At 38.9% G+C, this 72,089-nt stretch overlaps 1 long non-coding RNA gene across 1 annotated transcript; it reads left to right on the forward strand.

Moving 5' to 3' along the window:
• Positions 1-5,253: 5,253 nt before the first annotated feature.
• On the forward strand, positions 5,254-60,443 carry LOC122178278. Its single transcript, XR_006178266.1, has 4 exons — positions 5,254-5,365; positions 31,172-31,235; positions 43,039-43,129; positions 60,143-60,443. It is a non-coding gene; the product is annotated as an uncharacterized LOC122178278 (long non-coding RNA).
• Positions 60,444-72,089: the final 11,646 nt, after the last annotated feature.

Below are 72,089 nucleotides of genomic sequence, written 5' to 3' on the forward strand. Positions count from 1 at the left end.
GACACATGAGCATTCAAATTTCTTCTGAGCCATTCAAGTGTGTACATTCTTTGCAGACTTCCTAATCCACCCAGTAAAAAGAGCAGAGGTTGTAGGTATTTGAGTAATTGAACTGAACTCAAATGCTTTGTCTGCGTTCAGGAATATTTCTTGTATTTCTTACACTGGAATTTCAATTTTCTTGTGAAATCCTCTTTCTGAAGAAAAATATCATGACAACAAAAACCAACTGCAAGAGCTAGATTAAACAGATTCTCATAATTGTGCTTTTTGCTACATATTAATGTTGATATTTAAGTGCAGAAGGCAAGCCTTAAAGGACTATGATCCCATTATGGCTGTTATTGTGCACACGGCCCTGAATGCCTCGCTGAGGTGGTGCACAATGCTTTTCATACCCATTTCTGTGTATCAGCACATCTCTCCTAGCTTTCTCACATTATATCCTTTTGCTTTGCCCAGACCCCAGGCTGCAGGCATTGCTCCACCCATGACCTCGGTGACAGTGCTCCTTGGCCACCTGCCGTGGCACCAGCCCATGGCCTTTTCCTCTTCTGCCCAAATCCTTGAGCTCATGCCTGTGGTCCCAAGGCAGCTGCTGGGAGTTGTCAGTGCTTGGCCAAACCTCAGGACAATTAAAGCTCTGCTGCCAGGGGTAAAACTTTCTACGCTGCTGGGGCTGTTTTCCTACACGTTCCTTTCAGGAGGCAGATTCAGGGGCAGACAGATTCCTATGTGTTCTTTAAAGAAAATCCATAGAATGGTCGAGGTTGGAAGGAACCGCTGGAATTAATCTAGCCCAACCTCATTGTCAAAATTAATCTGTAAAAGATTTGTATTGCTGCAGACTTCTTCTGGACTTTGGAGTGCAACTTCACTTAGGATACAAAAACTGTCCGTGCTCCACGTGGAGTTAAATCCATCTGAAGGCAGAAGCCCCAGAGAAGAGCTGGAAGTCAAAAAGCGACTGCTTTTTGCTCAGCAATGACAACTGAGTTTGAGTGATGGAAGGATTGTAAACTTAAAGCCTGGTGCCCTGTTATTTTATTTCACATTTCTCTATTTGTTTTTACTTGAGGACAAATATTCATATGGAGTAGGTTACTGGCAAATTCTCTGCTCTGCTGGGGCAGAAATAATGTTGTTATAAACTTGTTAAACCGTGACATCAGTTTCTGGGAGGATGTTATAAAAGGACCATGTAAGAAATGATCTCAGTAAGTGGATAACAGCTCAAAAAAGACTAGAAAATTTTTGTCTTAAATTAAGACAAAGCTTAACTTAAATCCATGATTTGTAGTGACATAAAAAAGTTGATCTTGACAGAAACTGTATATCAAAACTGGAAAAAAGTGGCTCTATTTCTAGGAAATAGCCTTGAAAATGCTTGTTGTAGTACCAAAATTCCTTAGTAAGCTGAGGATTACTAGCAAAAAAATTTGTGGACATAGCTCAGGTCTTTGCAGATAAATGCTACTGGTCATTAACGAAAAAAACTGCTATGAAGGAGCACTGTGCTGTTTTGACTGAAAATGGTTCAGTATTTTCTAAGGGCACACATTTAAATATGTATTTCTTTAGAAACTACCTACACTGCATAAGACATCCTTCCTCCACAAATGAACAACTTGAAAAATATGCTTCAACACTGAGAAACAGTCATCTCCTGATGTAATTGCATTCATTTGTCAGTAGGTTTTGAAAGATGCTTTCTGACTATCCTGTTATGTCTCTTAAGCACAGAGCATGTTTTCACTAAACATCTTTGTCTCAAATGCACTGTGACTTGCTTTTTATAATTTTTTTTCTTTTTCCTGTTCCATCAAAGACATTAATCAAGTGAAAGTAGAATTCATTATTCTAGGAATTCAGTGATGGGTCAACATTCTCTTGTAAGCTGTTCAATTGCTTGCTAGTAGACTGTCAAGATTACATACACACATAAGAAATCAGAGACTGGTCCAAGTGCGTCTCTGTTTGTAGTTATGATTTCCTCATTTGAGAGAACATGTAAGAAATAGATGTTTTACAGATTGTATGCTCATAAATCTGAATGGTTCTTTGGGCATCACGTGGGTGTGGATTGCTTAGTGGACACTTCCCATACTCCAGTGTAAGAGTGCAGTATTTGTATTCCAGATTCACTACGTCTGGTGCATTTTGAATTCTTCTTCCTTCTGTTTCATTTCACCTCTGCACATCTCACTAAAAACAGCAGCCATTGCATCATGAATGTGTGTATTCCTGTACTATTTCCTTTACTACATTTTGTCTTTTGTGGCAGATATTCAGTCTCAGGAGACTTGCTTTCATTTATTTCATATTTTGAACATTGTGAAAAGGAGTTGTGTTGAAAAGAGAAGGGTCAACAATCTAGATTCAGAATGATTAACAGACTGGTTGTTTGCACACTCCAGTTTCAGACTTTCTTTGAGGTGATGTACATTTTCCTTTACATTTGTATTTTTCTATTTCGAATGTAAATTTGCAAGGAGCTGTAGTATTAATGGATATTAGGTAGCAAATATATTTCAAAAGACACAGTGGTATTGTACTGTATCTGTTACCTGAAGTCAAAACCAAAGTCAGAATTTTAATAGAGAGTGCCTGAATATCTTTGGTTCTGTGGAAGAAAACATCTTACTTTTCAATGCAAAAGAACATGAATTGCTGTTAGTAACTACAGTGATAAGACCATGGTTTTATCTCTCTAACAAACGTATGAGGTTAATAGTAAGCAACTGTCAGCCAAAACTGAAAACTGAAGTTGCCTGCTGACCTTAATGATGATGTAAGTTTGATATACTATAAGTGTAATGAAAAATCTCATACTGAAAAATATTGAAGAATTCATCAATAGGGTAATAATTGTGACCTAACACCTGGTGCCAAGCACAGGAATTCTCACAGTAAACCATGTATTTACAAGGGAGGAAGAGAAGTATTAACCAGGTGGTTATGAGAAGGAAGTCTGCTGGATTGAAAGAGAAAACAAATTGATCAGAATGGGTAAGAACAGAGTAATGTGCCTTACTGCAACTACAGTCAGCAATGTAGGTAAAAACCACACACTAATGTAAGACCTACTATGTAATTAATTACTATGTAATTAAACAAGCTCACATTAAAAAAAAAAGAAGCAGAGAACAACTACCTCCTGTGGAAACATTCTTTGTGAGCACTAATTTTCAGAGAAGAACATCACTTTACTATTTACTTTCTGTATTTGGTATTAGTGTTGCAGAACTACAGCAGGAAACAAATTATCTGTTGTTTATTGCATTAGACTTGGTAACTCATTCAAAAGCTTTGAATAAAATTTTTCCCCTGACTAAAGAAGGAAAGATCAAAAAAAGATCAAATTGCCTGACATACAGTATTAATATTTATAATAATCCTGTCCCAGTGTTATCCACAGAACTTTCACATGGTCGAGTGTAGAATATTACACCACTCTGCTTCAGTAGGAATGAAGAAAAAAGACGTTTCTCCCAGAATATACTGGAATTATTTTGACTTAGTTACACCCAACAGAAAAATGAATTTCGGAAGTGAGGGGAAATATCCAGGGAAACTGTCCTGAAACCAGAAAACAGGCTCCTAAAATTCAGAATTAATGACCTACAAATGCAACTAGAATGAATTCTGAGTTACCAGAGTAATCTGATCAGTTGCCAGTAGAGAGCAGCATAAAATTAAGGGGACTAATACGAGTGACAACGTGAAAGAATTCTAAATATTCCAAATATTTTTGTTTTTCTTTAAGTGAGTACGTATCCTTTAAGAGCTATTTCTTCTACCTGAACTGAACTTGTGAATGTCTTTGTATTTTATAATCTTAATAGTGTTTATGCCTTACCTTGACTACTATGTTATGGTCAAGCAAGTTATCTTTTAACTTTAATCAACTTATGAATCACACTAAGAAGCTAGAATAAACCAGATGAACCCTCAGTTTGCTGGGATTTGAATTTCCCTTGTGATGTGATAGTACCTTCTCACTGACAACCTGCTTTACCGTATAGCCATAATTTGGAAATATTTCTCCTAGTGCTTTGCCAAATATGAGACAATGAATTAATTTCAAAGCCAAAAATGTCAGTGTGTAGAGGTTCAGATCAAAGTAATGGCACAGCACGTGGTAATCTGAGACACTAATAATATTTCCAAGAATATTTAACTCATAATTTGTTAAACTGAACCTGAAGTACTTGGATGAGGAGTGTAGATAAGCTCTTCATGGAGGCAGTGACAATCAGCTCCCCCAGCATGGACTTTTTTCTCCTAACCATTGCATATTTCTCTTGGGGCTGTTGATTGCAAGAGGTGGGAAAACAGTAGCAATTTCTTCTAGAAGAAAATCTTTGCTGCCAGTACTGGCAACTTGATTTTCTCCAACTGCTTTGTACATGAAAAGAAGGGGTAAAAGTATAAGAGCTGCTCTATTTGTTGTTGACATGATTTCTTAACAGTCCCATACTGGGAGTCATCTGGAATGATAAAATGATTGTATCACCCATATTGGGCTTCGTTTAAGACAGAAAGAAAGCTGGGAAGCTAGCAGATAAAGGAATATGTGAAGAAATTTCCTGTGCTGCTCTTATTTGAGGTGAAAGAGGGCAGAGTTTACCACAATTTTTGCTACCAAATTTGAGGGCCAGAAGAAACAAGCAGAAAAAACACAGTAAACAAAAGCAGAAAACGTCTTCGCAGTCTTGTCTTACTCATACAGCTATGCACATAAATACAGTAAACACATTGCTGTGTATTCCAAATAGATCCCCACTGCTGTAAAAGGAGACATTGGGAAAAAAGAAACAACAAACAACTCAATCAAAAAATTGAACTCTGTGACAGAGGTAAAATCACTCCTACAGAGTAGCTATAGAAGTGAAAGAATAGATAAAAGTAAAAATATTCCATAGCTTTCTCCAAGGAAATAGAGGTGGAATATGTGTGAAAATAATCAAAGCAGCGCCTATTTCATGCATATAATGCCTGAGTTGTTCTTCATTTCATATATATCTATACTGCAAAGCAGAGGCATCTCTGCCTTGTCTGCACAACAGGCTGCTTCCAGATGGGTGACTTGTGTAACACTATATGAGATACCAAGTTGAAGTCCCCGGCTTGCAGAGGAAATACAAGAATAAACTGAAACCAAGAGAGGAGAGGAAGTGTAGGGGTAGCTGAGAACTTCCGCTCTGTTGCTGAGATCCTCAGCCCTTTGTTGCTTCCTGACTCTTACAGCTGACAGGGGCAGAAGACAGGGAAATGCAATGGACTCCATCGAAGTCCCACACTGCTAATTGATTAAGAAAGTTTCTTTCTCCTTGATGATAGTGCAAATCTTCTACAATATCAGGTATCCTTCCTGACACTTTTTGTACTAAACTATTTTCCCTTATTTTCTTTCTTCTTACTCCTTCCCTTCTGAATCCTTCATGATTTCATTTCTTCATTCCACTTCACTCCTCCCCCTGACACTGTTGCCTCTGACGTGTGATGCTACATTATTCACACTGCCTTGCCTGCCGCTGCTTTGTTGCAAGCTCTTCAACGTAAGAGGGGAAGGATGACGTTGTGGATGCACTCTCTTTTTCTCCACAGAGTGTGATGATGCTTTTTACTGGGAATTGCCCAACTGTGGTGGTTTTGGTGCTTCCCCATTCTTTATTTATGGAATAAATGCGTGCAACTTGTGACAGCAACTCAGTGACAGCACTGCAGTGGCTGACTAAAATCCTGACTAAATATTGCCTATATAGGTACAGAGCTATGCAGTCTGAAACAACTTCTGAAACATCTGATTCACTGTTTTCAACAGGAGGCACAGAACATAAATGACTCTGATGGAAAATCAGGGAATCCTATACATTGATGGCTTCCTTTAGTCTCCATTATCTCACTGACAGTTCTTAATTTATTCACAAGAAACTAATCTGGAGGACATATGCTGGGAGAGACAAGAAAATACATTTTCTGCATCTTGAATCTATCTGATCTGTCAGTGTCTTTTTGATAGGCAGATATGAGAGTTTTAAATTTCCTTGATCTTAATGAATCATAGTATTCTCTCTGACGATAATAGAAGCTCCTATTTGCAGATATGGGGAAATGCATACTTAGCTGATTTTGTCAGCACTTCTATGGTATTTATGTGTCCAGGATCCCAAGCTCTTGCACTCCATCCTATGTGCATGTCCCAGATTCCATGCTCAGTGTTTAAGGCTGTGCTAAAAGATATGATTGTTCAAACAAGCTTATCCTGTCAGTCCATTCAAGGTTTGTGGAGAGACATTAATTTGTATAATTGCTGTGTTCCAGCATCACATACCAGTATTTAAATAGAAGTATTCATATAGCCAATACTGATTGTATGAACTTTTCCTAGGCTGGCAATATATTGAATAATTGCCAGCAGCAGCTCCCTGTAATAATTACTTATGTAATCTGTCTTCCCTCACCCATCTAATCATCATCTTTTAATTCCCTTAATATGATGCTTTTTTGCTGGAATTCAAGTTAGGTGAAAAGGGGTTTATCTTCAGGTGTGAACTGCCAGCAATTTTTATTATATATCAGTCAACATGAACAAAAGCTTTGTCTTCCAAAGCAGTCAGTCGTGGCACAGGGCTTTGTGCTATCACCTAGCACTGTCATAACTCAGTGCATTTGACATTAAATATTTTTGAGTCTGTGAGTTCCAACAGACAGGAAAAGATCCCTGGCTCAAATCCCTCCACTTGTTCTGGAGAAACTTGTCAGGATGAAGACAAGTCCTGCTCCTTCTCATAAGTAGTTCCTTTCAAATCAGTGTGACACACAGAAAAACAGAAGCCTGCAGCATCATGCAGTAGGCTGTAGTCAGCAGCGATAGCAGCTTGCTTATTTATGGTACGTTTTCCCTAGAAGAACTCTGAACACAAACACAACATTAAGAAAGTAAAAAATAAGTGCAAAGTATTGATTGTGTAGAAAAGGAGACGCCAGCCTTTGTCTACTGAATGAAGATTCCCCCTAATTATAAATGCATTTGCTTTTATTGTAATGGTTCAGAATCTTAATGGTTATCTAATGTAATTTTTATGGGATGAATATATTTCTTCACAACCTCAGGAACTGATCATGCTTTTAATTTGAGAGAGAGTTGGAAAAGCTCATTACCCACTAATTTGCCCTTTACATGTACTTAATTAAATTTGTAAACAAAATACCTGTAAGCAAAAAAGCCTGAAGTGGCTGTCACAGAGCTAGCACAAAACTATCTTTCCATCTCTTTTTGTCCTCAGAGCAGTCATGAGCTAGGTCAACTATCATCTTGAATTGAACTAATCGACAGCTTCCTCAGTTTAAGTGGGTTGTAGTGGGCTAGAAGCATGCTGGCACTTTTGTTTCTCCTGCTATGATCCTTTGCCTACACAATGATAGAGTAGCAACATCACTACCACAGCTATTTCAGCGTTAGCTCTTACCAGGAAAACATAGCAGAGCGTTCATTGCAGCTTCAAAATTCCTTTGAACCAAGTTTATCCCAGTGCAAGAAAATAGCCTGAGATTTTTTTTTTCAGTTCATGGATAATGTTCTAATCCATTCTGCACCTCACATTTTGACATTGCATGATTTTGTGGCATTAATCCATGTAAACTGTCCTTTGAAGAAATGCTTTGCAGTATGGCAACACTGAGAAGCAGAGCTCACAGGAATTAAAATCAGCACTATGGAGTCTCCTAATGTTGCCCCAACCATAAATTGTGAGATAATTATTACTTTTTAGTGATGGAGAACACTGTAAACTCTTTGTAATAGAAATGCAAACACAGCATCCATGATCTAAACAACTCACTTCAGCATCAATGCCACAAAGGAGGACAGATAAAAAAACGGAACAGAGAAAGGAAATTTTAGGAAGAAGCAGACTAATTTCAACGCAGTTACATGTGTACTGAGTTATCATAAAACCAACTTGAAAAAAACCATCTAGTTACTCACCGAAGACCTTGCATAGCAGGTAACAGAGAGGAGAAAGAGATTTTTAGGAAAACAATAAAAAGAGGATCTATTTCCTTGGCAATTTTCTTGATGATGTTAAAGAAGGTGTTAAAGAATCGATGAGGAAAAAAGAGACTTATTGTAAATGATCTGAGCATGGGTAAGGTCATGGAGAAAATGGGTTGATGGGCTGATGCATAAAAATGTAGGCCTATGATATTGCTGCTACTGTCTGGAGTGGGCATTTCATCACAGAATCAGGAATATCCTGAGTTGGAAGGGACCCACAAGGATCTTGGAGTCCAACTCTGGCTCTGCATAAGACTGCCCAATGTCAAACCCTATGTCTGAGAGCACTGTCCAAATGCTTCTTGAATTCTGGCTGCTTGGGACATGACCACTACCCTGGGGAGCTTGTTCCAAAGCGTAGCATTTTGTTTCACCTAATTTTATTGAATAAATTCTGCTTTCTGTTCACTGGGAAGTAGCTGCTGTGTAATATGTAAAAGTCAAGAGACATAAAAATAAAATAAAGCCACACATTTGGAATATGTTGAATAAAAATATTCATCATATTCAGAATAAACACTTCTTGGCACAAAGTAATTTCAGCTGTTTCTAAACTTCATATCAATTATGTCTCTTTGAAAAGTGTTAGTTTCTCACACTTGAGCCATTCCTATGATGTTTTGTTCTGAGTTATACTTCTACTTGCTTTCCTTGGGTTTTTGGTATGAATTCATATCACGATAAAAAGCCTCCCAATCATTTGTAACACGCAAAGGGGAAAATGCAAAAGTTATCCTGCTGTACAGGCAAAGAAATAGTCTCTCTCTTGTTTACTCGTGAAATGAACTGTAAGAGAACTTGAATATCCTTTTCATGCTGAAAATGCCATATGAACTGGGCAGAAATAATTGCCTTAGGCTCCTGTGGTAAATAGTGGATTAGCAAGAGGCACTCAGTATTGAACTAGCTATAACCTTTCCTTTAGGATGGCAGAACTGGCATGGTATCAAACCCATTATCTCCACTGGTAAAGCAGGGAGGGATACCAAAGCAGACAGACACTCTCTTTAATGTCTTGTCTAAGCTATTTTATTGATCTCTGGCAAAATCCTCTCCCATCCACTATGTCTCGTCTGCATGAGGTGAAGCTGCGCCGAGCAATTCAAAGCACTCAAATTACAAGAGCTATTTTGATAAAAAAAGCCACTTTCAGCTTTTGTGTAGCTATTTCTATGATAAAAATTCCACGTGTTAGGCTCTGCAGTCCAGTAAGTAGATCATGGGCACAGAGATTGAGAAGTTATAGTTCCTGTAAATGAAGGTAGATTTTCAAGGGAGTGGGAGTCTGACCCAAGATGCTTTTACTTCTGTTCATCTTGAGATTCCTGTGGCTAGATTCAGACTTTTTCCTTTGTGCACTTCAGGTTTCCATTGATTTCTCCCACTTAAGAGCTTTCAGTAGTTCCCAAAATCTTGCCTGGGTGAAATCCTGGACCTGTTATAGTTGAAGGAAACTTTGGAATTTTTCCAACATATCATCTGCTACAGATATTTCTGAGCATTCAGAAATGAAGAACTAAAAATGAGATTCCTGCACTTCCTGATGAGCAAAATGGAGAAAATGATTAACTGTATCTGTAAAATATATTATAATCTGTGAAAAGTTGCATTTGAGTGATTAGAAAAGAGATTTCCTTTTCCAATATCAACGAACCCCCCAAAATTCAAAATATCGTTCCATAAAACTTGTTTTATGTGCTTTTACATTCAATTATATTTCAACTACCTATAAAGAAAAAATCAAAATTAAAAAACTGCTTCCCTCTTCCTTTTCAGCATTTACATAAATGAGAGGGTAGGATGATGAATTCAGGGCTGAGAGTAGGTCTGCAAGTTCTGTGCCTGTATCCCCTGTAACTCTGCATTGGTTTGGGACATGTTCATACCAGGAATATTTTGAACATGATTTTTGGCATGAACTTATGTAGATTAAATCTTCTCTTCTATATGCTGCGTATAGAGAAGTGATGTTTTTCAAGAGAAATGCTCAACATTCTGGATGAGATGCACAAGGCAATTTCAGAAGACAGAAATCTGCCTCTCACACCAAACTGCACATCTTGCTTTGAGTATGGTTCAGACTATGCTGGGGATTCTGATATGTACAGCAGCAGCAAAAGCAGCCTGCTCACTCTCCTTTGACTGTGGCTGCATTCTGCCCAGTTTCCTTGATTCCCACTGCCTCTTGCAATCCAGAAGGCACATAGGGTTGTTACTGAGCTCCATGCTGACTGATAAGAGAGGACAGCACAATGCTGCTACAGCACTTTCCCTGATTCAGGGGCACATGCTGTGGCACTGTCTGGAAGTTAGACACCACCACTAACTGTCATGCTGTCCTGTTGGCATGAGGGCATTGAAACTGCCACATAACAGGGAAAATTATTTATCATATGCATTGCATGCCATATATATGATATATAAAATATAAATGATGCCACGCTGCAACCTTACTAGTAGAAGTCAGTTAACTCCCTAAGATAAAAAATAATTGTGGGAGTAGAAGAAGACTGATGACTCCTCATCACTGACGAATCGATTTCAGATAAACTTGAGAATACTCCATTAACATTTGAGCAGGTCCTAAGTAGTTACACAAGGCTGCAGCTCAATTGGATTTTCTAAACAAGCAGATAAACAATAGCTCTCTTGAGATACACCATCTGTATTCATTAATAACTTGAAAATTTCTTAGTAAAAATGGGCAGTAGGAACCCGAGTATGGGAACCCACTGAGAAGATATTGTTCTAAAGGTGTGGGTTTCCACAGCTGTGTCCTAAGCCAAGGGTCTAGTGTAGAAACAGATGAATTACACCTCAGATTTATCTACTTCTCTGCTGACTGTAAAGTGAACCAGAGGCAAGCGCTCAGATGGGGACTTGGCTAAATCTTCATTATTGAGGTGGAAGGTTATACAGGATAGTTGTGTTAAATGATAGTTTAGATAATTAGATAAATGATTGTATTTCTCATTTTAGAATGCTCACAGAATATTCTCAAATATCCCTTGAAATCTTGTCCCTCAGTTTGAGCTTATTTGTGAAAGGAAAACTGTGCTCCTGTGACATCTCTAGGCTGGCATTATTCACCCAGCCAAGAGAGTTCCAAGCCAAACACCACATCCAAGTGGCGCTCTGATTTTCTAGGTGAAGTTCTAGTGAAGAGGGTTAATCTGGACCTTTCCAAGGTTATGTTGTTATCAACTCCCCCATACTGTGATTTCTGGTGAGATAAGCACTAGTCCTCTATATACATTATACTACTTATAAACCTCGTTGCTTCATTATCCTTATGTCAAGTAGTACATAACCCAGGCTAGGGTCAGAAGACTGCTTTGAGAACTAATTGGGGATAGAAGAAATAAAAGTAAAAAGGATTTCTGTAGGCTGTGTTTTCTGAATATTTCCTTGATGGAGAAGAAAGTATTTTTGTAAGCTATCTTTATAGACCAGTTCTGTTGCTTAAGAGTATCAACCAGTGCACATTAATTTGCTGTAATATTTTGAAGCTTTAGAACAAGCTGCTCCCAGGATTTTTGTGCCCTGGTGAATATTGGTATGAGGGAAATGAATTAGATTTCAGATTTTTGTACGTCCTGAGTGCAGTACTTTCCCTCTATATTACTGGCTGAAAAACAGACTCAGAGGTCACTTCACTGCCAAATGTCTCAAGATTATATTAGCTACTTCAATGTTCTGTTGTGAGAACATTGTTTTTTTAGAAATGAAGCTTTTGTGGAGGGAACGGTCTGGAAGCACCAAGTGAATGATCCCCTGCCAGGCATGACTCTTGATTGCTATGAAGGGTGATTTGGGCTGGAAAGGATGAGGAGTAAGATAGGAAAGAGAAGATGAAGTACTTATATGCTTATAGGCTTGTTCTTTCTGTAGAAGAAATGATTTCAACAATGCAAGGAGGTGGGAAGATATTCCAATTGCAAAGATGTATTTCAAAGAAAGAACAGGGCATATAAAAACTTTCTGATAGTAACTGTGGTAGCACTACAAAATTGAGGGATAGGGCAGGTGAAATACTGCCCAGGCACAGTTGTGCCTGCTCCATTCTAGGAAGGCAGCATGGAGATGGGCCAGATTGTGGCTGCTGCAATGGGCTACTTGCTGTGTGGCATGCACCACAAATGCAGGGGCATTATGGCTGGCTGGGAAGCACCAAAGGTGTTACCCTGTAGACTTTTGATAAGCCCTGGCCTTCTCTCCTCCGGATTTGAGGTCTTTAAAGAATGCAGTTTATGCATTTTATTTCACCAGAAAAATTGTATGATCACAGCCCATGGAGATCTGCAGAGGATAAAGTAGGATTCTTCTCCCTAATTTATGATTTCTGTCTCTGACGTAGACAATCTGCATCTGCTCCACTCACTGTAGACTCCCTTTGAGTCAATGAGGAGGAATAAACACTTTTAGGACATGAATCATCTGATGCATTGTAGACATTTACATTAGGATTGGATCATTTCCACTGTAGCATTGCCTACTTCCTCTCTACTTGATTAAAGAGAGAACTTGGCTCAGAAATAGATGTCACCAGCTAAAGTTAGGCGAAATTAATCCCACACAGGCATCCTGCTGTAGAGATGCTAACTAAATGGGTATTCAGGAACATCTTTTTTCCTGTTGTTCTGAGAAGGAAATCTAGAAAGGCAGGAATGGGGATGGTAGGCATGTTCTGGAGAAATCTATGTAAGAAACAGAGCATAGAAGATATTTGTAAAAGAGCTTGAAAAGTGGTGAATAGGGTGGTGAGAAGATTGCATCTGATTACAAATTATTCAGAACAAACTAATTTGAAATTGACTGCAAAGAGCTGTAGCAGAAAATCATAATAGTGAGTAACTGGGTAATAAAATGACAAATGAAAATTAATGCTCATAAGTGCAAAGTAATGCAAATGGAATAAAAATAAGTCAAACTATTCATACATAATAACAGGCTCTAAATTAGTGATTACCATTCAGGAAATACATTTTGGAGTGACTGTAGGCAGATTTCTGGAAACTTCAGCCAAATGGATAAAAGAAGATATTATATAAATTCAAATTTCTTTGTTGTGTGCATTACACAGTCAGGCTAGACGCTAGGAAATAAATTTCTGTGAGGGTAGTCAAAGACCAGAACAGGCTTCCTAGAGAGGTGGGTGATGCCCAGGCTGTCAGTGTTCAAGGGGCAAGTGGACAATGCCCTCAGTTACACACTTCAACTTTTGGTTAGCCAAGATGGATGTGATGATGTTTGAAAGGCCCTTCCAATGGAACTATTATATTCCATTCCAGTTCAGCAAAAAATTCTTGAATAGTTAGTTCTTGAACAGGTAACCGCTGGAAAATAGCATTTATTTTATCTTTGCGGAGTTTGTTATATCTTGGTAAACTTCTATTTCTTACACAGGTTCCTAAGATTCTTGCTCATTATTGCTGTTGGGTCCATATGCTGGGCTAAATGGCATTTAGCGTGATGCAGTGTGACAGTTTGTGTGTCAGTAGGTGTGAAAAGAGTCTGAGAGAGAAACACTGTGGAGGAGGACTGTGCCAAGTCTGAACTGAACAGGCGACCATTGCTGACATTCTTGAGTGTAATCCTGGCATAATGATTGGCAGAGCTCTCCTCTGATAGGTCAACAAGACATAATAATGTGTACTTCTGACCTGGAAAAACAGCTGTAAGTGGGAGAATGTGTGCAATCTATTGTTTTCTAGTTCAGTGTTAATGTGAAGTAAAAGGTCCTTGGTTTGGTTGAGGTATGTTCTGGCCAAAATGGCTCTATGTGTTATCAGAAGCAAATGAGCCACAATTTGCATTTTCGAACATCAAAAGCTCTGAGCAATGTGGACTGCTGGTGGTGTAACTCAAAGCAGCTGGAAAATTGCTTCCTGAGAAGTATGAGGCTGACTTTTCTTCCCTCTCCCCTCCCACAGTTACTATGTATATCTCTGGACAGTTAAAGGCTGAAATCAATGCAACAGACTCAGACTCATTCCTTTCCTAGTGGTTTGGTCTGTTGAAAATTATTGTAGGGAACACCAGAAATCTGAGGACTGGAATGCAGTTTTTTATTTAGGATACCAAGGACGTGGACCCATGGCAGATGAAAGGGAATTTAGTCGTAATTATAGGTTCTTCCTAACTGTGGAAGGAGATGGTAGAAAAGTAGCAGATCCAGCTACAGTGTCCTGAGTTGCTTATTTCACAAATGTTGTTTACTTCCTAATGGTATAATTAGGACAACTTAGGAAAATGATTAATTAAACATCTTAATTCTTCCTTTGTTTATATTTTTTTTTACACAGTGACAGAGCCATGGATTTTTCCTTGCCTTATACTAGCACACAAAGTTGGAATTAAGCCTTAACTTCTTACTGCACTCAGAATATCACTTTGTTTCATTAAAACAAAACAGACATACAATTTCAAACAGCTGTATTGGAATGGGAATAGTAATAGTTATGACATTATGAAGAAGCTGAGAAGTGTTCTTACTGGCTGCATTATTATGAAGGGCACAAAGTCGTTCAAAAAGTGTCATACTGAGCTTATTGAATTGATGGCAGTCTTCATTAGGGTTTGGTACTGGACCCAAGGGTTTCTTCTGTACTGAAAAATGAAGAAAAGAGCAAGAGAGAGGAAAAGCATCCTGATGCTTAATCGAAATTCACTGATACATTCAGAATCAAATCTGCAGTCTCCAATGATTACAATCCTTCTGCAACAACTTGCTGCCCTTCCACCCCCTCTCCCTCCACTGTCATTTGGCAGAGGAAGGATGGGGTCTATCTGGGTTAATTGGTGCCTGTTGTTCTGCTCACTCAGTTCTAACTTCAGATCTTTGAAGTCTCTCCTATTGACACAGCCAGCCACCTGGACCATTAGATTCCTGGGAAGGTTTTCAGGACTGGATTGAAATAATTTGAATTTATGATTTATTTCAAAGTAGGGCAGATTTGGCTTGGCAGTCTGTGGGATGTGATAAACAAGGAATTCCATAAGCAGCATCATTTCAAGAAGCATACAAATACTGTAAAGTTACCATTTTATTTTGCAATATTTGCAGATTAGTAGAATTCTGCTCAGAGTGAATGGCAGTCAAAACCATGTAGCACAGCTTTAGCTTGTTCAGTGGTAAGTTTACACCTTTTCTTTTGTGGCTGGTGCTTATGGAGTCTTACTTCTCCCCTGCAACCAGAGCCATTGCTCAGACCAGCTGAGCAGGAGCTGAGTCCATCCGCCATCTCAGCAGGACTGGTTGGGTGAAGAACATGGAATATAAAGTAAATGAAAGTGACACACATCAACAGTTAAATGAAAAAAATCTTTGTGGGGATTTGCATGTTGTCAGTTCTTGCCTTCCAGCGTACCATAAGCAAATTGCTTTTGCTATGCAACTGTTTTATTGATATAGCATTAGCACAGTACACATCAAGAAAGTATGAATTTTTCCTTGGGGATATCAGGGAACTTTGTTAGAAGCAACACATAGTTTTACTGTTTTCTTGCTGCTTTTGGCCTTGAGAATTGCATTTCTGTTGTCTCAACTGCAATTCAGTTTAAGCCCAAAAACTCCAGAGCAAATCCCCAGATGCTGTCATGGTGTCTTCATGATTCAATGATCTTTATACATTAAAATCTCCTGCTGCTTTTAGGATTGTTTCCTTGTCATGGCTGGAGTAATATTTCAGTAAACTTGGAAACACCCCACTGAATTCCTTGCTATCTTTACTAAGGTGCTTCATCTACTCAGGTTAATGCACCTAAAATCAGTTTCTGTATTTCAGCAAAGTGCTAGTCTCAGATAAAAACACACAGTTACAAATGTTCGTAATTCAAAATTACTTTTGTCTGTATGATTTTAACAGTGCAGTTAACACAGATGCTCCCTGTTAATATCGATTCTAAAAGACTGTCTTCCACAATTTCTACTTGTAATGAAGATCTAGAGACAGCAGTTTGTGTTCTCCCCTTCTTGTTTTCCAGCAGTGTTACCATTCAAAAACTAATTTCGAATTAAGCCTCTTGCATACTTACATGTTTTTTTTTACTATTTTTCTTGTATATTTCATCTCCTAGTCCATGTGGTTTACATGCTGCTCCTGTGTGATTTAGTGGGGACAATTTTCTAGAGACACTTACAACACTTTCTTCTAAAGAACATATCCAAGGTGCTCAAGTTCATATACCTGCCACAGAGAAAGCATTACTAAATCACTTTTCTTCTTTCACATGCCTCCCAAAAGGTAGAGTATTTAATTGCACTCCATGTTTCTCTCTCACTGAATGCCAGTCACAGAGCAAATTGTTTAAACTTTTATAATACAAAAGCCAAAAGTGACTGGACTGGAAGAGATTACACTCTTGGTAAACTGCTTTACCACCCGCTAGATTGAATCAATACCTTCTTTTCCTATAATATGGCTTAAAGTAAAAAAGAAGAAAACAACCAAAGAATTCCATCCTCTTCAAACGTCATCAACAACAAAATCCATGCACAAAACCAAAAACAATGCTCAGGGTTTTAATTCAATGAAAAACAAAGTCATTCATACATTTCAGATTAGTGTATAATGTTTGAATTTCTGGATAGAAATTAGTAACTTCACTTTAAGATATATTCTATCCAATGAGACATCCTTAAGGGAAACGTGCCTCAGATTCACCTTTTCCTTTGAGCAGAGCCTTTTGTCATTGATAGCAATTCCTGTGTCTGCTTCTGCCTGAGTATCCTGCAGCTCCTGGAGAAAATAGGGGAAACCTTCCCACCTGCAGTTACCCAGAAAGAATGTTTGGTCAAAATACAAAGCAGAAAAGCAGGAGTGGAACAAGAACAGTCCTCTGGGCATTTGCAGCCAAACTACACCAAGAATGGGAGCACTGACAGTACTGCTGAACCAGAGCCAGTTCTGCAGCTACTGCCTGTGTCTATCAGCTTTTCAGGAATGCCATGTGGAGTCATCTTGTTCCAGAACCCTGAATACATACTGCCTCCCAGTACATCTCTTCACTAAACTGGACATAACTGCAGGCTCTCAGTCAAACCCTGTTCAACTTAAAGGCTGATCCAGCTTATAGATTTGTTCAGATGGTACATTTTAGTTGAAGAAAAGATGAAGTAAAACTCAGCTCCTTGTTTTCAAATCTAGACTATCTTCTTCACCCTTAGACCAGGGTCTTTCTATTAGCTGAATATAAAAGGGCCTCCTCCTGCTGCCTGTTTTCTGGCAGTAATCATCACAGGTGCACCTGGAATACAGGATGGTTTGTTGAGTCCAGTGAGCTGCTTTACCTCCCCCTCTCCTCATTTAAATCACTGAAAAATAAATGCAATGGCAAGTCATATGTAACAAAACTCCCTGTGTGGGCATAGAAGTGTCTGCTACAGTTATTGGCTGAATTAACTGTGTACTTAGGGAAAGCTGACAATCCTACAGGATGTGTGTTCTTAGCACAGAAGGACCTGGATTTGCTCTATTCAGGAAATGCAGTTATTCCCCTTGGAATAATTATGAGAGTACGGTTACACTTCAGAACAGATGTTCATATCCATGGGAGACAAGTGTCATGGCACTTTTGAATTCCTTGTTTGAGCAAATCTGTCACTGTATTGCCCCAATATGCAATATAAACATGCATTATAAACATGTCCTAATTGGGCTAAGCTCTCCAAGATAAAGGTTTCAGGATGCTTAACACTTTCTGAAAATGGAACGAGTCGACAGCTGAAATTTGATGTATATTTCAGGTACTCCTGCATGAAAGAAAACAGCTTCTGTCTGCCACCCACTCACATTTCCCATGGCTGCTCACTCTGTTGTTACCTCTTCTGTTTCTTCTACAGCTCACAGGGATGAGCAGGGAACAGCATCAAGTGCCTGATGCGGCTGAAAATAGACAGTGCATTTTGCCAGGTTATTTTTCAGGCAGATCAGTTGCCTGATAGAACTCAGAGTGTGAACACTTCTGGTAGCACAACGGAGATGGAGGAGAGGCAATGAGATAGGAGGCCTGGGATTTCTTAGATTGCTTTGAGCTGAATGAAAAACCAGAGCTGGAAATGTTTCACAGTTTTTCTATGCTTCCCAGCAAATAAAAGTTGTGACTATTTCTCTGCCCCAATTTACGTGAAAGCAAAATGGCGTACAGAGGACTATAAAAAGGAAGTGATTAATCTCTGCTTTATCTCTGCTTCCTGTGAAGATCAGCAGTGTTTTTCTGGATGAGTGTTTTGCTTAGAGTGAGCTTTGTGTGCTGCAGCTGCAAGACTGCAGACGAGCTGCTCCAGGAAGAGCATAGTGGTGTCAATGGGTAGCAATAGGAAAGAGTAGTTTGTGTTAGAGTCATATTCTGCTCTGTGGATTGTTCATTTTTACTATCTGGAAGCCTGCAAACATCATATGGCCATGTCCCTATGTGAACAGTTTATGGGCTGGTTCGGCCCAGTTCTGTGACCAGCGGGGTGGGGAGATTTTGCAAAATCTGCACCTCCAGAAAAGGGAAACAAGGGACCCCAAAATAATTAAAAACAATGGCAATGATCTGAGGAGAAACAAACTAATTTACTAAATACGGTATCGGAATGCAAGATAATACACTACAATACAATATAATTAGAATTGAATATTGAATAAATCAAATACAATGAGAGAGTGTGCAAAAGGTGGATAGGCTTCACCATAACACTAAGGTGAGATGTGCAGTCTGTTTGAGCAGCAGGAAGGAGAGCCTGATGAACAAGGATGCATCAGGTGACCTTGCCAGGGGTTGTATCTCCTCTCTGACCACAAAGCCCCTTGGGGCATGAAGTTCTTCTCTTCTGGACAGGTACCCAGAACTTGAGCACCCAGAACACTTTAGCTCCCAGTGCATACATGATATTATGATGTGATATTCCCACACAAATGCTGAAGGTGTGCAACTGTGTGGAACTTCCTTACAGGGGAATAGCTTCAGCCACCTCCAGAAGCAGCAGGTTAGGTGGAGGTGTCACAAACAAGGTCACAAACAGACTTCATTTAGAGATGGGCAAGACTAGAAAATCCTGTTTGCTCTAGACGTGGTCCTTGTTCCTCACTGATTCATTCCTATAATGTGTTTCAGTCTTTGGTATTAACTGTGTGTGTGAGTGTAGGAGGGGAGGAGGAGTTGTTTGGTAGGGTAAATTCCATCATTAATTCCTACAAAATAAGGAGATGCTTGTTTCTGCTTTCTTATAATCCTATCACCATATCACAGGCTGTATCCCATCACTGACATCTGCCCTGGTTTATAGTACCAACTTCCTTCAGCTTTGTTTTCTTAAATGTTAAGCATTCAAAATTGGGCAATATGAGCATGATCGTGAAGAGCCATAAAATGCAGTTTTCCTAAGGGAGATTGTTAGGTAGTAACTGGGAGTGATTTCTCTTGTCATTAAGTCTATCTCCTAACAGTGTAACTTCATTTACTGCCATTGATTTTCTCTTGATTTTGTTACATCTGATTTATATGTTTATGAAAGAGAACAAGATCAAAGCAACGATGAAATCACTTAGAGTCACTTTGTGTTTTATTCTTCTCACTGTCACCAAAGTAGAACAGTTTCATAATCAGCAGAGATCTCCTTACAGGCTTTCATCCAGGAAGGCATTTAAATGCCTATCCAAGTCTGCTCCTGTTCAAGAAAACAGGTCTTGGACTCGTGCATATCACTGAGTAAGCGATCTCTTCCTAAATCAAAGTAATGACAGTTAGGTTTAGTTCTGTATGGGTGATGCCATAGCTGACTAAGTGATGTTAATAATAAGCCAAAGGACACATCACTGTAATTAATCTTTAAATCTACAGATTGTGAAGTACTTTTTTGTGCAGATGCTTACTATGCATGTGTACCCTGCAGATAAATCTAAGAAAGAAAATATCCTATCAAATGGGTCATGTAAACATAAAAATGTTCTGCTGCAATATGGCTATCTCATCACAGATTCGTGGTGCCTCTATAGTTTATTAATTTATCCATTGATCACATCTAAATTCCTGCTCAGTTAACTTCAACAAATTAATAGATTCTTAGGAGAGTTAGGAGAGTTTTTCTTTTCAGAAAAAAATGCAAAGTACATTAAAAGGTTAAAATAAGATTCTCTATCCAAAAAAAAAATGTCATGTAATCATTTTTCACTAAACATGACAGAAAAAAAATGAGGAAGAATGATGTTTTTTAGGCAATCAGTATGTGGGTTACAGTTAAGAAAAAAAAAATGCACACAAAGGAGGAAGTTTGATAGAATATTACTAAGCCAGAATGAAGTTTCAGAAAACTCCGTTAAAAATCCTCCAGTTTTGCTTGAACTTTCTCACATACCTTAAACAGTTTTGCTTACAAAAGATAAAACCAAGACTGATACGCTGATTTCATTCACGTTTTCAGTAGAGCACAGGTAAATCAGCCACAAGATGGCAACAGACCATGCAGTGAAAGAAAATTACTGCAGATGACTTTAACCCCTTCACTCTTGGCTGAAGTACACTGCTTGTTTAGCTTCAGGAAAATTAATGAAGGATAGACAGGGGAGTAAATATTTTATGAAAAGATAACTGATGGTCCCATGGCTGCTATAACAGTGTTTCTTGTTTCTACTCCCTCTCCATTTACTGCTATTTGTGTGCAGGGACCTACAGGTTTGACTAAGTGAAAGCCCATGATCATCCTGCAGTAAGAAAAATGGAGTACTTGTGAATATTGAAGAAACAACAATATGAGCTGCTCTTGGCAGTCCAAAGGATGGTTTCATTGGTAGAAAGAGACAGATGCACTTCTGCCCTACAGCAATAAAAACAGAGACAGCATAATGTTATGAAAAGGGATGGAAAGAGGATAGCACACTGTTCAAAGCCATGCTTTTAGAGATTAATAATGAAAACTTCAGCAGCAAACTAAAGACCCTGGGGGTAAGAGGTGGTGAAAAGGCACCTGAAAGTCTTGTATGAGCATACAATAGCAATGAGTCACCATCCAAGGCAGCTGCAGAAAAGAGCAACGTGATCATAGGATGCGGCAGGTGAACTGCAATTTTTAGATATTTGGAAGGACGTTGTGTTGATGTTTTTTTGCATTCCTCGTGTGCCGCAGTGATGAGGTATATTAAGGCACTGCTGGTGGGGCATGGAGGCAGCTCCTCACCTTTTGCCTGGAATACAACTCAGTTTTCTGATGTGGTTACAAAGTAAGAAATTGGGAAGTGCCAGGCTGACATACAGCATTTGCAGAATCAGGATTAAAGTATTCATTAGATCTGAGGGCAAGAGGAAGTTTCCCTTAGGTGAGAAGGTCAGTGATTGAATGTGGTTTATGCTCTCCTGGGTGACAGGAGGGTATTACTTAAATCCTAAGGAAACCCTTGTGACATGTTACAGATGTTTTTCTGATTTTCTATTACTGCCTTCAGCTCATGACACACTGTGCAGAACAGGTAGATTTGTGAGATGTCTTCAGTCAAAAAGCTTATTACATCATGCACTGCAGCAAAGGACTATGGACTAAACAGCAGTACTACTTTCTGTCATATACTACATAGCAGTATTTTATTAGTCCTTGTCCCTAACTGTTTGGTAGAGAAATATTGAGGAAGTTACAAGTTAAATGAATCACCAATCTAGAGTTAGGCCACAAATAGGCAAGATATAGATGAGAAGTCTGATTCCTTTTCTGTCCTCCTTACTAATTGATTCCCTACCCCACTACCTTTGAATTGCCATGTTGCTACTATGCTCTCAGACTGCCCACTGCTCATAAATATCAGAATAATAAATCTGTTAAACTGTTGACCACTTCTGGCTATCCCGCGAAAGGTCATGCTTCGTGCTATGATATCCTCTGCATAAAATCAGACAAAGCAAATTGAAATCCTTTCCAACCCTTGTAGACAGCTGGGCTGTGCTTTGTCACTGGAGATTGAATTGCTAATACAATTTTGCTTACAGTTCCCGGTCTTTTTGTATAGATTTAAAATTTAACAAGGAGTTATTTGCACCAGCTACCAATTTATTATTAGGTTGCTCTGTTTATTTGTTTTTATTAATTCCACTAAAGGATAGGTATATGTCCTGATCAACCACCTTGATTATTTTATTGTAAATTGCATATCAGTTATTTTCTGCTCCTCACTGATGACAGTTTCAATGAAGATAAATATGTTTTTCTTGTTGTACAAATTGCATTATTACAGACTAAGACAGATGGAGAGATGTTTAATAAGTAGTCCAAGTTTTCCCTCTAAATTTTATTTATTTGGGGTACACAAGAACAAAGACTGATGAAACTGTTTTACAAGAACATTATCCATGGATGGAATACATTAAAGTTGTAGGGTAATGACAGGGATTCACTATTTACATGTGAAAAATAGTGAGGATAAAGATAAATGTCAGTTAAAAGGTCCCTATCTTCCGAGTCCTAGATGGAACCAGTTCATCTTATAATAAATCTTACACTGGTGCTACCAACCAGAAAATAAGTACATTTGGTTTAAAAGGGAAAGGAGAGAATGCTCATGGAAAAAGATAGCTCTGCTGTTTCCGTATAGCTCATATAATATATTTATATATGTAAGATAATGTACATACATATAATATACTATAGGGTCTAAGGTATGGAAGACGTTACTAAATTGCCAGAGCTTCTCCAAACATTTAAGAATCATAGAATGGCCTGGGCTGAAAAGGACCACAATGATCATCTAGTTTCAAACCCCCTGCTATGTGCTGGGTTGCCAACCACTAGAACAGACTAGAAGAAGCCTATTTGTGGGAAAGGGTTAATTGCATTTCATTGTGTGATTTTTGACAACTTGCAATAGCCTTCTGAAAAAATGATTGTTAAAAAAATGTAGTTTTTTTTTTTTTGACCAATTACATTTTCACTTAGAAAATTAATCTACTTTTAAAAGCATGCCATTTCAAAATGATTGAAACAGAAAAGGAGTGGTTTGAGCTCTGTCTTCTCTCTCTCTCTCTCTCTCTCTCTTTATTTATTTATTTTTTGGCCTATAATACATTTGTGAGCACTGTCAAGATTCTGCCTATTATGACTTAGCAAAGTAACCTGAAAAATCTTATAAATTTGCACAGGAAGTGAAAACTGTTTTCCATGTGGCTTTACTTATTGTGTGCATTTTCTGATCATTTTTTTTTAGCTCCACAGTGCAAAAGTATTTCATTGTATTTCTCTACTCTCCTGTCCTAAGTCCTACAGCTTCCTCCTTTCTAAAATGACTCCAAAAGGCAACAGTTTCCTCTGTTATTGATTTCATGTATCACGATTTCAATCTGTTTCTTGTTGAGTATGTCACCATGACTTTCCATGTCTGATTTCATTCTCTAGAAAGTGATGCCTAGATATTGCTACCTGTATGAGTGGGCAGAGTTCTGATCTGACATTGATTCTGCACACTTTATCTGAAGTGCAGCAAGAACTGCACAAAAAGAGGTCCTAGATCCACATTATTGCTGGAGCACATGTAGAACTTCAAGAGCTAAAATCTGTCTGCAGCTTTAGCAAGTTACGTTATGTATGAAAGAAAACCCAAACACACCCAACACCGAACAAAAAATAACAACCAAAAATTCTGGAACAAAGATTAAAACCATTGTCACTGAATTTATCTGGGAACCATGCACAGCTGTTTCTGTAGAAGTTATACAATATCAAGGTATTTGTATTCTGCCTGTTTTGCAACAACTTTTCTTTTTCTTCTTTTTGTTGCCTATTTATTTCCAAACAAGGTAATTTATGAGAAATTTCAAGGAAAACAGAATCGCTTGTCTCTAGTCAGTTAAAAATGCAGGTACAAAACTTATCGAAGTGTGTCGCTCCTGAGCATCTAAATAGCTAAGTACCCATTAAAGTGACTATAAGCCAAAAGTTTCAGCCAAACTTTTTACAGCTCTTTGTTCACTCACCCTTTTCAAACACACAGATTTTTCTATGCGTTTGAATCTGTCTTTTCTTTCCTTTCATTTACTCTGACTCACTGATCACACATCATTAATGGTATTTTCAGTGCTACAGCTTCTCCATCTGTGAAATGAGGAACATCTATATTTGCTGTCGTGTCAAGGTAAATAGATGTATTAGAAATACCACAGTTAGTCATTATTTTGTTCCCATTTGTAGGCAGCTCCTTAAATCAAACTGCTGAAGTACTTCTTCCTGTTGCTCTGAGGCACTGTAATTTGTTGTGTTCGAATATTGTTACTATTCTAAGCTACCTTGAAAGAAGGAAAAATACCATCCTCTGTAGCATTTAGGTAGGTAAAGTTTTACTGAGAAGTTGACTGACTTGTTTGTAAATGGGATAAAATGCACAAGATTAGACTATATACCACTTCACTAAGGGTAGTGAAGTGACTTACATCAGTAAGAGTAGTTATAAAATGCTACAATAATAGAATTCAATGGCTGCTTTTTTTTTTTTTTTTTTTTTTTTTTTTTTTTTGTATGTTTGGATGCTGTTGATGCTGCTTTCAGTTGCTTATGAGGATTATAAGGTTAATGGAGAAATAGCCTACTGGATGTTTTTTAGTGAGGTATCTTCATATACAGAATCATAGCATGGCTGAGGTTCAAAGGGACCTCTTGAGGACAACTGTTCCCACCTTCAGTTCAAGCACGGACACCCAGAACAGGGTGCCTAGGATCACTTCCAGGCAGCTTCTGAAGATTTACAAGATACAAGACTGAAGATTTACAGTCTCTCTGGGTAGCCTGGGCCAGTGCTTCATCACCTGTATGGTAAAGAAGTTCTTCTTGATGTGTTCCAGTTTGCACCCACTGGATTTTGTCCTGACACTCTGTCCTTCAGGCTTAATGCATGTTGGCTGTGGACATATCTCAAAAGAGAAGCTGTAGATGAATGAAGTGTGTTTCTTGTGGCTGCATCAATACATAAGAAATTTAATTAATGAAAATTTAGGAAGGTTTTAGCTTATGATGACTGAAGAGAAACCTCTGGCATAGGTTTAAAAATCTCAACCTCCTTTATCCCATTAAGCAATTCAAACACATAGACTAAAAAGCATATGGTTAAAATGAAACAGGAAAAAAATCTCAAAAGCCCCCAGGATTTCTGCATACTTGCTGACAGTAATTCTGACTATAGTCTGCTATCTCATACTTTTACTGTTTAGAAAGAACAGATTATGAGAAGTTTAGGAGCTTGAGGAAAGGCATCCATTCAGTAGGACAGTGTCCACTTACAGTTTACGTGGAGGTGGTAAGACATAGGGTAGGAGATGGCACAATCCTGTTTGTGGTGAATGTGTGTGTCTTTATGGGAAAGTGCATTGTAGTGTTCTACTCAAATATGCTTAGGCTGCACGGGTGACCTGCACTGAAGCAGAATAAAAAGGATGGGCAGGTTTGAAAACTTGGGTGCTGATGTCCAAGAAGGCTCCAATGTTACAAGTAATGTGCAGCACTTCCCTCTCTGCTGCTCTATTCTTGCTAGGTCTCTCCTTTGTAACATTCTTCACACCCACATCTTATGACTATGATAATCTCCACATATTCACAAACACTTTGTTCTGCTATGCCATCTTGTCCACTCTGAAGCACTTCAGCAGCACCATGACCGGAGGACCTTCTCTGCTCTGTGCTGGTGTGGCCTCACCTTGAGCACTGGGTGCAAATATGGGGACAACAATACAAGAAGAACATTAAACTATTAGAGAGCATCCAAAGGAGGGCAACAAAGATGTTGAAGGGTCTGGAGGACAAGGTCTAAGGAGCGCTGAGGCCCTGTGTTTGCTCAGTGCAGAGCAGAGGAGCTGAGGGGAGGCCTGACGGTGGCTGCAGCTCCTCACAGGGAGCGGAGGGGCAGCGCTGAGCTCTGCTCTGTGTGACAGCGACAGGGCCCGAGGGAACGGCGTGGAGCTGCGTTGGACTCCAACCCCTGTGGGGTTCCCTGTGGGTCCCTTCTGACTCATTTTATGAATTTTATGAAATTAAATCTCATCTAGCCTGCTTTATGCTATCCTCTGGACTTGCTCATTTGGCCAAAGCCACGTAAAGAAAGTCTCACAGAGCGTTCTTCCTCTGCTCTCTCCCTCCTGAAACACTTCTGAAGTCTCTGAAGCACAGAGATTCTGTATTCATCTCATTTGTTAACTGCCTTCAAACAGCTCTTTAGACTGTTGCTTCTGAGTCTGGCCATTCATCATTAAATGAATGTTATCCAAATTTTGGTCAAAAATAGGATGAATTACAAGCATTTCAGTTTCAATTTCAGTCTCTGTTTGTTTTTCTCCAAGCTACATAATTGAGCTGCCATTTCTAAATCACTGTTCCTAGCTTCTTGTCGCTTAACATCTCCAGCATTTCAAGCAGATTAATCTTGAATCCTTTATTGTGCAACTACATTTCAAATGGAAATAGCATCAATTCCTAGATGTTATGAATCTCATCTTTGTACCACATATGGACGGTATTATTAGCACTTACAAAACGCAAGCAAGAATGAGCGCTAAGTCACACGGGGTCGGTATGTATGGGAATGGAAGGTGTCTTGTTCTGCACCATGTCTGTTGATAAGTGCATATCCACCTAGCAGAAAACTGGGTTGTGATGCTGCTAACAATCTGCTGTGTCAGTTACTGGATTTCCTTTGAGATGTAGAGGACTTCTGTTTGACTTCTTCCAGTTCCTCTGACCATTACCTGCTTTGTTATTCAAATGAACTTCATTCGGATGGGAGGCTGTGCTTAGTATATGGATGAGTTACAGTAAAATTCAGCCTGGCTGTTTGAAAAGTGTGCATCAAGATGGAATGTATGCACATAGCATCCACAGGCTGCTCAGTAATTTAGGGAAGTCTTAGATAAAGCAAAACAAAACAAAAAACAAACATGGTATGTCAGTACCAAATTCTGAACTTTGACTTGTTTCGGGACTTAGGTTTCAAAAAATTTTAAGCTATTTTTCCATAGTTTCCTGTCTGTTAACACAAGTAGGCTGTTGAAAAGAAAACAATTCAGTGTTATCTGTACGTTCTGCATGAGACAGTATATTCTTGGAAATGAAGCTGAACTCATGAAGGGACAGAGACACAGAGACTTAGAATGACTCCTCAGGACCAGCCTGTCTATCTCAGGTATGAGAAACACACAGCAAAACTGGATCAGGGACTGAATTTTATAAAGTGGCTGCTTTGAGCAGGGAAAGCTATCATCTGTAGATATGTGAAGATGATATTATGAAGGCAAAGAAGGCAGAAGGTCTGATGTGGACCATAAACTTGACTTGCAGAAAGGGAGGGAACAGGTGAAAAGTGTTGTGAAACCTTAAGGACAGCCCCAAAACATTAAAAGCTGCTTTGGTATAGAAAATACTTGGCCAGATTTGTGTTTCTTGCATTCCTGCAACGCTCTCTGTGAAGAAGTTAGTCATGTGGTAGACTGAACAGAGGGCTGTGGGGTCTTCCCCTCCCTGTCTCCCCAGGGTATGGAAAGGTCTGCCACAGAGTATAAGAAGCCCTGGAGATAAGAGTTGTGTCTCACTACTGCACTGCAGAGGTGAGCGGAGGAGCAGGGCAGCCTCTCACTTGGCTACGGCTTAGGCGCGGCGCTTCCCACAGCAGTCCCGCCCCCAGTACCGCGCCACGGGGCGCCGGGTGCCGGTGTGCCTGTGGAGGGCGGCAGGGGGCGCTGCTGCGGCTCAGCCCAGTCGGCGGGGGGGCCGCCATTTCTACGACCGCCCAATCTGTGTTACCCTTAGCGTGTGTTTCGCTGCAAAGGTACTTGCAAGTGCCTTATGTTAATGTCTTTTCCTTTTTCCTTGTTTCTCTCCTGAGAATTATCTTCTGCTGTTCTAGTATTAAATGTCTAAAATGTCAGCTAGCTAGTCACTGATTAAAATGGGAATGACTCTTTCAGGTACATTTTAGGATAAAGTTTATTTCAGTGCCACTGCTGGAAGTGAATTAGCAGTAAGAAATGTGTATGTCAGAGCAGCTCAAATTATTCGGAAGGAGGAGAGTATTTGAGAAGTCACATTTTAATTAGCTTTGGTTTCTGCAGCTTGCTTTGCTTGAAAACACTGTCTTGAAAAGTGCTGCTTTAGAATGACTCTCAATTTTTATTTCTATGCACTCTGTGGACTTGAATTATAAGAGGATGCAGAAACAGACAAAAAAATCAGTGGCTGGGCTTCCCACTATGGCTACTTCAGCAAAGCAAAATGAATGCACTTCATGTAATAATCTGCAGTAATTTTTGGTGTGTTAGTTTACTCTTCTCAGGACAGTTTAAATGCAACAATTAGCTGGTGTCACTATGTTATAATGTTATCAAATGGTAGATTAAACATAGACTTTTGTTAGGCTTTAGAACAAGCATTGTTTAAATTACAGTACTGCCTGTGAAGTATATAAGTTGCCCATGTTTCTTTAGGCCAAAATGTTGCTTAAGGAAAAACGTAAGAATTAAGGGTACAATAATACACTGTCAGCGTTTACCCTCTCTGACAGCATGAGAAATGCTTAATTACTGTGATAGAGATACTAGCCTTAGATTTTAACAAATGTATTCAGCTGCAAGATGCTCCTCTGATCCCACTCTGGTGAACCTGCCTTACAATGCTGTGCCCTACACTCAAATTCCTTTTTTTGTTTTGTTTTGTTTTGTTTTTGTTGACAGCATTTCAGGAGCAACTGCTGTGATAAAGGTTGTTGTTATCTAAAACGAAGCAGAGGCATATATTAATGCCAAAGTCCCTTAGTGGGCAAAGAGCATTAACAAATCAACCCAAATAGTTTAAAGACATTCTGCCACACCGTTTTTAACCTCTTCTGTTGGAATATTCCCTTTCTTTCACTAGAGGGCACTATTAAACAGAGAATACTATATTTTAGTTTGTGGGTTAGAAAAGAGACTTCTGTGCCCAGTTCAAGAAATCCTGAGAGAAATGCAGTTTTCAGTAACTGACTTTAATTTTTTTTTTTTTTTTAACCTGTACTGTCACTTTACCATCCTTATTTTTCTCCACTGGGAAAAAACACTAGAATCATGTCAGCCAAACATCAGACCTATTTCACTGCTTCATGAATGTAAACTCAGCCTCAAAAAAAAAAAACCCCCAAAAAACAAAAAAACAACAAAACCAAACTAAACTCAAACAAAAAACACCTAATAAAATAACACTGGTGTCAAAAGGCATAGAGTGGACAGAACAGTGGTTAAAGGGAATTTCATCTACAGAAGTGGAGATGGCTTTCATTTTAATTGTGAACGTAGCTAATCCTTTGCTCCTGAAAGTCTCTCTTCCAAGATTCAGAGAATGAAAATTAGCAAGACACTTTCATAGTTTTATCTTAAAACTGATGCCTTTTCTATTAAAAAAACAAACAAGCAAACAACGAAGAACAAGACAAACCTTTCTATCTTTTGACAAATACTAAATGCAAGAAATATCAGTCTAAACAGTTGTGAAATGAGAGCTACTGAGTGCAGGTCTCAAGAAACCTATAAATTTGACTTCTTTACAGCAGATTTCTTTATCCCACTGGTAATAGCTTGCAGTATGAAATACCTTTATTTTAGAAACCATTTTGTGGTCTGCTGTATTTGTCTGCTTGCAGAACATGGGGGAAAATCCACATGCTACAACCCTTAGACCTCTTCTAAGAAATGTAATAATGTTTCTCGATACAGAAAAGTGAGGTGATGACCTAAGGCATGTATTATTGAAAACAAGATGGGATTTTTCCAGCACTGTCCATCTGGTGTATTTCATAACACAGTGTTAATATAACTAAATGTGTAGAAGACCAGACACAAAAACAGCAGCTTTAGGGAATGCAATAATGAAACTGTTTCACCAGTTTTTGTTCTGCTGGAGACAGTTGGATTACAATAGATGCCTGATGGCCAGGGCACAGCGGTGCCAAAGAAGACAAATAGATAAGGAAAATACACAGATTGAGAACAGTGCTTAGGAATGCTGATGCTTAGTTCAATAGATTCAAAGCTGAAGAAGGCATGGAGTTAAAGGACTATGGAGAAGTCCTTTAAAAATGTTTAATTTAAAAATGTGTTACTTTGCAAGCAATTTTTGGAAGGGGCTTCTTGTGCATAAGTACTACATTTCTTGTAGATCAGTATGAGTGCCAAAGTGAGGTTTGTGTTTGGACTTCTAGCAGGGGATTGAACTGGTTTATCTCCAGTGGTTCCTCCCAACGCCTATGGTTCTGTGATTCCTACTTCAGATGCTGAACATGCTAATTGCTATGCTCTTTCCCTTTCTTGTTCCTTACTGGATCTTGTAGAATACCAACATGTGATTTGTGAAGAATTTGTTAACTCCAAAACTTGTGAAACTGTTCAAACTCAAAGCAAACTGAAGTACTGAAACTGAGGCTGGATGTGGGAGTGCTGCCGGATGTTCCCACAGTGTGTTACTTAGTGCATATTGTGGTCTTCACAGCTGCCAGTGAAGAGGACTGTTGGTGCAAAAATGCTAAGCTCTCTCCTTGCGCTACATTGCAAAGCAGTATGGTGAGAAACTGCTCATTGGCCCCAGAATACAACTCTGTGATAGTCTACAAGCAAAGAATATGTGTATTTTCTTACTTCTCCCCTTTTAGCATAGTTATGTACTGTGCTATAAGGGGACAATGTAAACCCCCAGCTGATATTTTCTGGACCGTTTATTGAAAATGAGCATCCAGGCCCTTTGACTTCCCATCAGATCTCAGCTGGGTGGTCTGTTCTGTTTCTCTTAATGGTGTTTGTGACTCTAGGGCACAGATAAAGTAAAAAGTAACGGCACGACAAGAAAAAAATAAGGGGGAGGTGTGAATGAGACAGTTCGTAGTACCCTTTTTAAGTGGGTCACCAGGTTAGACAAGAATCATAAGAACATGAAATGTTACTTGAATACTTTATCACTTTACATACAAGATTATTTAAATGATAGAGTTCTTGGTTCTGTACATGAAAATCCATATAAATGCTCTTGCTTGACCTGTGCATTTCCTGTGCTCCTTGTGCTCAATTTAGCATGTGATGTTTGGGCAGCGTCACACTGAATAATACATGTGTCTTTTAATAGCATTCTTGTGCTTTTTTTTTGTGTAGGCTCTGCCAGAAGCCAGTCAGAGCTGATGCTTGGCCTGTGCGCTTGTGACAAGAGCAGAGACTGGTATGTGGGACTTGATTGCATGTGGGGCTTTGTTGAAATGCTACTTGCAAAGAGCAAGTGACACAGCCATCATGGGTGCCATGATTAGAGAATAATGCCCTTCTGTGTCTTCTCTTAGCTAAGCAACTATTCTATATATGTACATTAAAAAAACCTGCTGAAGCAGCAACAGAAGGCATTGAGGAGAACTGAGGGTAATGTGAGACCATCAGCCTGTTTTGATTTTACCTATTTTACAGGCATAGGAGCTCACTGTCATAGTTGGCACCAGTTACATCTGTTCTCTTTCCAGTTTCCTCGCATCTTTTTTTCTTTCTTTTGGTTTATAATGTAGTCATTAGAAGTGTAATTTGGAGCTGTTTACTTATGTTTTCTTCTCTTAAATAACACTGATTTGTAATGATGTTAACTGCAGAGAAATGTTAGCCTTCATCTAGAAGTCAAGTATTTTCAAAAGGCATTTCCTCCTAAGCTCTCAAGGCAGAATCACAGAATCACCAAGGTTGGAAAAGACCTTCAAGATCATTCAGTCCAACCATCCACCTATCACCAATAGTTCTCACTGAACCATGTCCCTCACCACAACATCCAAACACTCCTTGAACACCTCCAGGGTCGGTGACTCCACCACCTCCCTGGGCAGCCCATTCCAGTGCCTGACCACTCTTTCAGAAAAGTAGTATTTCCTAATGTCCAGCCTAAATCTCCCCCGGTGCAGCTTGAAGCAGTACCAGCTCACTTACTGTGTGGCAGCCCCCATCCCTTACCTGTACTTGATGTGAGATGAGAAAGACAGGGATAACTTTCTATTACAAATCTAGCTGCAGGATGAGAAGAGAGGAGAAAAACTTAGATGCCAGATATATATAATTGGATGCTTGCCACTGCAGCCTCTGCAGTGTAGGCCACATGCCAATTCCCCTTAGCCTGGTAAGGCAATTGATTAAATAAAGTTAACCACTGTATAATTCTAAACTTTCACTCTTGCTGGCTCCATTTCTCCATTTTATCTAATTTCTTTCCTTCCAGAAGATGCTGCTACAGCTACTCATAGTGTTGCTGACTATGAAAGTGACAGAAATAGCTTTTTTTTTTTCTTTTTCTTTTTTTTTTTTCCCCCTTATTTAGAGTGATAGGACAGGAAAGTGTATTTGCCTAGGACATTTTGCCCTAATAGAAATCCTATACAGTTACAGTACATTTTACCCTCCCACTCATATTTTCTAACCACCATTTAACTGGGTACCAACCTGATTTGAATGGCTGGGAGAGCAGGTGATAATACCCATGAGGTTGTGCAGCCCAACAACTAGCAAGGAGCTAATATTCCCACAGTCTTCTGGTAGTTCTTGTTTGGTGAAAGTGGAGAAATTGACCTTGAATTTTCCAGAACTTTGAGGTGGATCTGCTTAAAACTCTTTCTTCTAGTGAGTTCTGAAAAGGCTACATTTTCTTTTTAAACTGAAGGCAAGTGAGATGATCAGAATATGAATTAGAATAGTTACTTTATTGTTGTTGTTCAAATAATGAAAGCTGAAGATGACTAGAGATGGAATAGAAACAAATGTACATACTTAATTTTCCTTTTGCCTCTCTGTCATTGCAGTTGGATTCTTATTTCCTTCTTCCTTTCCAGAAGCTCAGTAGCTTCCTGGGTAGCAGAAAATTGTGGACAGTCTTCTCCAATCCATGGAAAGTTTATTTTCTTTACTATAGGGACTGGAGTGTCAGTTGCTTTCTTCTCTCAGTGGTCTCTTTTCTTGGGCTCTTTGTAGGCACCCACTTCTTTGCTAAGCTCCTTCTCCTCTTCTTGTGGCACCTCTGGAACTTTCTGTTTCTCACTGGTAATAGCACAGACAAAATAAGTGGAGATACACAGAATAGATTAAGTCCTGAATCAGAATTGTCTAAATTCTGCAAAAAACACCCACTCAGAAATGTATTGAGGTCATTCTTGCCTGGTGATAACTTCTTTGGCTCCCTGCCATGGCTACAGTAAGTCTTCTGCATTCTACACAGAAACTCTTTGCATTCTTCCAGGCCTTGATACCAAAAGCTGTTTTAGATGGTTCCCTCAGTCCCTCTGGTAAGATTTTTTTTTTAGTCTTAGTCTTAAGACTATTTTATGAGTTATTTTTCTGATTTTTCTGTCCTCATTTCTTTTGCTTTTGAAACGTCTCCTGAAAATTTACCTAAGCTAAAGGAATTTTTCAATCATTTTTGTACTGTTCTTAGAACATATAATTATTCCTGCTGTGAAACTCAGTACTTGCTATCAAACATTAGCTAACAGAGTGACATTTTTAGTAGTTGCATGTGGCCACCTACTGCTGTTCTGAGTCCCTAAATCTGTTGCTGAGTGTACAGGAATATTTTGATATTGATTGCAACTATACTAAGAAAGAAATGAGTGCTGATGGGAACACTGTAGTGAGACTTTTTTTTTTTTAATGGCTATTTCTAATTGAGAAAGTAGGAAATGGGAAACAAAAATTATCTTTATAGAAAGGGTGTGTGTTTCAAATAAGTAATGATAAACACAATTAAGTGTAATTTATTTTTTGGTCTTGGTATTCTCTGCACAAAAGTCTTCCTGTGTGTAAGTGGAACTCTGAGCTCAATTTTATGTCTAATATTTGAAGATTTTTTTATTAACAGTTTTAGAGTTGTAGAATTTGATCTTATCACTGCTCCATAACCCACTCAATTCATGTTTTTAATACAGATACTACTGTCAGAAATCTTGGGACTCAAATTTAGAGTGTGATCTCATCTAGAACTTATGTTTGTCTATCAAGTAAAAGATTGAACCCATCTCTCGTTTGCAATGTAGGCTTAGATCTGTTCCTTTGATTTGGTCCTGGTCTACATTTGCATGTATACATACTTAAGATAAACCTGGTAATTATCCCTCTTGGCTGATTATTTTGGGGATGATGATGCGAAAGTCATAAGCATTCACTTCTGTGGTGTTATCCCACTCCACCTCCTCGCCATGTGTTGAATTGCTATGGTATTTTTATTTGTCTCTTGTCTAGTTCTCTTCAGCTTTCTCTTTTCTCACCATGGACTAAGAAGCTTGTAAGAACTGTATCTTTTTTATTTTCTCCTTTCTCTCTCTCTCTCTTTTTTTTTTTTTTTTTTTTTCCCTTCTAACTGAATGTGTGTGAGTGAAATGAGAGAAGAGCACTGGGCTGCTTTCTTTGCGTTGGTGTTTACTATGAGTCATAACAACAGCTTGGTACTCTCGAAAACTTTTCTTGTGGGAGAATCAACAGCATGGGTGCAGCTGAAGAAACAGCAGAATGTACTGTACATGCAGTTCTCTGACTCAAAGAGAAAATGGTGGATGATGGGAGTGCATTTTAATGGAGGTTTACCCTTAACTCATGCTATGGATATATTTCTGCTAAGGAAGGAAACCTGATTGCTCAAGGTTTGCATTGAAACTGGACTTGCTGGGGGTTATTTTGGTAATAGATGACTTTTCATAGAACTGCTAAAATAAACAGTGTGAGAAGTCTAGAAGGATTATTTCTACATTAGCAGTACATAAAAGCTAAAAATAAGACGATATATTCATAATGCTTCTCTCCAGTTATTCTGAAATTACCCTGATTCAGAATATTAAAGACCGATTTAATTCTTATGCTTTGTGTTTCTATGACCCCAAACTACTCACAGTTTCTTACACTTAGCTCAGAAACGAGGTCCTGAATTGATACAGAAGTGAACATTTATTGGGATCTTAAATGATTGGTTATAAACGAAAAGAAGACTATATTGTCCTGATTTCTAGTTGAATGATCAACTTTGTAATACTCTGTCCCATTTTAAATGACTGAAACAAGCTGTAAGAGGCAATATTCAGCCATACAGCTGAAAGCCCATTTACCATGGTAATAAATGAGACTCCACATCACTTTCTTGATGCAAAGCGCTCTTGAACAATAATATCACAACTTGTCTGTTTTCAGAAGACTTAATGGTGCTAATTATAGCTTCCAGGCTTGGCTCCAGTTCCAACACTCAGTTCAGAACACAGGGAAAGCAACAGATGCTAAGACATGATGTTGGGGTACTAGGGTGAGGTTAGCATACAGTTCATGTGACTTGAGACATAATACATCCAGATAAAGTAGAAGGACATAGCGAAGTGGTTCCAATTACTCATCATGACCTGCAATTTCCTAGGTAAAATTAAAAAAAAGAAAACAACTTGAACAAAGCTTGCCTACATATAGTCAGAAAATATGTTCTCTAGACAAATAGTTTCAGTGATCAGCTTTGCTGGATGGTCAGCATTTACCAGTTTTCCACAAGCCATGCCATTTGACAGGTAGTAATTTTACAGGTGAATAATGATGCTGATTGCTAGTAAATCCCAGGTATTCTTAAATTACAAATGAGCATGCTAGACATTATGCAAGGAGATGGGGACTACACTTGACATAATAAAGATTCTTCCAAATTAATGACTGTGCAACCAATCTACCTTTGTACTGAAAATATTAACTAGGAATAGGAAGGAGTTTGTTGCAGTACAATTGTAGTATGTTATGGAAGTGCAAAATTCCACAATTCTCACATAGCACGTGAGAAATGGCTCCCTGTCAAAGAAGAAATAGCCATGATGCTTACAGAGGCAAAGGCAAAATAACTGCACAAACTTGCACAAAGCTGATGTTAAAAGTATATATAAAATTAGAACTATTTTGTGTTTGTACCAGTAGAATCATTATGGGAATCTGGCATTGCCAGTTTTAAGCAAGAATCTGTCTGGAAAATTGGCCTAGAATATACTGTTATTAAAATCTGTTTTCAGTAATACAGCGAACGAGAGCTAGGACTAGAAATGCTGTTGACTGAATTTCTATGGGCTGTGTATGTTTCACAGTTAGATGTCACTTTAGAAAAAAAAGAGCTGAGATAAGTATAGTATCAAGTTCTGAGTCAAAAGGCAATTATACTGATACCAGAGTCACACCTGAGTGTGACTGATGTGAACTGCTTACAGCAGCCAGACAGAATCGTGGTTGCATGCAAGGTTAATGACTGCATTGAACCTGCTCTCAGATGTTTAGTTCTGGCTAAATATTAAACAGAAGAAAACAAAAGTGAAAACATTACCTATGTCAGAACAGTTCATCTCTTGCGAACACAATACGTCACATAGCTTCTTGACTGAGAAGAAATATTGGTTTGGGCATAAATTTTTGAACTGTGGTGATATGCTCATTTTGTCACTGACCTCAAGCGTGACTTCAGATTTACAGGTTTGTAAGGCCAAAAGGGAACATATGCCTTGAGCTCCTCTATGATTCAGGATGTAAAACTTTGCTTAATTCCTGCAAGAAGCCTGTGATTAAAAAAACAAAAGAACAAAAGAAAACAAACAAACAAACGAACAAAAACCTGCATGTCATATTCTGCAGAAAAATATCTTGTCTTGATTTACATAGAATATATGGTTATGTGCATTTCTAGTAGGCTTTCCTAGGAAGTTATTTGCCCTTGTTGCAATTATATGCCTGGTTTCTAATCCAAATTTCTAGTTAATGTTCATTATGCTGACATTTCTATTAGAAGAGTCTTCCTGGCAGTAATGCCTCTCTGCTCTGATTGAGGGGATTAATTAAACGTTCTCTTAGATAGATTAAATTGCTTAGTCATAGTTGCATATTTTCTGAACTTGTATCTTTCTTGTAGTTTTTTTCTGAAGTCATTTCCAATTATTCACTTGCAATGTGGATAGCTACATTTATCATAGCATTGTACTTGGAACTACAGTTCAGTCAGTAATCTACCCCTAGCTCCTTCTAAATTTGAAATTACAGTCCTCCATTTATCATGTGCTTTGGCATATGTTCTTTTTAACTAGATTTTTATTTGGCTGTATTAAAATTGATATTTCTTAGATGAACCTATCTCACCAAAGCCATTCAAATCAATTTGATTTGTCGTCACAATTCATTTGCACTCTGTTGCCCTTTTGTCAGCTGCAAATTATATCAGCAATAAATGGATCTTTTCTTCTGAGTTATTCATAAGGACATGGGCTTGCATGAGGACTCGTGGTCAGTTCAGAAGTAATCCATGCCAGTGCTGGCAAAAAGATTCTCACAACATAGTGTTTTGACATTTATAATTATTGCTGAGACCTGTCCATAAAACAGTCCACACACTGTTCAGCTCAATTGTGCATTGGCATTGTGCTATTATTTCATCATCATGTGAAACAACTAAATATTTTATCACAATGCTTCCAAGACATTTTATCAACACGTTGAACATGTTAGAGAAATACATATTTCATACAAATTTAAGACCAGTTTTCCATAAAATATAGGCTATCATTATATTGGAGGTATATTCCAAAACAGTCTTGTTACTCCTTTGCATGTGATAATAATTCTAATTGGATCACCCAGATAACTGCCTTTATAATTTTTATATTGCTAGCTCACTTCTATTTTTTTTTTTCCAGACAGTGGAATCATCTCTAATAGTTAATATTTTTATTACAAATTGTATTTAGTGTGATACATAAGGAACAATAAAAGGTGTGAATTGGCTGGACTGCTGGGCTCAAAGAGTCCTGTTCAGTGATGCAAAGTCCAGCTACCAGACAGCAAGTAGCAGTGTCCCTCAAGTTTCAGTTGCTGGGATCCATACTGTTGAATATTTCCATTTACAGCCTAGGTGACAGGACAAAATGCACTCAGCATTTTGTGGGCAGCATCAGTTTGAGGGAAATGGCCAATATGCTGAGGGCTGCTATTCAGAGAGCTGCTATTCAGAGGGACTAGAACAGACTAGAGAAGTAGACTGATAGGAACATTGTGAAGGTCAAGAAAACAGAAAAGCAGTATTTTTTTTTTAATCTTGGAAGGAATAACACCATGTGACAGTAAATGCTGTAGGCCAACTATGCTGGAATCAGTTCTGTAGGGAAATGTCTTGTAGTCCTGTTATGCAGGAAGTTGAACATGAGGCTGCAGTGTGCTCTTGCAGCAAAGAAGGGCAGTAGCAGGCTGGGCTGTGTTAGTCATGGATATATTGGAGCAAATCCAGCAAAAGACCACAAAGATGATTAAGGAATTGGAGCATCTGTAATAAAAGCAGAGGCTGAGAACTGGGACTACTCAGCCCGATGAAGAGAAGGTTCAGGATGAACATCATCAGCATGTCTTAATATCTGATGTAAGTGAAGGTGACCAGGTTCTTCCCAGTAGCAGGGCAGGAGGCAATAGGCATGAACTGAAAGACATTCAATTACATTCCAACATTAAAAAAAACCAACAAACCTTTTATTATGAAGGTGGTAAAACATCAGCACAGGCTGCTCAGAGAGGCTGTGGGGTATTAATTCTTGGAGATATTCAAAACCTGATTGGACACTGCCCTGAGCAACCTGTTGTAACTGGTCTTGCTTTGAGTGGGGGTTTGCACTGGACAATCTACAAAGCTCCTTGCTATCCTCAGCCATTCTTTGAGTGAACTGTGGAATCCAAAGATATGCTGTGTACTGGTTCCCTCTCCACTTGTGATTTGTGCTGTTAGAGAATTGTATCTGAGATGGTACATCTGCTGTTTTTCCTTGAAGTTTTAACTGCAAGTATCTAATTCCAATGAATTTAAATATATTTATTATTATTATTTGCTGTCTAATATCTTTTGTTACTTAGAGACAATCAGGAGATGATTGTATCAGTGTAAAACCAGAAAACACCATCCTTCTCTTCCCAAGTAGAAAAAACTTACTGCTGGACTAGGTACTTCTGCATTTTTACAAAGACTGCTCAGTTTGAGACATATACAGACCAATTATGTAAGTCTGCTCTTTCCCATAACTGGAGGAACAGACCTCTGTACTGTATCTCCCTGTCTGTAAAACTTGTTGATATGCATCAACTCTGAAAGCCCGAGCAAGGTGAGAGTTCGTTGGTGTTCATGCTGGTGCTCATGCTGGTAGATAGTTGGGCATGAAAAAGACTGAGCACAAAAGGTGGAAAAAGGCAGGATGAAGTGATATTATCTTTCCAGGTGGCTGTTTCCCAAGCTGACAGTTTTTGCGTGTTTACTATGCTGACTGTATCACTCAGATCATCAGCTGTGATTTGATAAGATTCCCGAGTCTGGTGGTCTGGAATCAGTCTAATGGATTTTTGTGTTCGTATGCAAAATGAAGTATAAAATAAACTCATTGCTGAGAGTTGGAACAGTTACCGTAGGCTGCTAACCATATGTGAGAGCAAAGTGCGTGACTTTTATACGATTAGCATGAATCAGAGGTAACCTACTATTTTTATTGCATTGACATTCCTATTAAATTAATTTGCAAAAGCTGAATGTTTGGAGTGCTTTAGACGTTATTAACCACAGATCTTTTAGAATGAGGGTTGTTTCTGCTTACAGCACCTTGATTAATGTGCAGTGTGTGGTCTGTCCCTTCAGATTCTTTGTGATTTCTGCATTTGAAAGAGGCCATAAAAGGAAAAAAAAAAAAAAAGATGCAGATGCTTTTCAAGTATATTGATGTCAAATGGAGCTGAAGGCACTAAAGATGGCATGTCATTGGATGGATACCACTGGCTTTCAACATAAAAATCTAAATATAGAAAGAATTAGACAATTGCTTGTAATTTCACTAACACAAGTGCCAAGATTCCTCTAGTTTCTAATGGGGGCAGGAGCTGACCTTTGCTGTCCTCATTTAAACAATACAGAAACATAATGGTAAGTAATTAAGAGACGTGGGCTTTTATCATTTTTAATTCCACGAAATTTTGTGTTATTGTTTATAGTATTTTTTTTAACTCTTAAAATATGTAGTTATGTAAATCTCAGATCTCTTCATGCAGCAAATATCTATATGAGTTTGGAGGTCAAAGTCTTGTGAAAATGTACTGAGTGTAGAAATTAATCAACATACAAAATGTAATGGATTTGCAAGTACTAAATAAAATGTGAATTCTGTTTTTCTCTTACAAAAACAAAACAAAACAAAACAAAACAAAACAAAAACACACCTCTGTGATTTATTTTTATAAAAGTAAGAAATTGCTGTTTGACAGTCCATCCCCTCAAGAATAGTAGCTTTCAAAAAGATGCTTATCAAAAATGATGTCTTTAAGCACTTTTGGTATTTCCCACTGGGAAAAAGATGGAATATCTAGCTGTTGTTAAGTGATGGAGGAGTAATGAATTTAATCAAACAACAATAACAAAAAAAAACGCCACATCACCACAGTAGCATTGCACTACAGAACCTAAACCAGAGCTGAATGAAAGTCACTCAGAAGGCAAGAGGTGAATGTGTAGCTTTGTATTTATCTGGGGCTCATCATCCAAAAGCAGAATTGAATTAGGGAATATAACTTCCCAGAGATTAATTAACTAATTAATTTTCATTTGACAGCTTGTCGGTTTGTCTGTTAGGTGAAAAAGTTTCAGCACTTGCTTAGAAAGGTGTTTTTTCTGACTCATGCCTTCTACTTCTATATATCCAACCAATGTCACCATAATTTAATATTAAGCTTGTGTCTAATGCTCTGTATATTTATATTGGCAAAACTTCCCAGGCTCATACATTGCCTGCCTTGGCATTTGTATTCAGGTCAGTCATCAAAAAGAAGTAGTTGGATTGAATTTAGTTCTGTTTTACTGTATGTTAAGGGAATGGGTTGGCAAGTAGGGAAGGAATTGATTTTAGTTATAAAATGGATAGAAATCAGTCTGGTGTCACCATTGTTTTAAGTTGGGGAGGCAGGTTGCAACAGAGATCCTGTGAAGCAATGCACCACTGGGAGATTTGTCTCACCCTGTACTGAGAAGTGTTAATCACTTAACTGTATTTTTCACTCGATATCATATGTTCCTGCATTTAAAATGGAGTAAATCTCTGTTGGCTATTCTTGTTCCATCCTAATGAAAACCAGAAATAAAATGGTAGCAGGCAGAAATTTGATTCATCACACACATTTTTGTGTTTTTGGTTTGTGCCCTTACAAAGATGTAGGTGGTAATACTTCCTTCAGATAATGAGAGACAGAAGCAAGGGGTATACTGGTAAGATAAAGAAGGCCATAGCAACTTAGGAATGGGAAGATAGGAGGTTGGGTGGTCTCTTGAGTAACCTTTATACTAATTGTGCATGTGTATAATCTGGGCTGGTAAATTTTTGGCTTTCCATGGTGTTAATTTATGGATTTGCATGTGAAAATGCAGTAGTTTTAAACAGAATCCTATCCTGGAAGTGGTCTAGAAAGGCTGGGACATAGGAAGCACATCCAACAAGATATAGCCAGAGCCAGATCTTAAATATTCTAACTTTAACCAGTTGCTTTATTCACTAAGTGCAACCTATTTAGGTGTTTAATATTGATATATTTGTTTTGGGTATGAATAATTTATCAGCTTCTTCCTAGGTCCTTTAGTGTCTGGCACATTCCACTTCGGTTATTTGCTCATGTTTACTCTCGAGTCTGAGTTTTGCAGCTTCAAACTAGATTAGATATTGACAAAATATGTACTTGAGAAAAATCTCTCAGATTAGTGTTGCTTACATTGGGCAGCTCTAAGTCTTTTCAGGACATTTAACTTATTCACTTCTAGGCTAAGAAATTAACTGTTTTGAATGGATACTTCTGTGTAATTTTACCTATGCCTGCTGTCATGTACAGATGAATTAGATATCTGAAAGAAAAACTGCTATATTCAACAGAAGAAGATAACGGTAAGGTTCTACTACTATGCTGTGTCTCAGGTTGTTTCCCAATAGCTAATTTAAACAGAGGAGAATTTACCTAAAATAATCAGCATTTATTTATTTATTTATTTATTTATTTATTTATTTATTTATTTTGGTACAAATTATTATTTAGAGTTGTATCTACAGGAAGCAATTAACAGAGATTGGATATACCAACCTTGCCAAGAGGAAATGTGAAACTGCATTCATTGTTTGTGGAAGATGCTACTTTGGAAATCATAATTCAAGGCTGTTCCTCTTGAGCAGGAAGACTGCCTGTAATTTTGCTTGTAATGAGCTTGTAAATTTTATCCATTGATAGAAAAGTCGTCTCAGTGTTAATGGCAAGAGAAAGCATCTGGACAGCAAAAGAATGGCTGCCAAGCACACAGTAGAAGGCATTTCAAACTGAGCCACAGGAAAGAATTAAAAGAACAAAAAATAAACGTAGTGTGGGAGGAAACTCTTAGATTTGCTGAGGAAGTGGTGGCTCATGTATCTGGCCAGAGAAAAGAGCCTTTTTTTCCCCAGAGGTCTGCCAGGTTAATCTGTTTCTTTGCTTGTCTATGTATATTCTTTACTGGTTACATGTGTATTTAGATGTGAATAAGTTATTTTGAGAGGTTCTGTGTGCACAGATGTGGGTTGCTTGGAGTAGGTAAGGTGGGGGATAAGTTGTAAGACTTGCTCATGTTTATACCCATTGGGCCTTGAGATAAACATCCAAGATAACGTGTAGAGAGAATGTTGCATTTTGACTTCAGTGGTTACAGATGTATGTCTGATGTCTGAGTTTAGCAGCAGTTTCTTAGGAAGGAATAATCTCTGATACCTGGTTCAGTTGAAGGCTTGAGGAAATAGCTTTCCTGTCTTAAACTTCTCAGAGGCAGGCATGGCTTAAGAAGGCGTTTTGTCACCCAAAGCACTCTGCTTTCTGATATATATTTATCAGAGTAGCTCAGGGATCCACTGATTGAACAGAGACATGTAAAAGCAAAATAACTGTGTGTAGAGAATCCCGTATACAAAGACTTTGATTTTTTTCCGTAGTGGGAAAAGTACTCCAATCATACCAGAGAAGAGGAGGCTTGGAGGAGACGTTATTGCTCTCTACAGCTGCCTGAAAGGAGGCTGTGGCAAGGTGAGTGTCAGTCTCTTCTCCTGCATTAAGTAGTGATAGGTGATAGAGAATGACCTCAAGTTGCACCAGGGGAGGGTCAGGTTGGATATTAGAAAATATTTATTCTCCAGAAGAGTGGTCAGGCACTGGAATGGGCTGCATAGGGAAGTGGTTGAATCACCATCCCTGGAGGTGTTCAATAAATGTTTAGATGTGGTACTAAGTGGTTTTGTGGTGGTAGGTGGAAGGTGGAAGGTTGAACTGGATGATCTTGGAGGTCTTTTCCAACCTTGGTGATTCTATGATTCTATTATACTGGCTCTGGGTTGAAGTATTTTCTATCCTTTGATTAGTAACATATTAGCAAACCATAGGTAGGTCTCATAGCATGTGAAATTATGATGATTAGCATCATAGTCATTATATGATCTCAATACATTCAATGTCTGTTGAACATAGTAGGAGAAAATCTTGCTTTAGTTGTAGACCAATATAATCTTAGATTAGGTATGGCTCTAAAATATACAGTAGAATAAAAGTGTGTGACAGCCATGCTTGAAATTATTGGAGATGAATATGTATAGTGTTTCAGGTAGTTAGTGAGCTGTATAGTGCACTCCGAGTACAGCAGTGTGCTGTTGTACCTGATGTACCTGATCTGATGGCAATATTACCCGAGTGTTTCATTGTATATGAAAACCTTATTCTTCCTCAAAAGGACAAGGAGCAAAAAGAAAGGAAAAAAGAAAAAAAAGCTAAGGAAAGAAATTTCACATCAGGTGAAATATAACTTCCTGTTAATTACTTAAATAGTGCTGTATTTATAATTTGTCATTTGTACCTCAAAGGGAAAATGTCGTGAAAACAAGAAATTTCATTCCAGTGATAATTATTAGACTGATTAACACAAATAATTATTAGGCCGAGAACAGAAGTTCCAGCATGAGCTGGAATGTGAGTCTTTGGAGAGAATAAAATAAAGAATACCAGAGTAAAAAGATACATAACTCTGGGAAGATGCACTGCCTTCTTTCAAGCCAAATAAATCAAAATAACTGTGGTCACAGTATTCTGTAAAGTGCTGCTATTGCTCTATTCTGTGCATCCTCAATAGGTGTATTTTTCTGTGTGTGGTATGGTTGGATTGAACTATAGGTCAAAATATTCCATCTGGGTGGCTTGCATTTCTATCTAAAAATATGTGTGTCAGGTCCACATAGAAATAATCTGACTTTCAGAGTCACCTAAAATTATCTTAAATGTTATGTGGACTTTAAGATTCTCCTTGCTTCTATTTCAGGCTAAGATTTTTAGGACACCAGATACAGGAATAAGTGCCCCTGCTAACAATTTTATTTTCAGATTTGTTAGCGCTAGGGTTTAGCCATGTAAAATGATAGCTAGTTTTAATGTAAATTGAAATAATTTCTATGCTCACTTTTCTTTTTTCTTTTTTGTTTTCCTGTTATATTCTCCTTTTTGCTGTCATATACTTTAGCTTTAACTGTTGTAAGATTGGAGCTATTTAACTGCAGAGTGAAAAGATCTTTAGTTTCTCAAAGCAATAAACTATGTAGTTAGTGGTTTGCCACTAAATAGTAATGATAATGGACTGTATTTTCCTTTCTTCTTATGCTTTTCATATATTCCTCAAATGTGTTTTTTTTCCATGAAAATAAAACCATTGTGAGATGTTCAGTTTCCACTTGACATAGTGTTGGTCTGTACCTCTTTACAAAGATATTGCTGAAAAGAAACTGGAAACATCCAGACTAATTCTGCCTGGATAATTCTTTAAGCAGTCTCGTTGGAGAGAATGTCTGGGGGATACAAAGATAGTGAAATTAGTGACTACAGCCTGTGGAAAAATAGGGACATCTGGGAGAAGGAAACCCCAGTTTAGTGAGAGCAGAGACATCCAGAGTCAGACAAAACACCTTGTGCTATGTCATTGTTTCTACAGAGATTTTGGGGTGAATGCCTTGTCTAAGCTGGAAGAGATGAGGGAGAGGACTGCTGCCTGCCTTCCAGCAAGGTGATCCCCTGACAGGATATGTATGTTTCAGAGATGGTACTTGTGATTGTATGTGCTGGGAGACACACTAGCATTCCAGCAATTTAGCATGATTAACATGATAGTTAGAAGAAACTGCATAAGGAGCATCTTCTTCCATTCATCTGTTTTCTATTTGCCACAAAGGTATGTTTCTGGGCAGCGTGACTCTGGTGAAGGCCCGTCCCAGCTGTCGATGCATAAAGGTGTAGCGTGTCTCTCATGGTAGTTTTGCTGATGCTCATTTCTCAGGTTGTGTGCGTGTTTGTGCTTTTCCAAATATCTTAAAATATATATATATTAGTTTAGGGTGAAAGTACTTGGTTGTTCTTTGAACTTAGATAATAAGAAAGAGATGTGTGGGGTAGGAATAGATGCAAAGGAATTTAGGACTCATTCAGTGTGTCTTTGACAATTTATGACATGTATTCTTAGCTTTATGAATTTAAACCTTGTCTCTTAATATAGCCTGTAATTATTCCTCAGGGTACTTCAATTATTGAATGCCTATTTAAAGTATCTAATTTGCTACCTTTGTCAGATTTGTTATTCAAGTTCTATCAGCATTAATTTAAAACAACCCATCTTTTTTCTCTTCAGCGAATATTTTCCAATAATATGGTGAAATAAATCCTTTCTTTCATGCTGAAATTGATTTATTATCTGAATGTTTGTGCTTGAATAGAAAAAAATATTTATCTGTACAAATTGACATTTTGTACATAAATTCAAAATTGGATAGCTGATCCTTTTTTCAGTTTTGCTTTAAGTGACATAGTTTCTATTCTTGTTCTAGTGCTAGATAGTGTTACAATTTAATAGGACAATAAACTACAAATTACTGATTAGAAATGCTACACTGCATTGACAACTAATTTTCAAGACAGATAGATTCAGTAACTTGTCTATGTTGTGGAGTAAGTAGCATTTTGCAGCACTCAAAGCAATGGCTGTTACGTTTCCTGTACCTATGTAAAAATACCTTACAATGAAGCTAAACTCGTTCATGGATGTGTATATTTATGTAACATACATCATATAAGTTGCATGAACTCCCCATGCTCCTTCCCCAGAGTAGATCCTTCTCAGATCTTTCATCACTCTATGACAAAATCAGTAAAGGTTGAAGTTATGCAGGCTGAACCCCAAGTGAGGTTGGGCACTTGTAAATACAGTGAGAACTATGTAACTCTGTTCAGAGCTGTAAGAGGAACTCCAGTCAACTTGCCCTGTGTGGATTATTTTAGCACCTGTACTGGAGTGGCAATCTTTGTTCAAGGGGACTACTGGCCGAGACTTCTCCATGATACTCTTCCATGGCATTTTTTTCTGTAGTCCTCTTCTCATAAAACTGATAATGCTGTGATAACCCTTTTGAAAAGTTTGTATTCTCCTTTGTTTTTACATCTTGTTTCCCTTTCAGAAATGGAATAGAATAGAACATTAGTGACAATGACAGTGAGAAAAAGGTCTGATTTTAAAAATATGTAAAGCTATGCTACCTTGTCAGTCGCTGGCTCTGCTTTCCTTTTTGTTGTTGACAAGAGGATATGAAACTGGTGGTGGCAGTGTTAAGCAGCACAGAAGTTGGAATGTAAGTGCAAGATAATTTCTGTATCCTGAGATGAACTTGGTTAGCCAAGTTGGGTAACAAAGTCTGAGCACTTTGGGATGCCAGTCTAGCAGTAGGAACTAGTCAGAAGCAAGCATAGTTCTTGTAGAAAGCTGCAAAGTTGGTCTTGTGGGAGGAGGTTAAAAGAAAGTCTTTTAATGGTCAGTGAGAGTGGAGGGATGAGGATCTGGTGGGCAGCAGGTTTAGAAAGTGAGGTGTAGATTGGAAGAAAAGAGCTCATAAGAAAAAGGGAAAAAAATCCATTATAGCTTTCATAGGAGAGTGTTTAATTATCTCCAGCACAAAACAGCATTTCAGTCCTAATCATTTCCCATGCAAGAAGAAAATGAGGTAGATAAGCATCACCTTTATTGTTACTTTTGATGACAAAGATTAAGAAACTTACAGATGTTTCTAATTATCTGGAACTATAAGGGGCCTAACCTAGGAACTCAAAGGAAAAAAAAAAAAAGAAAAAAAAAAGGCTATATTTTTTTGTTTTGTTTTGTTTTGTTTTATTTTTTGTTTCAGAGAGCTGTGTTTGGACAGATACCAAACCTAAGCTGTAATCAGCAACTCAAGCTCTTGGTTGTGAAAGGTAAACTGTCCATCCATTAAAGTTTTATTTTCCACGAGAGGCAGATCAATAGCTGAATAATTGATTGGCTGACTAATTGAGAAGCTGAATTATTGAAGATTTTAAATGTGAATTTCTTAGCATGAGCTGGTTAGAGCCTGGGATAAGTGCCAGGAGAAGCTTAAGGTACATGAATGGAAGTAATTAGGTAGAGCTAGTCAGTACCCTTTACTGAAGATAAGATTATGCATGTCAGCTCTTGTTCTATGTATCCTCAACCTGTTATTTCTAAAAGTAATAACCAGTTGTTTTTTTTTTTTTTTTTCCCTCACTGGGATCCTAGCTTTCCATATCCCCATACGTCCTGCTTCTAATACCTCTTGGCAAAAAAAAAGCTTAACTGTTAACTGAATGTTATGATGCCGTTCAAAATTGTAAAAGGTGTCAGGCTGTGATTTTGCAACAGCTTTGCTCTTTTGTGACTTGATTGAATCCAGCAAGATTGGATTTAAATCAAATTGCTCCTGTGCTGTTGGTTGGAAAAAGCTTAAGTGAAGCATTACAGTGTTTTTCCTATCCATTCTGTTTGTTATTTATGTTAGGAAATGAGTATCTTGATGTTTGATTATATTTTTAAGGTACAATCTGCTGCTAGGGGCTGAACAAAGCTTTTGGAATGGAGATGGGAGAAATTTTATAAGTGCATTTTATGCTTAGGTTTTTGTAACCCAAGGCCTGACCACCATTCCCAGCTGGATATCCTAGCAGAAAGTGAAGGGGAGGGACTGTAGATGAAAGCATGTATATTCTGGGCAACCTTTATGCAAGTTTTTTTAGAACTTCTTCACGAACACGCTTTAATGCCTGTTTTACCCACATGAATTAGAGAGAAATTTACTGGTCTCGCTTGTATTTGGGTCAGCTCGTGTTTTCCACTATAAAGGCAGTTCTTTCTTTGGGAGTTCCTGAAGATGGCTGTTTATAGCAGAACTTTGATGATCAGCAGAGGGATTTTCTGTTTTAAAAGTCATTGTTTCTTGCTTCTCTCAAAAATATCTGTATCTAGTGAAAGTAATTGAATGGTATGCTACGAACAGTGAAAATGATAAACCAACACACATATACAGATGCACACACAAATTAATAAAAGGATATTCTTTGTAAACTTCAGCAGTAAACAGTTAGGAAATGGAATATTTACGATGTCAAACAGTGCACTAGGAGAGGAAAGACGTGTGAGACAGCATTTGTTGCTTGATTGTTATTTAATTCACCTGGCAAAAATAAAAACCCATAAAAAAACTAAGACTTGGCTGTGTCCTCAAAGAATAAATATGAATTCTTAAAGTAAAGGAGATACTGATACACTCAAAAACATATCAAAACAGTGAATTTGTGAAGTAGTGCAGTTTTCCTTGTTTTAGTTAGTGATATAGGCATAGTGATATAGGCATAGTAACAGGTTATTTGCTGGACTAACAAGTTTGTTAATTAAAGCTTGTGTAAAGTGAATAATTTTGTAAAATCAATTTCTATATTGCGCAGGTTTCCCTCTGAGAGCTTTCTAATTAGGGGATTAGAGACTAAAGAAAGAGTAATTGGGAACTGAATTGTATTGGGAGGGGTAATAAATGTAATGGGAAGTCATAGTTTGTTTGGGAATGGTCTTAAATGGAATTTTTGCTATATTAGATAAGGGATCATGAAATCCCCATTTAATATCCTATGAGGGAACTTAACACAGTGTCAAATGCATAGTAGCTTTTGACATCAAGAAGTTTCTTTGTTGACTGTATTTATGATGTGAAGCTCTTTCCTATTTGGACTGAAGATACATAATTCTTTCTCCTCATCAAGGTCCAGAGTGCTGTTTCTTGGTGAGGGGTGAACAAATAGAAAGCATTCACCTGGGTGCTATGGTACCTCCTGATTTTTGAGTATTGTTATATAGCTCCTGTCTGTTATCTTGTGAAACTGCAACTTTATCTAAAAAATGCAGGGCACGCTGCAAATGAAAAGTGTTCCATAATCTCATTCTGAGAGCAGTGAGAGATAATGACTGAAGGGAACTGAGATGCTTTTCAAAGCATCAAAGGATGCTTTTAAGTTAGAACTGGAAGTTTTGTGGGGCTCTTTTTATTTTTCTGTATTGATACGGTGCACTGCACAGCAAATTGTAGGCCTGTTAGCCTCACCTCTGTCCCTGGAAAGGTGAAAGAACAGCTTGTGCTGGATGCCATCTCCAGACAACTGGGAGAAAAGGATGTTATCAGGAGTAGTCAGCACGGGTTCACCAGGGGGAGGTAGTGCTTGACCAACCTGGTAGCCTTCTATGATGTTGTCTCTGGCTGGGTGGATGGGGGGAGAGCAGTGGATGTAGTCTACCTTGATTTCAGCAAGGCATTTGGTACTGTCCCCCACGACATCCTTATAACAAAGCTGAGGAAGTGTGGGATAGATGAGTGGACAGTGAGGTGGGTTGAGAACTGGCTGACTGGCAGAGCGCAGAGGGTCGTTGTTGGCGGTGCAGAGTCCGGTTGGAGGCCTGTAACTAGCGGTGTTCCTCAGGGGTCGGTGCTGGGTCCGGTCTTGTTCAACATCTTCATCAATGACCTTGATGAGGGGATAGTGGCCACCCTCAGCAAGTTTGCTGATGATACGAAGTTGGGAGGATTGGCTGGCACGCCTGAAGGCTGTGCTGCCATTCAGCAAGACCTGGATAGGCTGGAGAGCTGGGCAGAAAAAAACCGGATGAGGTTTAACAAAAGCAAGTGTAGAGTCTTGCATCTGGGGAGGAATAATTCCATGCACAGGTTGGGGGATGACCTGCTGGAGGGGAGCTCTGCAGAGAGGGACCTGGGTGTCCTGGTGGACGACAGGTTGACCATGAGCCAGCAGTGTGCCCTTGTGGCCAAAAAGGCCAATGGCATCCTGGGGTGCATTAAAAAGAGCATGTCCAGCAGGTCGAGGGAGGTGATCCTCCCTCTCTACTCTGCCCTGGTAAGGCCTCACCTGGAGTACTGTGTCCAGTTCTGGGCTCCCCAGTACAAAAAAGACAGGGATCTCTTGGAAAGAGTCCAGCGGAGGGCCACAAAGATGGTGAAGGGCCTGGAGCATCTCTCCTATGAAGAAAGGCTGAGTGAACTGGGTCTGTTCAGCCTTGAGAAAAGAAGACTAAGGGGGGACCTGATCCAGGTTTATAAATATCTAAGGTGTGGGGGCCATAGTGGTGAGGCCAGTCTCTTTTCAGTGGTGAGTGGAGACAGGACAAGGGGAAATGGCTGGAAACTGCAGCATAGGAAGTTCCGCACAAACATGCGCAAGAACTTCTTTACAGTGAGGTGACGGAGCACTGGAACAGGCTGCCCAGGGAGGTGGTGGAGTCTCCTTCTCTGGAGATGTTCAAGACCTGCCTGGATGCCTACCTGTGCGACCTGCTGTAGGGAACCTGCTTTGGCAGGGGGTTGGACTCGATGATCTCTGGAGGTCCCTTCCAACCCCTACAATTCTGTGATTCTGTGAGTGACTTGATTGTAGATGCTACTGCAGTAATGGTGATGGTGCTAATAATGATAGCAGAAGCCCAAGAGTGACTCTGAGTTGGAATTTCTGCTCATTTTCTGTGACTGTGTTCCTGAACAATCAACCAAATTGCTATGAAGTAGATTTTATGAAGCCTCCAATGTATATTTTTTCCAGTTTTCTCCCTTCTAAAAAGCACAATAAAAACTACATAAATACTTACTAAAACTAAGAATTCCTGCTAGCTAGATATATTTGTAGAAAATGTTTGACTTGTACAGTTTTACAATTTCCCTTTCTGGTTGGCAAAATTATTGTGTGGCTTCCCTTCATGGAGTTTTGGCACAGGACAGAGTAAGATAAGTGTGAAAGACATGGCAGTTTTTTTTTTTTCTCTGGGCTAACACATACTGGGGTGCCCTGTATGCTAGGCATGGATTTGTGAAAAGCAAAAGTTTTGGTTGGAAAGGACCTTAAAATTTTTCTAATTCCAACCTCCCTTCAAACTGTATAACACAGTTTGTGTTCCACTGTTGTACATAAAGGCATTTTAGTGAAGAAGAATTCTAGAATGGAGTACGGATAGCTAGTCTTCTTGTAGCCAGCCTTGTTTCAGTTCAATATTTGTGCCTGTCCTCTTCAATATCTTTACTGATGACTTGGATGAGGGCATTGAGTGCACCCTCAGTAAGTTTGCAGATGACACCAAGTTGGAAGTGTCGATCTGCCTTGGGGTAGCGAGTCCCTACAGAGGGATCTGGACAGGTTGGATAGCTGGGCTGAAGCCAATGGGATGAGGTTCAACAAGGCCAAATGCTGGTTCTGCACTTTAGCGATAACAACCCCAGGCAATGCTACAGGCTTGGAGCAGAGTGGCTGGAAGACTGTGTAGAGGAAATGGGCCTGGAGGTATTGATTGATGCTCAGCTGAACGTGAGCCAGCAGTGTGCCCGGGTGGCCAAGAAGGCCAAGGGCAGCCTGGCTTGCATAGAAACAGTGATGCCAGCGGGAACAGGGCAGTGATTGTCCCCCTGTACTCAGCTCTGGTGAGGCCATGCCTCGAGTTCTGTGTCCAGTTTTGGGCCCCTCACTGCAAGAAAGACATTGAGGCCCTGGAGCGGGTTCAAAGAAGGGCGACAAAGCTGGTGAGGGGTCTGGAACACAGGCCATATGAGGAGAGGCTGAAGGAGCTGGAAATGTTCAGTTTGGAGAAGAGAAGGCTTAGGGGAGGCCTCATTGCTCTCTATAACTACCTGAAAGGAGGCTGTAGTGAGCTGGGAGTCGGCCTCTTCTCTCGTGTAACTGGTGATAGGACCAGAGGGAATGGCTTCAAGCTGTGCCAGGGGAGATTCAGGCTGGACGTTAGGAAATACTGCTTGGAAATGGGCTGCCCAGGGAGGTGCTGGAGTCACCGACCCTGGAAGTGTTCAAGGAACGTTTGGATGTTGAGTTGAGGGACATGGTTTAGTGAGAACTGTTGGTGATAGGTGGATGATTGGACTGGATGATTTTATGGGTCTTTTCCAACTTTGGTGTTTCTGTGATTCTGTGGTTTTCAGGTACAAAAATCCTGTGAAGAACAGTAGGGGAAATCTCTCTTGTACCATTTGTGCATATGTTATGAGTCTTTTTCTATCTTGTATTTCACTGTGAAATTCTATGATCTTAATATAGAATAGAGAATATTAATCAGCAGTAATGCCTTTCATTATCAAAAGACATTCTGCTAGTAAGCTTTGTAGTTTTGGAAAGGTTTATGTTTCATTCTGAGACTGATTTAATAGTCTCTCAAGTAGGGAGGTCATGTCACATTAAAACTACAAATTGTTATATTAAGATTTATGTAGGTAGCTTTGTTCATAAATCTCAAAACCAGACGCTTTTGGTGAAAACTGTGCTATTGGGATAAAGGCTGCAACTGGTAAGGACAGAAATGTTTTCCTAGAAATGTTTTTGTTCAATTCTTTGGAATTCCAGTCATTCGTGCCCCCTTCCTCAAACAGTAGGAAAAATTAGATGCCCCAGACATCTATAAATTCTCATGCATTATAGACTCCCTGTACCTTGCTCTGCTCTTGCTGTAGGCCTCAAGACACAACTAAATGTGAGGATTTTCTTCACTGGCAGAAGTCATTAAACTGCATTTCATTTGCAATTTGGTAGAACACTGTCCCTTCCATTCATCTGTCCGTGGGCATCATCATGGGCCTCTGACAGTTCTTCTCTGGTATTTATGAAAATAGACCAAAAAATCACTTTTGTGCATGTGCAATCTTTCAGATAGCAAGAATGAATTCTTATTGGGTTCAAGGTTTTGCGTTTTTCTTTCATTCCAATGCTTGTTGTTTCTAGTGCATGACAAAAAAATGACAAAAACCTTCCAAATGCTGTTTGGAAACAGCTGTGATTTTGCTTTTTGGTTTACAGCCAGGGCCATTTAATGGAGGAAGATTTCTTACATTCCACTAGTTGCTCTCTCTTGGTCTATGCTGGCTTTAAAACACTTTCCTGATGATGCCTCCATATGTGTGTGAAACGTTTTGATTTCAACAAGATCACCAAACAGTTCTGCTCAATTTAGGCCCTAGGAAAGATGACTTACTATGCTGAAAAACAAATTCATGGAGGTGAGACATGTTTTTATTGTTTTGCAAGGCAAAGCCATGTCCTCTGCCAGGAATAGTCTCAGTATTTCTGAAAAGGTAAAATCTCTCATTAAGGTGAAACGTAAATATATGAATGAAAAAAGTCACAGGGTAAAAGAAGGACAAGGAAAAGGTCTGGATCAAAACTGCTTTGTTACTGCTACTTTAAATGCACTGTTTCTAGAAGCCTGCCAGAAGTGCAAATTAGTCTGCAAGTGCCTGTTGAAGTACAAGTCTATTACTTGAAATATTTAATTATCAGTATTACCAATTGACAGTATCCATATCAGTATCCAATTGACGCCTAGTCACAGAATTGTAGGGGTTGGAAGGGACCTCTAGAGATCATCGAGTCCAACCCCCTGCCAAAGCAGGTTCCCTACAGCAGGTCACACAGGTAGGCATCCAGGCAGGTCTTGAACATCTCCAGAGAAGGAGACTCCACCACCTCCCTGGGCAGCCTGTTCCAGTGCTCCGTCACCTCACTGTAAAGAAGTTCTTGCGCATGTTTGTGCGGAACTTCCTATGCTGCAGTTTCCATCTGTTTCCCCTTGTCCTGTCTCCACTCACCACTGAAAAGAGCCTGGCCTCGCCATTCTGCCCCCCCCACCTCAGATATTTATAAACCTGGATCAGGTCCCCTCTCAGTCTCCTTTTCTCAAGGCTGAACAGACCCAGTTCACTCAGCCTTTCTTCATAGGAGAGATGCTCCAGGCCCTTCACCATCTTTGTGGCCCTCCGCTGGACTCTTTCCAAGAGATCCCTGTCTTTTTTGTACTGGGGAGCCCAGAACTGGACACAGTACTCCATTTTAGTGCTCCATTTTAAATCATTTTAGTTAAAGTATATTTGTCAGATTAACAATGAAAATACTTCGACATGCTGGAATGCAGATCTAGACCTGAATTACAGGATAAAATATTTGGACTGGAAACTGCAATATTTCAGTATTTCTAAGTAATAAAAAAGTGATTGAAGTATGTTCCTATATTTCACAGAACAGCCATATAATGATATTTCTGTCCTGGAAAAAGGTATTACAGAACTACTGTTCTTTGAATCAGACATAAAAATCATCAGACTGTAAAAAATGATGTCACATCATAATATGTACCTGAGAGCATCTCCCATGCTGATGTAGGATTATTAAATACTTCATAGACTTTGTAGCTTTGCTCGGTGTTTAGACATGACAAGTTTCTCTTGCACCCTTGATGTTATGGAGCTTTAATCCTACAGACGTTCTGTAGGCAGAGCTGTGAGTTGAATTCCAGTATCTAAACATGCTTGTGCTATCTTTGAACACAGCAGCTCAGGTACTGGTAACTATCTACATCTTGGAATAGGATACCTGCCAGAGGGCTGCTAGGTACGCTGTGGTGTGCCTTGTGCAGCCACAGCTATAATGCTGCTGTAGAGCTATTTGCAGAGTGAGGTCTATTTCCATCGTTTGGCTGTCACAGCAGTGGCTGCAGTCTATTCCTGTCATTTATGAACAGAAATTTTGGAATAGGTTTTTGCTAAAATAGACAAAATCATTAAGATATCTTTCCCCCATATATTGTAATCCTTTCAGTACACCAAATGCATCTCAACTGTGATGAGCTTGCTTTTTTTTTTTTTTTTTAATAAATATTGTCAGTGAAGTAGGACATAGAGCAGGAGTTCTGAATGAATCCTGTGTAAGGGTACAGAGAAGGAGGAAATGAGAAGAAATGAGCTTACTAAAACTCATACCACTGACATCTGCATATACTAGATTTGTATTTTAATGCTCATTTATATATGCTTATTTGACAAGACATGGAATGCATCATTTAAGTTTTTACTAGTTGTATCATTCCACAGCCATTGACAGAGGAGTTTTCTATTTCTTGCACTGCTCTTAGGAGAAAGTCTTTCTGTTCTTTATATGCAGGAAAGCTACAGCTTTCTTCTAAAAGCTAATAGCTATATCTGGTTTTGTTCTTAGAAATTCAAGTTCCCCCAGGCTTTCCTCAGAGAGTCTTTTCTGTTGCTGGGTATGCCCTGTGCTTCAGTCTTTAGACAGAAGTGATGGCATTTTGTATGTTTAATATATCATATTATCAAACAGGATGATTGACTTTCAACACCATATGGTGAAATGGAGTCACTGGGTTGTATGAAGGGCAAAGTAATGCTTGCTAACATGGTCTGGTGTGGTGAATATATAGGACGAGCAGTAGAGCAGCTCCTTCTGGCTCTATTAAACTCTGTAACTCTGCTTGCCTAAAGCTTCTCTTGTGTCAATTTCCTTGAAAATGTGCAGTGAATTGATGGCATCGCTCAGAACGAATCAGCAGCTATAAGTTGGCTGCTCCCAGAAGAGCTCATGCATTAGGCTTCATGCTAATGAGAGAGCTTGGCTGAAGATCCTTGGCTCCTGGTAGAGGTCTTTTCTCTCCTCTGCTCTCTCCTGGGAAGGAAAAAAAGAAACAGTGTAGGAATGTAAATGTACAGGGATGCTAAAAGTAAAGTGGGTAACTCATTTTTTGTAGAGCTATGCATATCACCCTTAATTAGGCCAGAAGTGTCTGCTCACCTTGGTGGCACTCCAGGGGTTGAAGGTGATACAGTCTTTCAGACTCTCTGTAGTAATTATAATTTTTCTGAGATTAGGCTTTTCTGGATTTCAGACTCTCGGGCTTAGCCTGAGAATTTTTTATTTAAATAATCTTTTATTGTCAGAAAGCTTTCACGTGCTACCTTTTAAAAAAAGTTGTTGAAAGACATATTTTCAAATTATCATAGAATCATAGAATTTCTCAGGTTAGAAAAGACCTCAGAGATCATCAAGTCCAACTGCAATCTAACCATACTACCTGAACTGGCAACCCTTCACTAGATCGTGTCCCTGAGCACCACATCCAAGTGGGTTTTAAACATATCCAGAGGTGATGACTTGACCACCTCTCTGGGAAGCCTATTCCAGTGCTTAACAACCCTTTCTGTGAAGAAGTTTTTCCTGATATCCAACTTAAACCTCCCCTGATGCAACTTGAGGCCATTTCCCCTCATCCTGTCACCAGCAAGAATTATGTCTGAACAGGTCTTCTTTACAGACATCAGATTTGTATGCAATAGTAATTGTGTCATAATGCCAGAGAAAGTACCGCTGTGATATATATAAGCATCTTCTACTAAATTTCAAATATTTAGCATTCTATATACTACCATAAATGAAATATAATTTGAGTTCATTAAGGTGTATAAAATTGATAGAATCACAGAATGTTTTCTGTCAGAAGGTATCTCTGGAAGTCATCTGGTCATCTCCTTCTGGTCACAAGTTTCATGCTTCAATTTCTTCTTTGACTGCCTATCTATAGAAAAAACTATGGCCAGTTCATGTTTCAGAACATCTTCCAGAAATTACATAGCGTGGGATTCATCTCAGCTAACTTTTACCATCTATAATATTGAACTCTGCCCTGAACTTGTTCTCTCTGAGCTCTCTTTATCGTCAGTGCAAATAAATAGGTATTTTTGGGACAGGGCTTGTGTTGATGTACATTAGATATTGATTGTGGTCTGAAATGACTCATGTTGGAGAAATTATTCTCTGGATAATATCAAAGGAGATTAGGTTACTCCCTCAGATAGACATCCAGTCCTTGTCACATCACTAGTCTCTATGGAGCAACATGACATACCTTTCACATCTTTTATCAACTTTCTTGCCCATTTCTGGGTGCTTTCAAGGACCTGAACATTGTTTTTGAATTGCAGTGACCAGATCTGCATGCAGTAATCAAGATGTGGCTGCTGTAGGGCTAAATACAGTGGGAGGATCAGCTCTTCTGACTGAATTTCTGTGCTGTGTTTGATGCATCCCAAAATGTGGTTTGTGGCTACCAAGGCCATGTTGAATCTACTGTCACCAGCATGCACTGAGATCTCTTTCTTCTAAGCTACTCCCCAGCCACTCATCTTCTGGTCTGTACCTGTGTCAGGCATTGATTGCTTCATCCCAGTTTCGGAACCTGGCATTTACCTTTGTTGAACTTGGTGCTGTTGATCATGGCCCAGTGCTCCCAGCTATCTTGATCCCTCTACAAGGTCTCTCATTCCTCTGGAGAATCAGCAGCATCTCCCCAATTTGTTTCCAAGTTCTTATTTATGCCCATGTTATGCTAACTTGTAAACTGTAGTTTTGGCCCAGTTAAACTGCATGTGTTGTTGGTCCATCTGATGTAGAAGAACTGAAATCGACTTGAAGGCTTTTCGTGTTTATTTATTTAGCTGAAGGTTATGTGGTTTCAAAATGGCATCCGTAGAAATCTGTGCTCGTTTGTGCTCTAGAAGGAGGATATTTGCACCCTGAACATCATGCCTCACAACTTACATCATGCAAACAAACAGTGTGGCAACAGTTGTAAGTTTCATAGCTAAAACTTGTCAGATTTCCCATCACACTGTTGTACAGGACTTTGTTCCTGTGTGCTACCTGATTGTTGTCTGTGTTATAGCAGTCTTTGTTTGTTAGAGGCAAGTGGCTGTGCTCCTTTCTTTCCAAGCAGACAGAGTTCGCAGTACAGAGAGCTTTTACCCAAAAAACTAGGTAAGACTTTAGCTGTGAATCTTTGTCATTAAATGATAATGAAACTCAGTGCTCTTGGGATCTCTCCCATTGTTTCCCACTCCTTCTCTCTGAGTTCTGATTTGTAAAGAGAATCTGTCAAGGAAGCCCTGATCCTCATCAGCACAAAGTGTCACCTTTTGTATTGCTGTCTGCTAGATTTATACCAGGGAACCTTGTGGAATCTGTTCTCATATCTTCATGGTAAATAATTTTTTCACTTCTCATGAAATGAACGATGACTTGTTTTCATTTGGAGATTGTGAATGTAAGATTTAAATTCAAACTACAGAAAATGAAGTAGGAAAGATGACTAAGTAAAACTACTTCAGAGATAGACAACCTTTATTGTTATCTGGAGTCTGACATGAAATATTGTGCTTTGTTAGCACTCATTTTTGTATTTATATTTTTTACCTATAGCTAGATAACTGCTCAGACTCTCGTCCAGACTGACCTTGAGTGTCTCCAGATGGCATTCACCACCTCTCTGGGCAACCTGATAGATAATAACCTACCTTTCAAAGTAAAACCTAAAGTAACAGCCAATGCTCTCCTGTTTTTTTGGTCTAGCAACAAGGAAGGAATGTTGTTAAATTGAAATGCTGGATGAGAGGAAAGTTCTGCCAAGAGACAGTCAAGTTGAAGATGGACAGAATGCGTTGGGGACTCTACAACGCAGATATAAATGCAAAGGTTGTAAAAAAAAAAATAATTTCTATATATATACACTCACAGGGTGTTTAAAAAAATATGACATTAAGTAGTAAAGCAGAGTACCCTGCTGTAATTAGAGAAATAGAAATGTATGTAAAAAAGGAGAAAATTACACAAGTCCATTACTCAGTGTAAGTTCATGAATGTAAAGTATCTAGTAGGTTCTACTGTAGAGAGATCTTTATGGTACAATTTACTTTTCAAAACTCATTCCATTTTATTTTGATAAATATTCTTGGTATGTGAACACCCTTCTGTTTTTCCAGAAACCTTCCTAAAATGTTGAAAATAAAAAGCTTGAACATGCAGCTAAATTGCTTGTAGGAATTCTTTTGGGGTTGAAACTTGATATCTACATTCTTAATGTAATAAATTACTTAATGTCTTTTGTTCTACAATATGAACAGAAAAATATAAAAAAAACACACACAAAAATCCCCAAGAAAACAGAACGAAAAGCGCAGACCATAAAAGAAGAAAGGAAGTAAACAGAAAATAATAAATCTGAATTATTTATTGAAAATCTGTCAGTTGATTGTCCAACATACAGAGCATATTATCAATAGATCTGATCTATTATTATATCTCATATCACTGTGAGAATGTAGGAATCCATGATCATCAGAAGAGATTTTATGTCCTGAAAAAAATAACATATTCTACAATACTGAAGGAAAATATGGAGTATTACAAAATCTGATGATAAAAATGCTACTTGTTATTTTAAAAAGGGTTTTTGGCAGTTGGTATTTCTAAGAGAAGGTGATTCATTTTTCTCTACGGGAGTTAGAGTGGCTTTCCAATATGATAATGTCTGATTTTTTTCCTCCTGTGGTTTCTGTAAAAAGCTATAGGTCAGTTCTTGTAGTGGAGAGGCAACATTGGTCTGCGATTTTTTTTTTTTGTATGTGCAATTAAAAAGTCTTAAGTTTGTTTTAGTTGAGAATCTCAAGAACAAAGTTATTAAATCAGGAATTGTGAAGCAGCATGAGGACTGAGGTCTCAAACTCTTGAGGTTGTGATGTCATCAGAATTATTTGAGGCCATATCTATTATGCTGCTGCTTAGGGCTTGAGGCATTGTTTTCAAATAATGTGTAGTGGAGGTGTTGTTTGCAAATGTCGTGGTGGTATTCATTAAGTGGTTGACAAAACTGTGGTAATAATGTCATCAAAGCTCATAGGCCAAAATTGTACTCTGACTTTGGCAGGTTCTCTTTTTAGATGCCTGCTTGAATTATGCTAGATGGGACTTTGTGAGTTATTGAGTGTTTGAGTTTATTAACTATATGCTTGGGTTATTTTTCAGAAATACTGATCACCTATAAGTTTCTGTGAAGGATGCAGCTCTGCAAGTGATGGGGAAACAGCATATTCTCTGAAAGGAAGCCCACAGCAGAAAGAAAACGAACTGTTCTCTGCCAGAAAATTGAACAGCATGCAGAAAGCTCGTGCAAACAAGAATTACTGCAAATATGGGGACAGATGGGCTTGGAAACATGTCCTTAAACTGTCATCCAGAGGGAAAAAGAAATAAACAAAAAAACCCAACAACCTTAACTTGGAGTGCATGTGATTGGGAATGGGAGATTATCGGAGATTTCATGGCTGATATGTTTGTTTTTGGAAAAAGAAAAACTTTAAGCTGTAATTCCTTTTTTTTCCTGTTAGCTCATTGAATTTTTCTTGAACTGCTTGAGCCGAACACAAAGATTTCCCAATTTTTCATTCTACGTGCAGGATACATATCTCATACTTACAATTCTCTTCATCTGGGAGTGACTGGTTGAGAGGAAATTCAATTTCAAAGAGCCATTGACCATCTCTGAATGTAAGCTTTATATCTGCCATTCAGTTACACGCCTCTCCCAGGTATCTACTTGGACAACCCAAGATGCACTGTAGAATATGGCATCTTTTATTCTTGCGATTACCCTTAGCTCTTATCCCATGCATTTTGATACCATCCCCAGTCTGTGGTGGAGTATCTATAGGAATTCCTGCCAGATAGCAATATATAACAAAAGCAACATACTGTTGTGTATGTATATTATGCCATTATGCAACCATTGTGCATAGTTTGTTTGCAAAAAAGCAGTGCACTACAGAACCAAATCCATTAGTGTTTATACTATAATGAAAACAATAGCAAATTTTAAATAAAAAGCAAACAAATAGAAGATGAAAACAAGAGCAAAAAACCCTAAACAATAAAGAGGAAGGGCAAAAAGAATGTTCTTCTGCATTTCCAGGAATTGGGTATGGGTATGAACTGAGCTGAGGCTAGTTCCTGCTGTAGAGCCCATGTTAGTTTTGGCAATAAATAATAGATGTCACTGCTCAGCAAGAACTCATTGACAGTACCTTCTTAGTACTTGATGATGATGAAAACCCAATTTTCTATACTGGAAAAAGATGCTGTTAAGATAGAGATGAAGATATCTTAATAAGTTAAAGTATCTGAGGGCCGAGAGCCAGAAAGGTAATTTCTTATGCTCAGAGCTATACTGTGTGATAGGAGGAAAAAAGAGTGAGAAGCTGCTTTGTGTGAGGGGTATCAAAGGTGCCTTTAGGAGTCATGTTACTTCTTCATATCAGAAGCATCTGCAGAGTGGCAAGCAAATCCATGGCCCATTCCTGGCTCTTTACTTTATGTGCCTCATAAGAGGCAAAGATGCAGAAGACGCTGCAAAGGTAGAGAGGGAGTTATACCTGCCTTACTTGGTAATAAGACCAGTTGGAAATCCTGTGATGGCATTGGTGGGGAAGAACGAGTTGTTAGAGGCTGGGAGATATGAGCTATGGTATTTGATTTGGTGCTGTGTGTGCAGAAAGTACTGAGGGTTACCAGTACAGTTCAGTGCTAAGGCTTCTGACACTGCTTCATGTGTCATTTATCAGGCTCTTTTCTCAGGCTCGCACAAAGTTTTTTGCTCCTTTTTCTATTACTAAGACGGTTAAATTGAAGGCCAGAACACCTTACATACAAACAGAGCTTTCCTGTGTGTTGGCAAAGCCATAATTAGGACTGGGAGCCGTAGGCAGGTTCCACTACTACAATGAACTAGTTGAGTCTCTCCTGCAGCTGAGGGATTTGTGCACCACAACACAGCCTAATGGTCAAACTGTCTGCAGTGTAATTCAGCACAGCACAGGCTTGTGGCTACTGTAGGTGGATCACTAACTCCTTGATGTACAGTCAGCATCACAGCATTCCACCCCTTGATCCTCATACAGCTTGTCTTTCTCAAAGTTGTTGTAAATTGCAGATTATATTGCTAGAATAAGGACTTTTAAAACACTCAGCACAAGGCCTGTATGAGACCCAGTGGAGGAGACATGGCCTATTCAAGATCATTCCACAAAACCAGTCTTTTCTACAAAGCTCCCAATACAGACTACGGACTTTCAAGAAGTCACAAACAGATATCTCTTCAACACTTCTGCCTCAGGATGACTGTGGACTCAGGATGCCTCAGGATGACTTCTGCCTCAGGATGACAGTGGACTGCCCTAGGGCTCACAGATTTTCAGAAAGGTGGCCATTCTTTTCTAGAATTCTAAGAAGCACTGACAATAGATCTCTCATCCCTGATGGCAACCATAAAGCAGCAACCTTCTGTTATTTCACTGGCTTCAGCTTCTGCAGCAGCAGCTCTTGTGTCTCCATGCTGATGGACAGTGTGATTTCCTCTGCACCCCATGCAGAAATGCTCTAGGTATCTAGGGCTGGAAAGGTTGTTTCTAACATCAGGAAAGGCAGCAGTGGTAAAGGAAAGGGTTTAGAAGAGATGTTTGAAGAAACAAAGGCTTTAAAATAGGACTGGGAGAAAAAAGTGCAGCATATGGAAAGGCCATTGAGGCAGGAGAAAGGTGAGGTAGAAGAGTGAATAAGTCAACAAGACCTGATTGCTGGTGGCTCACAGGAAGTACAAGGGTACAGGTGTCATTGCATGTTTATACAGCAAGACAAGCAAATCAGTTTGCTTTGGAACAGAGCTGTTGGTGTTTTGAGAACTTTCTATTAAAGCACATCAGTGGCCTTACTGATAAATTAACTTGTATATTGTAGGAGGTAATTGCTCATGATATGAACACAGAACAAATCATCTGGCTTTATTTCCTCTACGTGATACCTTGTCTGCACACACCAAGCCGCTCTGAAATTTGCATCAGTGTGCAAAGTGTGGGAGTGATGGCTTTTTTTAAAACAGCTCAGCACTGCCCTGCATTAAAATGCTGATGCAGCCACAGCTCGTTTGCCTCGGAAGGGACTTACAGCTGTCTTTCCACACTGCACAGCAACTGAGAGGAGACAAAGGGCTGTAGACTTCAGTTAGAATCCGTGGCAGCAGCTACATTGTACTTTTTAAGTTCTTAGAAAACAGTGTGCAAAGTTTTTCTCATGGGACAGAGGGTATAAAGTGCCATGACCATAGGACTGATTTGCTCCATATTTTTCATCTCAAAAATCCATCTTTGACAAGTGTATGTTTTCTATAAATGATTTTGTGTCAGGGTTTAAATGCTGTGATTTAAAGAAGCACAATTTTATTCTTCGTATTCGTTCTTACATATAAATTATATTTTAATAAAAATGGTCTGCATTTTCACATAAGGCTTCACCTTATGACATCTTAGATGTTTTAGTCAAGCATATATTTCATGTTAACAGTATGGGATAGGGAAACAAGTGAAGCTATCTCCTTTGCAAAAAATGAGAGAACTCTTTTATAGGTATCTCATAGTTTTACGAAGAGGGCTTCATATCTAATCAGATCAAAACCTTTATTCAGAATAACTGAATTAATTTACCAGAGACCTGAATTTTGAAGTAAGAAGAATAATCATGGGTGTAATGTGTACACTTTGACACTGTTGAGGGGAGTGTTTATCCTATTTTTAAATGTTTGTTTTGTCTTTTTTGCTTGTTCTTTATAATGAAGACATTTATTCTAAAAAGAAATATTTTCTCCAGATGGACCTCATCCACCACAGTCCACTTCCAAAACTGCTGGCTTTGTCTATAAGTTGCAAACATACCTTTTATTGAAAACCCACAATAATTTATCTTATAATCTGTTTTTTTTTTTTTTCCCCAGAAAACTTATATTATTTCTCAGAAAACAATCCCATTATTGTCTAAAAGCACAATATCTCTTCAAATGTCTTAATTCTGTTTTTCATCAATAGATTGTTCTCCTGGGAAAGCTACTCGCAGAAGAAAAAACTGCACTGATTCAATGAAACTGTTAATGGAAGTGCAGTTTTACAGCTGGAGATCTCAAAAGTGGCAGGGTGAGTAGGAAGAGCGCTATACTTTTTCCCCAGGTTAAACTCTGTACCTCTGATATATGATGCATCAAATAACTGTTCAATAATTTTTATTCCCATATGCCTTTTTTGAGAAGCAGGGCTGAGGAAAATAGTCCCTTGCTTGAACTATTACTTACTATTGCTTACTATTAAATTTGAATAGGATGTAATGTCCATGGAAGTGGAAAGTGGAGAATGAGGTAGATTCTCTCTACTATGGCACTAAACAGTGCAATAGAACATGAACTTTTGAACATTATCTCTGAAACCAGCCACGCATTTTTTTTTCATCTGTTTTCTGCATAATCCATGTACATTTTCTGCATGTATGCAAGATTTGCAGTTATTTGTTGACAGCCAGCTGAACATGAGCCAGCAGTGTGCCCAGATAGCCAAGAAGGGCAATGGCATTCTGGCTTTTGTCAGAAATAGAGTTGCCTGGAGGAGCAGGGAAGTGATCATCCCTCTGTACTCAGCTCAGTATTTGAGGCTGCACCGCAAATACTTCGTTCAGTTTTGGGAGCCTCACTGCAAGAAAGACATTGAGGCCCTGGAGTGTGTCTGGAGAAAGGCAATAAACTTTGAAAGGTCTGGAGCACAGGTCGTAGGGGGAGTGGCTGAGGGAGCTAGATTGTTCAGTCTGGACAAAGGAGGCTTGGAGGAGACCTTATTACTCTCTACAAATTCCTGAAAGGAGGTTGTGGTGAGGTACTCTTCTACCAGGTACCTGGATAGGATGAGAAAAAATGGCCTGAAGTTGTGTCAGGGTAGGTTCAGATTGGATATTATGAAAAATTTCTTCTCCAAAAGAGTGGTGAGGCAGTGACACAGGCTGCCCAGGGAGGTAGTGGAGTCACCATCTTTGGAGGTGCTCAAGGAATGTGCACATGTGGCACTGAGGGACATGGTTAGTGAGCATGGTGACGGTGGGTTGACAGTTAGACTAGATGATCTAGGTTTTTTTTCCAACTGTAATGATTTCATGACTTATCTTAGTCTATTTTAGTGGATTTTAAACTGCACACTAATGAATTCTTTCCTTTGAAAGGTCTTTTTTAAGAATAGAGAAGCAAGAGCTACTGATAAGGATAGGAGTGACTTGACCTGTCTCCAGATGGAACTCAATTAATTCACAACTGAAATGATATAGCACAGTTGTTTGTGGTAACTGGGTGAAAAGGAGGTAAGAATTTCACATCAGTAAGCTGTGGCCCTTGAGAAATTTATTTTAAGTTGGTTTTAGAGAGTGGAAATTTTTAGCACATGTTTATGTGTTGCTACCCTAACCTGTAGAAGGAAATATGTGGCAAAGATGTTAGCTGAACCAAAGCAAGATGTCTTTATAAAATGAACATATTTTATGATACTGTTAGCTAAACTCTTTCAAAAAGTAGAACCTTGCAAGCAGAGTTTATGTGGCAGTGATTAGAGCTTCACCAAGGATGGGCTTCATAATTTTTCACCCAAAAGAAGTCCATGAATAAGAGGAAGAAAATGATTGACTTAGTTCAAAACATCAACATTCATTAGTTACAAACAGGTGAAATCTGACTTGCTTTTCCACAGGGTTGTTTTGAACACTTATTTATTGCAGATGTTTCTGATGTGGGATATACCAGATTTCAAGGTAATCGTGCTTGCCACTCTATCAAAAATGGACTATTTTGGGATCTCTGAAGTGGAGTTAAAGATTGATAATCAGTTTAAGAAAAATATACTCTTACCTTGTTGGGTTAGAATTTCCTGTGTACGTGCACAAGGGTTACTCATTCTCCTCTTTTTCCCAGAGGCAGTGTGGTGATCAGAGCACTGAAATCTGTGGGGTACTTAGGGATAATATGGTAAGTTCAACATACCTGAAATCAATATTTTTGGCTCTTTGATCACTCCGTACCAGTGTTATACCTTCTAATGCTCTGGGAGTGGTTGGAAGAAGTTTACAGGTTTTGTCAGAAACTTTCCTTTTGCAAAATAAGAAATAATAATAATAATAATTATTATTATCTTGACAGTGTACTCTTTCCCCTAGATGTGCACACTGTGCACCAGATTACAAAGTCCATGCATAGATTATCTTTGGGTACCTACAGTACTGTAGAGTTCCTGTAGGCAGAAAATTTAAAAGTTCTAGCTTTTTGCCATTGCTACCCCACTCACCCAGTAATGATGGAGCACAAATACAAGCAGTTTTGGGAATCTCATTTTTCCTGCTGAATTGTGGCCAGTATTTCAGTTGGAATAATTTAACTCTGGTGTCCTTTGGTTTCATATACGCTGTTGAATTGTTCTGCATGGAGAGAATGTGTCACCCAGCAAGGAAGTAGAGTCTGAGACCTAGAGAAACAGTTGCATTACTCTGTGGTAATGTAACTGGCAAGTTTACAGATGAAAAAGCCAGCCTTTTTCTTACGCTTTTGCATGCTGAGACAGTAACAGCTGCTGGCTGGAAACAGAAATTAGTGTCACAATATGCTTGTATACAAAAATAAGTGTCCCTACTTAGAAGTTTATATTTCCTGTTTTCAGTATGGGGAATACTGTAGAAACTAACATATTTTAGAATGGAAGAAACTTGCCCAGTACAAGACTCTGTATATAATAGTATTTCCTCTCATTGGCATCTAATGGTGATGCAGTGGCACAGGCTGCCCAGGGAGGTGGTGCAGTCACTGTCTCTGGAGGTGTTTGAGAACTGTACAGATGTGGCACTGAGGGACGTGGTCAGTGGTCATGGTGTGATGGGTTGGTGGTTGGACTAGGCAATCTTAGAGGTCTTTTCCAACCGTAATGATTCTATGGTTGCATGATTCTAATATGTTGAGTTTGTTATTCAAAACAAATTAGCGGCAACTGAAATAAGTTAATGCCAGCATATAGGATCTTTGCCACAACCTGAACTCGTTTACTTGAGGAGTTTTGTTGCTTTAAGCTGAGAATAGAAACCTAAAGGCTGTATTAAGGCTTGTCTTTGGTTGCAATGCCATGGGATTTGTGCTGTTCAGTTTTACACTACTGCCCATAATTCTGTGGATTCTGACTGTTCTGAGCTTTAGAAATAGGCACATGCTGAGTTTTTAAAATATTCAAAATATTCAGGCCTAGACTGAATTTTCAGGTAATGAATTTCCTGATCAGACTCAGAAAATATTTTAGAAACATATTCCATAGAGGTTTTACAATTTACTTTTTTTATTTTTAGAAACTTGACATTGGAAAACCTGAACTGCACAGTATCAACAGGATAATTAGATTTAGAAAAGTTCTGGCAATTGTGGTAAGCAGAATTTTGATTTTCTCACTGCACATTAGGCAACAAGAAATTCTAAAGCTAAGGTTTCTCATAAAACAATACATGAAAGCAGTTTTTATGCTGTGCTTGACTGCAGGTTGTGGTTCATGCTACACTCTTGCGTACATCATTACACAAGTTGTTCACCTTTTTCAATATTCTCTCTATAATTTACCTGTTTATATATAGAAATTTCCTCCTTTAGTAGAGGAGCCTTTAGTGTACCCAGGGAAAAGGGTAATATTTAGGAGGTCTTTCTAACAACTATTTCAGTAGCCAGTCCATTTACTGGGGCTCTGGGGAGTTTAGGATGGCTGAATCTGTTGTAAGGTAAGTGGAAACATAGCAGCCACGAAGTCAAGGAGAATTAAAAACTAACACTAGGGGGAAGAAGAAAAAAAGAAGAAAAACTAGGGGGAAAAAAAAAAAAAAAGGGAAAGAAAAAGAAAGAGAACATCTTGTTGTGATGTCTCTCACCTTGGCTTCAGTGGTTCCAGATCCCACAAAGCCACCAGTGGATCACCAGTTCAGTCCATCACGGAGCACCAAACCAGTGTCCAAAGCACAGGTATGTGCATAGGTATGCTTCAGTTACTTTTTGCGCAGCTGAACCACTGTACATGCAGCACAACACAGTGGTGCAGAATCAGACCCAGCTGCTTCATGACAGAAGACCTCAACATAAAGCTGGTAGGTGTGAAGAGCAGTAGGTTCATATTAAGCTCAGTAGCAATTGGCACTGAGAGGGTGTAAAACCTAGCTATGGGGTTATTAGGATACTGAAAGACTTTGTGCAGCTTTGGATAGTGCTAAAACCTGTATGTTGGCCAAATATCAATGAGATAATTGTTTAGCACATGCTTTACTTTCTCTTGCAAGTCTTCTCTCTCTGTCCTAATGTGCTGTGTACTGTTGCTAGGTAAAGTGGTTGTTATGTTTCATCCCAGTGGGAAATTGTGGAAGTGATAACTGCAGAATAGCATTGTTGGCTAATAAAACTGTAATTCTAAAATGAGCTTTGCCTTCTCCAGCTTATTACTTTTTCAGAAATTCTTCCTTTGGGAAAAAAAAACAAAAACTGTTGAGTCAGAAAGGTGCAGGGAAATGGTGCATATTTAGACACTAAATGACTCTGTTCAAAGGATATCACCTCCCAGAGAAGTCAATTCCTTCCTAATTTGTGACTTCCAGGGATAAGCTGCCTGTCCTTTTTCTTTAGCTGGAATGTGTGCAGCATTAGAGGAGAGGATCTAATGAGAGCAGGTGTCACCAACAGTAATCACATGAAATCTTCATAAAAATAATGAAAATTCTACCTTTCAGTTAAGATCAACCAAACAGTTGAATAAATTATTATTGTTACTGTTATTCTTGTTAAATCTTCAGGAAATCTAACTCACATGAATTCATAGCCTTAAGTACTGGGAAAATCAGAAGTAAAAATTTAAGTGCTTTTGTAGTTGTGTCTACAACTTCGGGATGCAACTCAGTGTCTAGATGCTATTAACACTACAAAAAGTGCTGAAGGTTGTCTCTTGCATTTACTGTTAGGAAGAATCAAGGTCCGGTTAATATGAGTAAATAAAGTTGATAAGAATGAGTGGATGTGACAGCAAGGTGAGTGGTTTGGTCAAGATGCTGGATGGAAGGGATGCCATCCTGAGAGGCCTTGATGGGCTTGAGAGGTGAACCTATACAAACCTCATGAAGTTCAACAAGGCCAACAGCAAGGTCCTGCACTTGGGGTGGGACAACCCCAAGCACAGATATAAGCTGGGCAGAGAATGTATTGAGAACAGCACTGAGAAGAAGGACTTGATAAATACAAAATGGAAAGTGTATTGACAATGTTATCGTGCATTTTGGAGAACCAACCATGTCCCAGGCTGCATCGAAAGAAGTCAAGGGAGGTGATTTTGCCCTCTTCTCTTGTGAGGCCCCACCTGGAGTGCTTCATTCAGCTCTAGGGCTCACAGCACAAAAAGGACATGAAGCTGTTACAGTGGGTCTAGCGGAGGGCCGGAGGATGGTCAAAGGGCTGGAGCACTCAGGGAGCTGGAGTTGTTCAGCTTGAAGAAGAGAAAGCGCTGGGAAGACCTTTGGTCTTCTGATATTTAAAAAGAGCCTACAGGAAAGGTGGAGAGAAATGAACTCAAGAAACTATGAAGCCATTTAACAATATTCCCCTTGACCAGCTAACATCAAGTACCTTGCAAGTATCTATTTGAGCAGCACCCACTGCTACAAACTAGTTTGCGTTGGGTCCCTCTTTCGATAAATTGTGTGCATCTTGTCATTTTGTTGTATTAAAACTTCTGTGCTGGGATCTGACCTTATATAACTGAGGGAAAGTAAAGCAGCAGTCATTTATAAATGTGGCTGAAACTCGCTGGTATTTCTTTATCAAGTATAGACCTATTGCTTTTGATGCAAAAGACTCAAGGACTTCGGAGATAGATTAAACAGTGATCCCACGAGACATTGCGTAATTTGACTCCCATCGCAGGGGAATGCTGGAGGGCCTAGATGGATACCCACTAGATAGATGTGAACCAGTAGAAAAGATTGACCTGAGAAGATTGAGAGCAGGTGCTCTGTTTAGATGCATTCTAGTGCAGGAAACTATTTTAATAATGAATGATGGCTATTAAGCACAATGTGGCCCTATTACAGCACAGAAAAAAAGTAATTATGCAGACTCTGTTGCAGTGTATTGATTGACTGACTTGATGTATAGTTTAGGCTTTATTCTTTGAGAAGTGTTTTATGGGGCTGTATTTAAAAATAAGGAGTTATGGTTGTGCTTTTGCACACCGTGGAATTTATAAACTATATAGCTTTCCAAGCCCATTAAAAATCCAGTATTGCAAGAAAGAAAAAAAAGAAAGAAAAAAGCTTTAAAAGAGATGGAGAATAAAAAGGTGCAAAGGACCCCCTAAACCTAAAAGTTGTAGATAGAATGTAGGGTCATTCACACAACTGTCATTGTGACTAATGGCACAGTATGCATACACTTTTCTTCTTACCCTTGCCCAGTTCTGTTAACTGGGAAACATTTTTGAGTTTTGGATAAAATTTTTACTATCTATTGCCTTTTTTTTTTTTCTTTTTTTTTTCAAGCATGCTTCTCAGTATCTGTGAGTATACTTTCTTCTTCTTTTTTTTTTTTTTTTTTTTTTTTTTCCTTATGGGAACAGATCAGAAATTAGCTTTGGAGTTCCTGGAATGGTGTTTTCAGATCATTATCTGTATAAGTCCCATTTACTTCAATTGAGCTCCATTTAAACTTAAATATGTTGTCTTGAAAATTGTTTTCCAGACTGTCCTCAGAGAATCTTCAAAAAGATTCTGTGCTTGAAGAAAATTGGTTCAGTGTTGCTAAAGCTCTGCCTGTGTGAAGCTAACATGACCTCTGACCATTTTTTAGGGCTTTTTTCCCACTTGATATAGAGTTCTAAAGAGTTCTGTTTCTTAAGAGCATCTTTACAGTCAGTAATATCCTGGTTTGTTTGTTTCAGCCTGGAATAGAATTAAACCACAGTCTACTTCAAGGAACTAGCTAGTTTTTTTTTCTCTGTAAGCAGAGAAAGAAAAGAAAGGCTGTTCTGCTTAGGTGCCACTTACTCTGTGGTCTTTACTAAGTACACAGAAGTGAAGACAAACCTAGGCTGACATTAAGATAAGCATCCCAAATACTGCCAGAATATCACTTATTGTTGGTTACAAACTCCCAGAAAGAAAGCAGCTGTGAATTAATATTATGTTGACTTCCATTTTATAGAGGCTGCACCTCACAGAGTAATTGGGACAAAAATTGAGGTTGTCCCCAGAGGCTGCTGTTACGGTATGACAACATGAGATGACATTCATGCTTTGTGTTTTGGGTTGAAATGAAGTTTCAGGCTGTAGGACCAAAGCAATGTTATTCCCTGCCTGAAATCTGCAGTGCTGGTTTCTTAATCATGGAATCATAGAATGGCTTAGGCTGGAAGGGACCTCCAAGCCCACCCAGCCCCAACCCCTGCTGTGGGCAGGGCTGCCCCCACCAGCTCAGGCTGCTCAGGGTCCCATCTAACCTTGAGACTTGAGCACCTCTGGGGATGGGGCACCACAGCTTCTTTGGGCAACCTACGAATTTGTTGGGTAGCATATATTCCATCCTCATGAAATATTATCTCTTTTTCAGTACAAGAGCAAACTGTAACAGGAATATGTTGTGCCACAATAGAAAGAAAATTGAAAGAAAGGAGTTGGGTGAAAACGAGTATGCAAATGACACCAGAGACTTTTCTGTTAAAGAGACAAGTACTGCCAAAGGATTGTGGTGGGGACCTCTTGGAATATGGCATGGTGCTCCACTCCTTCTCACCTTTTGATTAGATTTCTTTTACAGAGAAAACTAAGTATGAGATGGAGACTAGAATTGGGCCATTGTGTGTGGTCAGCACTAGTCCCACCATGAGGTAGCCAAGTATATAGATAACCCCTAGAAGCTAGGAAGCAGATCTTTGTCTAATTATATAGACTAGGTTAGGTGTACAGAACAAAGCTGTAGACTCCTTAGTTTTCTTTTATAATGAATGATGAGAAGTAGATATATCTAACAAGTTGGTCTGATTTAATCTTTGGAGGTGCCTCTCTCACTGAATAT

Source organism: Lagopus leucura, unplaced genomic scaffold, assembly GCF_019238085.1.
Source record: "Lagopus leucura isolate 7727_CA_CO unplaced genomic scaffold, USGS_WTPT01 Super-Scaffold_100001, whole genome shotgun sequence".
NCBI lineage: Eukaryota > Metazoa > Chordata > Aves > Galliformes > Phasianidae > Lagopus > Lagopus leucura.